We start from the raw sequence: 72,089 nt of genomic DNA, 5'->3' as shown, positions 1-72,089 counted from the left end.
ATGATTATCTCGTTACTTATCTTTGATTCATTTGAATAATATTATTAACATTGATTTAGTCTTGTTCTTGATTATATTGTTGTGAATGTGGGAGGATGATTTCACTAACTACTGGATCTTGTGGACTGTGGATCACACACTCGGGTATGCCAGATAGGGTACCGGCTGGGTGGATGTGACAACCCTCGGAAGGAATGATCCGTGATCAGCTAGCATAATCAAGCCTCGAAAGGCTGGCTACTTGAGCCTGACTTCGGAAAGTCGGGATCACCCTCGGAAGGAATGACCCTGGATCAGCGTTGAAAGGCATGATTAGAAGACTGGTTCGCCAAAAACATCTTTTGCACTAATGGAAGAAGAAACGACAATGATTAATAAAATGATTTCTTCAAGAATACCAGAAAATCCTGTTTCCTTTCTATTGATAGTACTTCTTGAGATGGATTACATTCCATGGTCGCTTCAAGCAGCTTCCATAAGCATCCTTAAGCCAATATGTCACATCCACTCAGCCGGTACCCTATCTGGCATACCCAGGGTGTGATCCACAGCCCCAAAGATCCTTAGTCCAGGGACCATACCACCCACATCGACGATAACATAATCATGAACAATCAATATCAAGCTAAGCAATTGATAATAATAGAATTCGGAAATGAGATACCAAAGATAATCAGATTGCTGAAATAAATATCTTATCAGATAAGATAAAAAGGTAGTGGGCGGAATCCACTCCTTCAATCGAGCGGAAAGTGTGATCAAATCTAGTTAATTACAATCCCAAGTTATAAAGACAAATCAAAAGTTATTACAAATTCTCCAAGTTTAACAAACACAAAAGAAAGGGGGTGGGCATCTACTCATAAGTCTCCTCTACAACATATAAGTTCTCTTCAAAAGTGAAGACCATAGAGATCCAACATGGCTGCTCCAAAACTATCCAAGGGCTAACCCTGATACGCCGAAGGATCTTCTTCGGTACCGTCACTGAAGTCTTCATTGTAGCTAGCCTCCGGATAGGAGTATGGGGTATCCGAGTCCGCCTCGAGGAACATACCATCTGAATAATCACCTGTAGAGTAGTCTAACAAAACATTGAAACAGAAAAGGAATGAGTTCAAAAGAACTCAGCAAGGTAGTTATTCCACAACACATAAGCCACATGATAACAATAATAATATAATGCAGATGATATGAGACATATGAATGCAATATGATTCTAACTCTAAGTATGTTGGTCATCTATGGTAGACATGCTTTAAGTCGTAGCACCATACTTCTTTAGGTAGTCTCAGTCACTCATCACCGGGGGGAATTGGGTCCTGCATCCCTCTCGGACAAATCCATGGTTGGGGGTTTCGGTCACCACTCTCTCACATCACCATTTGGTCTAAGTATTGGCGCATGTCAAGGTAAAGCCTAGCCCAATGCAAGTCATCTACTTAGTCATATCATGTCAGTTCCTGATACGTCCATTCCTCCTCTCTTGGGATCCTTTCCGGTATCCTTCACACTAGAGTCACGGATATTACCCACCGGACTCATCAACCCTATTGGTCATCCGCAAATAGTAGACGGGAAGCTCTCACGTCCCCTCACGGATCATTTCACCGGTCTTGAGTGCCCGTGAGCCCAAGTCTAGTCATTTGCAACCCTACCAATAAATGGCCCCTTTCGGGTATCTGCAATGCAATTTATGTCCTCTCACGGAATGGTTACCGGCTTGAGCGCCCACAAATCCACACTACTACGACGGGTCGTTCGGTCTCAATGCCCTTCCGATTCAGGTCTGATATGATAGGGACATCCTAGCCAAACACCACTAGACAAGTCCTATGTATGTCATCCAATAACCCGGGAAAGCGTCGATGGGCATCTTCGGAGAACATCCCATACTATTCCCTCCGATGTCCAAGGACAGAAGCACCAGTAGGGTACTCCTCAATCCCAAGTTATACTTAAGCAATCACATGGCCATGTCCATCATATCAATTCACAAGATACAACATCGTAGTAAAAATTCAATTCATAACATTGACATAATTCATCATATATTGAAATTGATAGACATAATAAGGCATTGTAATAAAACTAATGTAAACACAATGCTACTGTTATAAGACATATGTAGCAAGTCTAAAATGGTAAGAATATGAGATAGAGACTATGTTCACTAGGTTAGGAACATCAAGTCAAAAATCACACATCCTAAGTAATTATGGCGATAACTATCCTTACCTTGAGTTGGAGAAGAAGATGGTCCAAGATCAGAAGCAAGTGGCCCAAATTAGTCTTAAAACCCTAAACAAACATATATGAAGGGTTAGAGAAGAAATCAGAACAATCAGAGATCGAACGAATCAAAACTAGGCAAAAGTTGCTGACAACAACTCTGTTGGTCAATACTTTGGGTCGATGGTATCGACCAATAGTATCGACCCAAAGAGTCTCGAACAACAAGTTGGGGTTTTGGCTCAAAGTTGATCTTCCGGGTCTCGGATCGATACTTGGGGAGTAGCCTAAACACAATATAGAGACACTAATTATCAAAGAATTAACATCATCCAATGGTCAAATTAGAAATCCCCAAATTGGCATATCAAGTTCAAGAGTTGTTAATCATGGCTATTTCTTAATGCAAGTTGGGGAAAAACATAGTGAATTAGGTAGGGAATAGATTAGGAGCATTATTGTAATCATAGGCAAGGTAGAAATTAGGCTAATCATAGGCTACCTTTCAGTTTTGGTAAATAAAGTAAGTTGGTGAGCAACAAATCATGGAAATGCATAGTTAATGATCAAGAGGTAAGTAAATCATAGCAAGATTGGGGAAAACATTAATGTATTAGGTAAAGAAGACTCATGGCAAGGTGTTTGCAAGGTTGCAGCACCTTGGCCATGGTCCCAACAGTAAAAATGAGAGTAAAGATGTGTGAGAAAGAGACTAGGAGAGAGAGTCATACCTTGAGAGTAGAGTAAGAGAGTGGAAGTGAGTAGTTGGCAATGATTAATGGGGAAGATGCTTCACCATTACCAAGGAGGAGTTCTTGGGAGTCTCATCCACGTTCTCAGGTGCCTCAATGATTAGAATAGGGTTCAAAACACGAGGATGGAATAAATAGAGTAGGGAATATTCCACAGAATCATTAAATCCGGATTCAGCAATTGTTGGTCGATACATTGGGTCGATGGTACCGACCAATAGTATCGACCCAAACATGTTTCAGCAGAATTTCTCAGAATAGTTCAACAACTTTAGGTGTGGACTTGGAGGGCTATACAAGGTCAAATTGCATGGGGTTTTCTCCTATAGTTCACTCAAGAAGTCTAGTTTCGGGGAATACCTTCAGATTGTGCACAGGAGTCCGTTTGATATCTCAATTGTCTCACTCTTCATCAGTGCGCAGATTCTAACTTAACACTGATAATGTGTTCAAGGAAGGAGCAACATCATCAATGTCCATAGAATGGAGTTCCGACACCACGTCATCAACTAGTAGGGTCCACAAGTCCCTTCTACCACCACTTTGGGTCTTCAGACCTACAAACACAACAATTTCCGGGTCAGGTCAAGGTTAGGTAAAAGATGGATTTTACACAATATGTATTTCTGCTTACAGTTTTTGTCACCACATATGGTCCTTCCCAGTTTGCAGAAAGCTTTCCACAGTTCCTTGGATCTGGTGTTGATTTCTTTCTCAAGACCAAATCTCCCACTCTAAAAGATTTAGGTCTGACACGAGCGTTATAGTATGCCGCTGTTCTCCTCTGGTATTCTATATTGCGATATAAAGCTCTCTCTCTGACTTCATCTAAAAATTCAAGATTTGCCCTCTACCCTTCTTCATTAGTCATCGGATCAAACCTTTCTGATCTGTCTGATCCCACCATAACCTCCACTGGAGCCAATGCCTCGGACCCATATGCCAGCTTAAAAGGTGTTTCTCCTGTTGGTGTTTTGACTGTAGTCCTATACGCCCACAGTACATGAGGTAATTCATCAATCCATAGGTTGTTTGCCTCATCCAGTCTCCTTTTTATTCCTTGTAGAAGTGTTCAGTTGGTTACCTCGATTTGACCATTGCATTAAGGGTGTCAAATGCGTACCGAAACCGTTTAACCGTACCGAACCGCGCCGTCTAAAACCACACCATACCATACCATTCAAAATTCGGTATGGTACGTACCGAAACCGAATTTCTTCAGTACGGTTCCGGTTTTAGGTACTCATACCGTCGGTACGTACCGAAACCGTACCGTACCGTACCAAATTAAGGGATATAAATTGTAATTTTACAATTAAAACACTTTACCTTTACCCCATCTCTAATTCCCTATTTCAGTTTTTTGTTTCATCATTCACTCATCTTCTTAGATTTACTTGTTTTGTCTCTATTAATTAAATTTACTTGCTTTATCTATGTTAATTTCAAATCATATCGATTGGTTGATCACAATTTCATTAGGATCTTAATGAACTAATAACAAAAGTGGCATAAGTTCATTCGTACCAAAATTGTACCACACTAGATACCGTGTTTGAACCGTTTTCCCGTACCGATTTAATACCGAAACCGTATCGAACCGTTTTTGTAAATACCGAAACCGTACCATACCGTTTAAATTCGGTACGGTACGGTTCTGGTTTTTGGTATTCAAAGTTGGTACCATACCGAATTACCAAAACCGTACCGATTGACACCCTTACATTGCATTGAGGATATGCTACAGAGGAGTTCTTGCATTCGATGTGATAATCTGCACAGAATTCCTTGAATCTTTCATTGTCAAATTGAGTTCCATGATCTGTCAGTAAAATCTTCGGTAGACCATATCTGAATATAACATTGTTTCTAAAGAACTTCTCAATTTGATTTGTGGTGGTCCTGGCTAAGGCTTCTGCTTCCACCCATTTTGTGAAGTAATCAATTGTAGCTACCACGAATTTATTCCCTCCGGTTGTAACAGGAAATGGACCAAGTAGATCCATTCCCCACATTGCAAATGGAATGGGATTGAGTATTGATGTCAGTTGTTCCGCTGGTTGGTTCTGAATTGGTGCATGAATTTGGCATTGATGACACCTCCTTACATACTCAATTGCTTCAATCTGCATGCGTGGCCAATAGAATCCTTGCCTTAGAACTTTATAAGCCAAAGCCTTCCTGCCTAGATGACTTCCACAGATTCCTTCATGGACCTCTACCAGAGCATATTGTGCATCAGATGGTCCCAAACATTTCTAAAGTGGTCCCGAAACTGTTCTTTTATATAACAGTTCATTCTTTAGAATAAACTTGGCAGCTCTTCTTTTCACAGTTTCGGCCTTTTCTCTATCCTCAGGGAGAATACCCTCTTTTAGATATTGTATAATAGGATTCATCCAAGATATTTTTGCATCAATTTCCATTATCTCTGGCTCTAATATGCTGGGATATCCAGTTCCTCAATATATACAGCCTGCGATAAAGAAGTAGATTTTGCAGATGCCAATTTCGCCAGAGAATTTGCCATCGTATTTTGATTTCGAGAAATTCTCATGATTGAGAATTGTGAAAACCATCCTTTACACTCCAACACCTTCTTGAGATAATTGATCATCTGATCATCTTTCGCATCATACACTCCTGTAACTTGACTGACCACCAGCTCATAATTGCTTTTTACTTCAATGCTCTGCACACAGAGAGATTTGGCCAATCATAAGCCCGCAATAAGAGCTTCATACTCTGCTTCATTGTTTGAAGCGTGAAAATTAAATCGAAATGCATTCTGAATTACAAATCTTAACGGACTTTGTAAAATCACGCCTGCTCTTGATCCCTGAGAATGACTTGATCCATCTACATGTAGAGTCCACTCAGTAGATATTTCTTTGGAATCTTTTTCTTCTTCTGGTGATGAAATACTCTTAGCAATAAAATCAGCCAACACCTGTGCCTTTATTGCCGTTCTAGGTTTATAATCTATATCATGTTCTGTCAACTTTACAGCCCATGACACCATTCTCCCCGCAAGATCAGGCTTATGTAATATTTTCTTTAAAGGCCAGTTAGTAAGAACAATAATTGAATGAGCCTGAAAATAGGACCTAAGCTTTCTGGCCGCTATTATCAAAGCTAAAGCCTGCTTTTCAAATTCTGGATATCTAGACTCTGCATCTAACAATGTATGACTTACAAAGTAGATAGGATTTTGGACAGTACCTTCTTCTCGAATCAATACCGCACTCACTGCCGCTTTCGAAGAAGATAAATCTGCAAGACTTCTCATGGCTTTCTAACATCTCAGCAGGATGCGGTGAGCGATCTTCAGTCATCCTTTGTCTTTGCCGAGTCTGCATAGTCAAAATTTGCAACGCTGGAACCGTTTCTCTTGTTCTCCTTTTTGGATTTACTCTCCTTGGTTCCCTCTAGCTTGTTTCTGCCATTTCAGCTGGTAATACCTCCTCTAGCTCAAGTGATTGAGCCATAACCTCCGTTTTGAACTTGTTCAATCTACGATTCCCACAACGGCGCCAAAATGTTGGTGCTAAAATTGTTGATAGCCTTGAACCGCCACCTTCGCATCGAACTCCTCAAATCTAGATTGATTTGGTTGGTCCAATTTCTCTGTCAGTCTCTCGTTTACTGAAAAAATGAAACACACCGATTAGAAATGGAGCCGATCGTCTTGATCACCGTCGCGTCTCCGACGGTCTAGTCAGGTATGAGAAGATAGTTCCTTCCGAGCTCGAAGGAGCTCTTGAGGTGTTTTAATGGCGTAAAACCAGGAAAGAATCTAGTGTTTTGATTGATCTAAGAGACTTACCTTCTACGAATCCTTCTTCCCCTTTTATATAGATTTTCCTGCTTGTAATATTTTCAACCATGACCGTCGGATCATTGCTTCTGATTGGATGGTATTGATCATCCTTTCTTCATAATCTCGAGCGGACCCATAGGCTCTTTCATCTCATCAGCTGAATCCGGTTAAACCTAATTAGACCGGTATAAACCGAAAGTGGATATTTTAGTCACAACAATAAGAGATCCAAATAAGGAAATGAATAACAGTATAATCAAAGTGCGAAAAAATGATACATCAAAAAGGAGTAGAGTGAGGCGGAATCTCACTCCACAATTTTAGCGGAAATGTAGCACGTAAGTCTAAAAAGAAATACAATTGTTCTCAAAAGAAAGTAAAGGAATGGAAATCAAAAGAAACTAAAAGTCTTCTACTTTATAGATAATGTCTTCATAAGTATAGACTTCATCAATCCAACTTAGACATTCCCACTCCACATTAGGTCTAATCGTAATACGCAACGTGACCAATCGTGGGATCATCAATGTGATCTTCATTGTTGCCAACACCTTGCGTGTAGTACGCTTCTTCAACTGGTGCTTCTTCATATTGCCCTTCATAGTAATAGTACCTGTAGAGTAATCTAACAAAAGAGGTTGCACAAAAAGGAGTGAGTTCGAATGAACTCAGTAAGGCAAGTTAAATCACAACAACATAAATAACATGATGCAATATGAAACAGACAATGAATGTATGAATCTAACTCTATGTATGCTGGTCTCTATAGGCAGACATGCTTTAAGTCATAGCACCGTACTTCTTTAGGAGGGTCTCATCATACAACGCCGGTTGGTAGTGGGTCCTTCATCCCTCGGGACAATCCATGGCTGGGGGTATAGGTCACCGCTCTCTCACATCACCATTGGTCTAAGTACTGGTGCATGTCAAGGTTAAGCCTAGCCCAATGCATGTCATCTACTTAGTCATATCAACTCAGATCTAGATACGTCCATTCCTCGCCCCTGGCAATCCTTTCCAGTACCCTTCACACTAGAGTCAGCATAGTCCCTGACTACGGACTCATCAACCCTATTGGTCATCCACAAATAACAGACGGGAAGCTCTCATGTCCCCTCACGGGTTGGTTACCGGTCTTGAGCGCCCATGAGCCCAAGTCTACTATTTGCAAACCTACCAATAAATGGCCTCTCACGAGTATCCACAATGTGATTCATGTCCTCTCATGGATTGGTTACCGGTCTTCAGCACCCATGAATCCCCATTGCTACCACGGGTCGTTTGGTCTCAATATCCTTCCGAATCAGGTCTGATACAACAGGGACATCCTAGCCAAACACTGCTAGACAGCCCTATGTATGACAACCAATAATCCAGGAAAGTGTCAGAGGGCATCATTGGAAACATCCCATATTATTTACACTGATGTCCAAGGGCAGAAATGTCAAAAGGACACTTCCCAATCCCAAATCATACATATTCAAACAGATTCTCAGATCAGTCACATCATACATAACCGACATATCATCATATAAAAGAATATGTAAAAGCATGATCCATTCATTAAATAACATATATGAATAAGCATGCATAAATATACTTGAATAATTAAAGAGAAAACATAAGTAAAGTGCTACTCTACTTACAGCAATACATCATAAATAAAAAGTACAATATCAGTAGTGAATCTAAGAGTTTCCAAAATCAAAAACTAACATACACGCAATCTATGTCATTATGGAGATAACTGTCCTTACCTTAAATAGCGTTGATGATTATCCAAAGATCAAAGAGAGAGGTTCCAAAGCAAGCAAATAAACCCTAAACAATCATAGATACAAAATTAGGAAAGAGGCCTAAAAGATTGGAGAGCAAACGAATCAAATCGAGCGAAAAACAAAGCTACTGACTTGCTTGGTCGATTGGTTGGTCTACTGACCCAGTCGACCAACTGAGTCAGTACGAAGCAAAACAATGGATTTTGATCCGAATCAATCTACAAGATTCGAAACTCTACGAAACTTGGAGGAAACCTTTAGAACAGTATTCTAACACTAAAGGAGTATAGATTAGGCATTAACAATGATTAAAAACACTACGTTCCAATTCGAAATCATGATTCCCCAATTTGGTGAAAACCCTAGTTTTTGATGAAAAATATACTATGAATCCATGGGAAAGACTAGAGATGATCAGATCTCATCCTAGTAGGAGATAATCAGAAGTCATTCACAATTCCATCATGAAAATTAGATCCAATCATGTTAAGAAATTAGATCCAAAAGAAGAATTAGGGTTTTAAGAAGAATTTACAGGGTTAGGGTTAAGCTCACTATGGTGATCATAAACCCTTTAGAATGGAAGGAGATTATGGAGGAGATGGTTGCAAGGATGCAGCATCTTCTTCATAGTCTCAATCAAGAATAAGATCATGGAAGGATAAATCACAACAAAGAAGAGATCACTAACCTTGGATTGACAGATCGGAGATGAGAAGCTTCAGATCATGCAAAGATCCTTTGAAATCACCAAAGAGAGCTTTGAAAGAGGCTTCCCACATTCTCAGAGAGTTTTGGAGGCAGAGGATACTAAGAAACACGAAGTTTACTTAAATAGAAAGTGAAAACCCTAAACAGAGGATTTTCTTGGATTACTGGACGTGTTGGTCGATCTTGATCGATTGGCCCAAACGACCAAGCTGGTCAGCAAGGCCCAGACAGGGAAATGGACGCCCAACTCAAATCCAAACCTCATGGGCTTCTCCCAACACAACATATGACTTACCTAGTATAGAAAAATGCCTTTGAATCATGTCTCACTATACTTTAAGTCCATCAACTTAACTCATCTTCATCAAGCTACAACTTCCTTTCCAGATCAGCATAGACTTCCAAGTATGGAACTCCATCATCAACTTCCATGGGTTCTGGGTCAAACACCATGTCTTCCACTGAGATGGCCCATAGTTGGCTTCTTCCTTTACTCCGGGTCTTCGGTCCTACAAACAACCGGGTTTCCGGGTTGATGTGGAGAAAATATGATCGAACCTGGTTCATACTTGGTTTGGCCCTCGACTCTGGTCGAGACGAAGGGAATCAACTTGCTTCCAAGCGAGCCGGGTCCAGGAGATAGCTTGCTGAGGAAGAAAACTAAATCAGCCACAAGCACGCCCTAATCCGACTGATGGATTAGGTTAATTACCCTAATGATGCCAGACACAACTTGGCGGCTGTCACTTATCACAATCGAAGGGATAACCATCAAATAACCGTGAGGTTATCCTAGGAGTCCTCTACTAGTTCAAACTAGTAGAAGTCTATCGCTCAACAGATCTAGCTGTTAGAATCCAACGACTATCCGAAGAAGGCTCAAGTGCATCCAACGAAGCAGATTCGAAGGTACACTCTATATAAACATCTTCTACCAACAAGGTGGGGGAGGACGCCAGATCCATATACATACCTTTGGACGTAAACACTCATATGCTTGCGATCTATATCATTTTCCAGTCATTCATTCCTTAACTTTGTGTTTCTAGCAGAGCCGTTTGTGATTAAGTTCATCAACTGACTTAGCCTTCGGAGGTGGACTCCCAACCCCAGCGGTCGGGCCACATCTGACGCTTTTCGTTTTGCAGGTCATTCTAAGGAAATCTAAGGGCTGAGCAAATTTTGGACGCATCATTTGGCGCTGTCTGTGGGAAAGATATAGAAAGCTATGGTGACTAGATCGTCAGCAGCCGCGGCTGCAGCCGCCGCACAACGTGATACTGGTGTCCAAATCCCTGCAGTAAACAATCCAGATATTCCTCAGAGAAGTTTACCACCTCTTGAAGTAGATGGTGGTCAAGGGGGAAATAATCCTCCAAAGACACTCTAAGATCAATTGGATCAAGTGAAGATCCAACTTTTGGACGTAAGTCAGGCGCTCCGCGTGCTAACCAGACGGGTGGTGTTACCACAAGAACCTGATCATCGCGATGCAGGGAGGCTTGTTTTATCACGGGATCAAAGATTGATCGAAGATCCGAATATCGGTCAGAACTTTCGTGAAGGTGACCGAGTGCTCAGGAGAATCGATGATTTGCCTAGGTGGGACGATCGGTTTGATAGACCACCAGGCAGTTCAACCGATTCAACTACAAGGTTCGATACAAGCGCGAGAACTCACTCGCCAACTGTTAGACGAGCTGTTCGTGATGAACGAGTGGTTCGTGATGATCGTCTTGTTCGAGGTCGAGATCATGCTACAGAAGATCGTACAACACATATTGGTCAAGAATTGGCCAATATTAATTAGAAGCTGGGACAATTGGCTAAAGGAAGGATAACTAATGATATTTATTCAATTATTCGAAAGACTCGTTTTGCCGAGCCAATTGCGGGATACCAATTTCCTCACAATTTCCGTTTGCCAACTTTTTCCACATTCGACGGCTCCGGAGATCCTACGGCCCACATCGGTTATTATCAGCAGACTATGGCAGTTGCAGGTAATTCTGATGAAATTCTCTGCAGGGTTTTTGGTTCATCTTTAACCGGAGCGGCGCAGAAATGGTTTTCGAACTTTCCATCGGGAAGGATCGTAAATTTTGAGGAGTTAGCACGCAAATTCATAGGGCGATTCCAGAGTGGAATCCAGTCAAGAAGACAGAGGAAACCTTGTTTACCATCAGACAAGAAAAGAGCGAATCGATCAAAGAATATCTGAAAAGATTCAATAGAGTTACAATGGAGATAGAGAATCTGGATGAGCAAGTAGCAAACTGGTTTGTTCACTGGACTCACTAACCGAAGGTTCCTGGAGTTACTACTTCAGGATATGCCTACAACTTATACTGAATTGGTACAGAGATGCCAAAAGCAGGCGGAAGTCATGGAGATCCTAGATGCACGCCAGGGGGACAATAAAGCCTCCACCAAAGAACAAAAGGCTCTTGAGAACAAGCAGAAGCCAAAGCAAAATGTTCGTGATCGAGTTGGAAAGCCTCAGGCTTGGCGGCAGAGATCTCCCGATAAAAGTGAGTATACTCCATTAAATACTCCTCGGGCTGGTATTTTGAATATCATCAAAAGGCGAAATATTTTGAAGTGGCCCCCAAAGCTTCCTTCAAAACCTGGGGAGCAACAGGATCGAGAAAGATATTGCCGTTTTCATAAGGACTACGGTCATTATACAAATGATTGTCATCATTTGAAAGCAGATATTGAGATATTAATATCTCAGGGACATTTGTCCAGTTTTGTTAGTAAGAGAAGAGAGGAGCCACGTGAAGCTGGCCCCAAAAGGGATCGTTCGGTTAGTCTGGAACAACCGAAGGAGGCTCCGAAATCTAAAAAGGGTAAGGAGGTGATTGATCCTACTCGGTCACCGATCCTTACAATATTTGGAGGCCCCAAACCAGAATCACTCCGGAGGTTGAAGGCAAAATCTAAATTTGTTGGAACCGGAGAGACGCAGAAGTGTAAGAGGCCAAATGGTGAAGATTCTATCACCTTTGGCAAAGAAGATGAAAGAGGCGTGTGTCTACCTCATGATGATGCCATAGTCATCAAGGTAGAAATCGCACATCGTGAAGTACATAGAGTTTTGGTTGATACAGGGTCTGATGCTGACCTAATATCTTATGAAGTGTATCAAAAGCTTAATGTGGATAAGGACTTGATGGAGCCATCATCCACACATTTATATGGCTTTGCAGGATCGTCTGCCATAGCGGAGGGATCTATCCAATTGGACTTATCGATTGGGAGTTTTCCCAAGGAAGCTACCGTCCGAATAAATTTTTTGGTGGTTTGGGAACTTCCATCTTACAATGTTATCCTCGGGCGGCCATCTTTGTCCAAGTTAGGTGCTATTGTTTCTACGAAGCACCTAAAGATAAAATTCCTGACTGAGATAGGAATTGGTCAAGTTTCATTTGCCCAGAGGATCTCTCGGCAATGTTATGTTGCCTATTTGAAGGACAAGGAGGGCCCAAGGAAGGTGACTGCCCTACCAATAGAAGTACGGGATGATCGGGAAGAAGCAGAAATCCAGTTGTTTACTGATAATACAGAAAGGATTACTTACATCGGATCTGAGCAGCTGGAAGAGTTCAAAGGAGAGTTGAAGTCTTTTCTTCAACAAAATAGTGATGTATTCGCATGGTTTGCCGAAGACATGCCAGGAATCAATCGGACTGTTGCAAAGCATAAACTTTGGATAGATCCAAAGGTGAAACCAGTTATCCAGAAAAGGAGAAATTTCTCCATAGAAAAATACGAAGCCGTTTGGGGCGAAGTCGAAAAACTGAAGAGTTCTGGTTTCATAGAACCAATTGAATGCCCAACTTGGTTAGCCAACATGGTAATGGTCAAGAAGGTGAATGGGAAGTGGAGGATGTGTACAGACTACACCGACCTCAGCAAGGCTTGCCCTAAGGATTGCTATCTGTTGCCCAGGATTGACCTCTTGATAGATGCAACTACAGGATATGAAACTTTGAGTTTCATGGATGCCTACTCAGGGTATAATCAGATCCTCATGAATAAGGAGGATGAAAAGTTTACGGCTTTCATGACTGAACGTGAAAGCTTCTATTATAAAGTCATGCCGTTTGGCCTGAAGAATGCAGGGGCTACGTATCGGAGGGCCATCAACAAGATATTCAAAGACCTAATCGGGAAAAATGTCGAAGCTTATGTTGACGATATGCTGGTAAAAAGCATTGCAAGGGCAAATCATATCGTAGATTTAACAGAGGTATTCTCAGTACTGCGAAAGTATCAAATGAAGCTGAATCCGGAAAAGTGCGCCTTTGGAGTATCTTCAGGCAAATCTTTGGGCTTCATGGTATCATAGAGGGGTATTGAGGCTAATCCAGCCAAAATACAAGGTTTAATTGATATGGAAGCCCCAAAAATTGTTCGGGATGTGTAGTGCTTGACGGGAAGAATAGCCGCTCTAAACTGTTTCATTTCAAAATCTGGAGAAAAGTGTCCACCATTTTTCAAGGCCCTCAAAGATTTGAGGGGAAGCAAGGAAGCGAATTGGACTGAAGAGTGCCAGAGAGCTTTCGAGGAATTAAAGGAAACACTGGGAAGACCACCGCTTTTGTCCCGACCCGAAAGGGGAGAAGTCTTACAGCTATATTTGGCAACATCCCTTTCAGCAGTCAGTGCGGTACTCATTCGGGAGAAAATCCGAACAACTATCGTTTGGTTGGGGGGCATCATACACCACACTCAAGAACAAATCCAGCCACAAGGCATCGGATGAAAATCAGAGTGAATCCCTCCACGTACTTATTGTATTTTTTGGAATTTCTTAAGTCAAGGCATCGGATGAAAATCCGACTGAGTTCCTTCCACAAGGCGTCGGTTTAACACCCGAGTAAGTTCCTTATTAGACTTATTGAATCCGGAATATCCTTAAGTAAAGGCATCGGTTTAAAACCCGAGTGAGTTCCTTCTACAAGGCATCGGTTTAAAACCCGAGTGAGTTCCTTCTCAGACTTATTGAATTTCTCCGGAAATCCTTAAGTAAAGGCATCGGTTTAAAACCCGAGTGAGTTCCTTCTCAGACTTATTGAATTTCTCCAGAAATCCTTAAGTAAAGGCATCAGTTTAAAACCCGAGTGAGTTCCTTCTCAGACTTATTGAATTTCTCCAGAAATCCTTAAGTAAAGGCATCGGTTTAAAATTCGAGTGAGTTCCTTCTCAGACTTATTGAATTTCTCAGGAAATCCTTAAGTAAAGGCATTGTTCTGAACAACTAAGACCTAGTGCAACAGTGACTCAAGTGACTGACAAAGTTCAGGATGAAGTTAATTTCTTATTTCTTCAAACGACCAGAAGGGGCCAACCTTTACATCAAACATACACATGAGATTACAAGGGTTGGGGTACAATCTTCGTTCGGCCAAAAAAGAAAGTCATTATCGGTGATCATTAAAAAATCAAACAAGATCGGAGTAGCTTTTCCAGAACAAACACAAGAGTCAAGAAGCACCACGGATTCAAGAAGAAGAAGAAGAAAGAACGGGGATTACAAAAGCATTTCAGTATGTACAAAATCCTCCGCAATTCCATACTCTTTATCCAGCTTGACCAGAAGAAGTATGATCCTTGATCAAATCTGTACTCAGGCCAAGTTCTTCATAACTGAATCCTTGGAGAGGAGCATAAGGAGGGGAATCATCGAGATAATGCATGATATCCGGATCCGGGGGCGGAGGATCAATCTTATCCTTGGTCCAGTCAGGGGAAGGAAGACCCAACTTGGCAAACACTTCAGGATGACAATTAGTGCTGTAGGGAGTCGTGTCAAAATGAGGATCTTTCCTTAGTATCGATTCCCATACTTCGTTTTCACCATCCCGGTATGCCTGCAAGTTATAAGCATTCAGCATGTCAACAAAGGGCTTACTGTGCAAATACTTAAAGATGCAAGGCCTGCGAACGTCAGTTGGAAGGGATTCGGGCAAGGGAATGTTAGCTTGCCTTTGCGGTAACGCTTCAGATCCTTTGGCCCCTGACTTTCCTGTTTCTCGTTTCAGCTGCCGGATCTTCTCCCTAGCATCATCCAAATCTGAGCGGAGACGCTCAATCACAGAGTTCTTCTCTCCTGCAACCTCCCAGGCTAGTCTCCTGAGACGAGCAATTTCAGCATCCTTGGCTTTGGAGTCTTCCCGAAGCTTGGAAACTTACATTACTTAGTTTACTGAGTCTAGAGGCTGCTTCCACTTGGTTGTGGAAGTTGCCAGTGAGACTCCTGCAAACAACTTCCGAGTTAGACAGGAGTAAAAGAATAATCTTCAGCATCAAAAGATAACGAAGAAAAACTTACATCACCAGTGACCTCATAAAGTCATCGGGAAGTTTGGAAAGAACTTTGCTCTGGCTAGGCATTTGAGCAGCAGTGCACCACTCCAACGCTTTGTCAAACTCGTTTGACACTAATTCAAGAGAAGGATGAGCTACACCAAGAGAAGGATGAGCTACATCATCCGCCAACCAACAACGCTTCCTAGTGGCAAAATCCTCCGGCTCCAAGGAAGGAGAGGAAGAGGATGCCAAACAAGCTCTAGAGTTGGAAATAGAAGCAGCTCCTGTTGGGACCGCATCTACATCAAATGCCAACATAGTTGCCTCAAATGTCCGAAGGGTCTCCTTCGGAGAAGCCCGAATGGTTTCTCCAGCAGGGGCATCATCAGCACCATCAGCGACGGAGTGACCAAGATCTTCCTGGGAAGACCGAGCGATCTCTTCAGGAAGAGGGAGCGTTAGAGAAGCATCAATAGAAACTGTGGGAATCTGACTTGAAGATTCACCAACAGTAGTCTCCTCACGCTTAGAAGATTCACCAGATGCAATCACCTCACTGACCACAACCTCCGTCGATGCTGGGGCAGTCTTCTTATAGGACTTCGCCCTAATAAAGCTCAGATTGATTATGGGAGGCACTGCAAGTACAGAAAAAGCAGTATCAGTACGAAAATCCAACAACATACAGAAAAAGGGAAAACCCTAGTTCTCTGTCAGATATGAACTACTCAGAATACCCATTAAGTGAACCCCAAGTATTATTATTGTGGAGTCCACTCAGGCGGAAGGAGAAGGAGATTTGTGACAGAGACAAAAGCAAAACTTACTTGTTCAGAAGTTGATCGAAAATATTATTGGAGTACGAGGAATACGGATGCAGCGCAGGAAGACGGAATGTCGTTTTGCAAATCTAACTTGCAGATATCAGGATAAATGAAGAGTACCCTTGAGGGACCTAAATAGCCTCAGGTAATGAGGCGACAGTTGAGAGCCAAAGGCAACCAAAGGCCCAGATCGAAGAAACGCTTCGAATTCTTCAAAAAGCAAGATCAACAGTCATGGGGAAGCCACGTGGAAGTATGCACCTGGTACGAGAATACCTCCAACCGTCGCACCACCATTTAAATAATGGTTGTATTACCAACTCATTGAAAGAAGTGAGTGGTATACAAGGACAGGGAAACGTTTGGACTTCGCAATAAATGAAGGAGTAGTGGGGAATGGACAAAAGCATTTTTCCCGAACGTCTCTTCATGATATCTCAAAGGTTATCCCTCGACAAGGTACAAGAAGTAAGTGATAAGTTTTATCATTTATATTTTATTTCCAAGACAAGCTTTTGGATATAAGATGAGGAAATATTAAGGCAATTATTGGAAAGTTTCTCTTTTCATTAATGGCAGAGGATCAATCTTTACAAAAAAAAAATGAGAATAACTCCCTACGCCGCTTCCTCCTTATCGCCCGAAGAGTCCTTCACAGGAGAGCCTTTCTCGGGATCGTCACTCTCAAGGTCTTTTTCAGCAGCAGCCTGTGATTTTTCTTCTTGAAGGGGCGGTTCATCAGCAAGATATTCTTTGATATTCAGGTCTGCCGGAAAGGGATCCTCCTCTCCCAAAGCCCATTTGGGGAAGTCTAACTTAAGCTTCCCGAAGATCTCTTTGTGACACACCTCACAAAAGGAAGTTGTGTCGAAGGAAGGGTTAGATTCGAGGATCTTTTCCCAAACATCATTTTGCCTCATGCGGTAAGCTTGAAGGTTGAAGGCGCCCAGCAGGTTAGAGAAAGGAACGCTGTTCAGATATTTCCGAATGCAATCCCTTCGAAGCTCTGGTTTAATATGTTCGGGCTTGCTAGGAACTACCAACTTCAGTATACGTTCGTTCTCTATGGCTTTAAGCTCAAGACTATTACCGAACAATGTAGTAGCTTACTTCTGTTTCCTAGCCTCGCGTTCGCAGCAGCAGAGGCACGGGCAATTGAAGAGTCGAGATCCTTCTTCAAGGATTTTATCTGCTCATCATGCTTCACCTTCAACTCTTCGGCTGCTGTCTTCAGCCGGTCTATTTCAGAATTGGCCTTCGCCAAATTCTCTTCACAGGTCTGCAGCAAGGAGCCATTGCGACCAACTCGGCTCAATGCTTCCATGTGTTGATAAAAGCTCAACACAGCATTCCTGGGGACGAGGAGATTATCAGGAGAACTCATAAGAGATTATGAAAAATAATTGATGAAAGATCAGGAAGACCGGTACCTTGTGGACTGACTAACAAGAGTATCATCGTCCAAGGCTTCAAAGGCCTGACGATCGGCAAGCAGAAGACCAAGAGAGCCCCATTCTGCAGCTTTCTCAGGGTCTTGTGTTGCCCTATCAGTCAGTGTCAGTGTCCACTAAGGCATGAAGATCTCCTCGCCATCTTCATTCTTTTTGGATTTTTTCTGGGAAGAAGCATCAATTGAATCATGCTTCCTTTTAGTTCGAGCGGCGGAGGAGATACCAGACTCTTCCACCATTGGTTTTTTCCCTCTTCCTGAAGCCTCAACCATTGGCTTCAGGTTCCTAATACCCTTATAGGAAGGGTCGGGAGAGGGAATAGAGGCTACTTGATCAGCAGTCAAGGCTCGAGGCGACCATTGCTCAGCTGTCACAACGGCCCTGGCAGCCTTGGCCCGAAGGTTTTTAGGATTCATTCTTGGTGGCACTGCAAGAAAGATAAAAATCAGGATTGCAAAAAGGCGTATCATTTCTATGAAATTGAAAGAGGGTGGTTAAGAAGCTCACAATGAGCTAGCCCCCAGTACTAAAGGATGGAGTTGTACTCCACCTCGTATCCATGTATCTCTTGATACCATGGAATTGATTTGATCTTCCTGACGGCCGTCTCGTCTTCTTTGGATAAGGGAAGAACCCGGTTACCCTCAGAGTATAAAGTATATTGTTTCCAGATGGTTGGGAAGTTGAGATCTGATTGAGGCGCTCGACAAAAAAAATATCGCGCGCGCCATCCTTTGTGATTGGAAGGGCAAGTCCTTTTAGCAAGAATGCTGCCCCTCCAGTTAAGCTCAGTCTTATTGTGCTTGGAAAGCACAACCCAACCGGGAGGATGGGAGATAGAAAGAAGGTGAAAATGCACAAAAAGAGCAAGAGAAGGCGTAATGCCAAGTTCAAAACATAAACCCAAGATACTGACGATGAGACGCCAGCTATTGGGAAGGAGCATTCCAGGGCAAACATCCCAGTGATTCAGAATGGCTGCGAACAAAGGATTAAAGAAAGGGAAGCAAACCCGGCTTTCCAGTGCATCTATATATAAGGAAAATTCACTCCGAAGGGTCGAATCAACCCTCTCATTAGGGTTGGGAGCCCTAAGATGGTAAGAAGGAGGAAAATCAAAATCTTGGATGGCCAAAAGAAGAGTATCCTCCTTATACGAGGAGGGAACAAAATCAGGTCCACCACTAGACCTGGAAGTTTGTTTTGACTGCCCAGAAGACTCGGCGGTCACCCTAGGAGTCATGGAGGGTCCAGACTCAGGAAGGGCAAAAGAAGTCTCAGCTTTTCTTTTTGATCTTTTTTGGTTAACTTCTACGAAGTCATGCCAGAGAGCAGTTAGGGTTTTATTATCACTATCCGACTGCTCAGAAGGAAAGGAAACAAAGGCTTCATTACCACTATCACTCTTACTGGCGTTGGGCACAAGAGAAGCTTCAGAAGAAACCCTATTATCCTCCATTACTAAAGTCTCACTACGGTACAAAAAGGAAAACCTGGAGACAGAAAGTTAAACTTTGCAAAGGGATCAGTAAACTTATTGATTCAGTAAAAAGCTCGAGAAAGAGAAGGTGCGAAGGAGACGACGAAGTTTCAAAATTCCAGACAAGAAGAATGAAACTTACGAAGACAACGAACCGCTTTTAAGCACCCGCACGAGTACTCGAAGATGTGAACGATCGAGATTTATTCAGCATTAACGATCGAGATTTGAAGACATTTTGAAAGTCTGAACTCACGAATCCAAAACATGCGTTCAGAAACCGTCGCTTGGGTTACGTGAGTCATGATGGTTCGGCTGCAAAAGGACGCGTGGCATTGCCCTCACAACGCTCGAGGAAAAGAGACCACCGCATTAAATGTGACATGACATTTAGTGGGATATGCAAAGACTTTTGCTTGACGACAAACCCAGTTAAAAACCAAGCCCTCGGGATCGACCGAACGCTTGGTCTGGGGGGCTCGTGATGTGGAGAAAATATGATCGAACCTGGTTCATACTTGGTTTGGCCCTCGACTCAGGTCGAGACAAAGGGAATCGACTCGCTTCAGAGCGAGTCGGGTCCAGGAGATAGCTTGCTGAGGAAGAAAACTAAATCAGCCACAAGCACGCCCTAATCCGACTGATGGATTAGGTTAATTACCCTAATGATGCCAGACACAACTTGGCGGCTGTCACTTATCACAATCGAAGGGATAACCATCAAATAACCGTGAGGTTATCATAGGAGTCCTCTACTAGTTCAACTAGTAGAACTCTATCGCTCAACGGATCTAACTGTTAGAATCCAACGACTATCCGAAGAAGGCTCAAGTGCATCCAACTAAGCAGATTCGAAGGTACACTCTATATAAACATCTTCTACCAACAAGGTGGGGGAGGACGCCAGATCCATATACATACCTTTGGACGTAAACACTCATATGCTTGCGATCTATATCATTTTCCAGTCATTCATTCCTTAACTCTGTGTTTCTGGCAGAGCCGTTTGTGATTAAGTTCATCAACTAACTTAGCCTTCGGAGGTGGACTCCCGACCCCAGCGGTCGGGCCACATCTGACACTTTTCGTTTTGCAGGTCATTCTAAGGAAATCTAGGGGCTGAGCAGATTTTGGACGCATCACGGGTCAAGGTCAGGGTTAGGATAGGGCTGGATTTCACAGATCGATGCAACATAAAGCATAAAGTATGGCGATTACACAATTTATGCTTCTTCATTTGCTGGTTCATCTGGAAGGCAAGGAATGGAGGGATTTTTAAGAAGATTTTATGAACCCCAGTTCAGGTTGCGGAAAGAGCTTCTATGGCCCCTATGGAATATTGGGAGAAGGTGCTCATGGGCCCTAAACCAAATATATGGACATGCCCCCACCATTGGCCCACCATTGGCCCACCTAAAGCCCAAACATCTATGGGGCATTGGACCAAACCGCCCATGGGCTGGCACAAAACCAACTTTGATGCCTTTTTTAACCTAAAGAAAGACACAATCAGCCTTGGCATGGTGAGGGACTCTAAGGTTAAGCTGGTTCAAGTAGTCTCAGACCGTAGTACCTTTACATCCATTCTTATGGGGGAATGCCTGGCAATTGACTGGCCATCTTGTATGCTTTAAAGGAGAGAATTGAATGGTTGGAGGTGGAGTCCAATTCTGAAGAAGCACTGAAGTTCATAGATACATCAACCATACAATTTTGCAGGATATTGGACACTTGGCATCTCTATAATATCTTTTTAGCCTACAAGTTGAGCTATATCCTAGGCATATCAACCTTTTGGCGATCCCCTAGTTCGGTTGGCCTAGTTTGTAGAACTTGACTAATTGGCCTATTACTACTCCTTGGCTTGTAACTTTTGTATCTTAACAATCCTCGACTTTACCTTTGCAATAAAGTAACTCTTCCTACCAACCCAAAAAAAATATCTGAATTTTCGATCCTTATGGGTAGAGGTTTCCACCACAAATTAAGAGGTAGAGAATATGGAGTTGGTTAGGGGAGCTAAGCTTTAACAAGCGTTTCCCATCCTGTGGGGACCCCAATGGGGGTTTTGCTTGGGTGTCGTGCATTTCATCGTGCAGCCAACGGTCCATATTGAAAGTTGTGGTCGAGACAAAATCTCTCCCATTCATGCCTTTCCACCACAAATTAAGAGGTAGAGAATATGGAGTTGGTTAGGGGAGTTAAGCTTTAACAAGCGCTTCCCATCCTATGGGGACCCCAATGGGGGGTTTTGCTTGGGTGTCGTGCATTTCATCGTGCAGCCAACGGTCCATATTGAAAGTTGTGGTCGAGACAAAATCTCTCCCATTCATGCCTTTCCACCACAAATTAAGAGGTAGAGAATATGGAGTTGGTTAGGGGAGTTAAGCTTTAACAAGCGCTTCCCATCCTATGGGGACCCCAATGGGGGGTTTTTGCTTGGGTGTTGCGCATTCATCGTGCAACCAATGGTCTATATTGAAACTTGTGATCGAGACAAAATCTCTCCCACTCATTTCGTAGTTAAATTTTACTAAAAATACATTCATTTATGCGAAATGAGGCGAAACAAATGGTTAGGAATTTGTCTTGATCACAAGTTTCGATCTGGATCGTAGGTTGCAGACAACACTGAAGCATGAAGCATTTCTACCCGAATGCTCAGTTCCTTCTTTGGTAAAACCATGGACTTTAGCCAATGGAGAGTTAATAGGATGGTTAGGAACCAGACTTCTAGCGGAGAAGGGTTCAACCCTTGGCCGCGGCCTATGTAGTATCTCCATCCCCAATTTCCCTGTCTATTAAAGCGCTACGCCAAAAAAGAAAAAAACGGACTTCAAAATATAGTTAATTCAAACACAACATTAGTTTTACGCACGCATACGGAGAAGAAAATCTTAAAGAAGAGATGGAGAAAGCAAATTTAATTTTGTATTGAGCCGCGATCTTCAGAAATAGTTCTTGGCTTCGGATCTCCATATACGGTCGAAGGATCTACTCATCTACATATATCTTCTTCATCTCTACCAGGTTAGTATCTTATTCCTTTCTCGTCACCATTTATCGACAGCTTGCTTTTTCTTCTCCGTTCTTCTGGTGATGGGCTTACCGACTTTCTGTTTTCTGTAACTTTTAATCTTATGTGGTTAGCTTTTTGGATTTTGGATCTTGTGTGATTACATGTTGGATTTTTTTTTTTGGGGGGGGGGGTTCGATTTGGACTTTGTTAATGGAGAAGAGGTCCGGAGTCTAGTTGGACGGTGATCGTTGCCTATTCTGTGTGGTACGAGTTTTTTTTTCTTCTTCCGTTTTCCATATCTTGTCTAAAACACTATTTCGTTTAGTTGTGGTGACAATTTTAAGGTTTTAGAAGTCTTATCTTCTCTGCCGCAGCAAATAAAAACCCAAGGTTTGTATATATGGGACAGTCACTCTAAAGATTGAAAACTTGAAGAGATGTGATGGTCGGAGTAGTTGCAGTGATGGGGATGTTTGTCGTGCGGACTGGGTTTCCTTTGATCGAACAGCTGGGAGGGTTTGAATATGTGAATATAGAATATCAATAGTCTCAGTATGTAAAATAAAAATTTCCTATTTGCACTTAAACCCTGCATTCTAATTGAGGATCGTTGTATCAAGTTTTGTACATGTGGCACGTTCTTGGAGGCTGCATGGCAGTCTGTCGCTTAGCCACAAATGAAAATCCTAAACACAGAAAAACAATTTTCAATAACTACGGTGCAAATTTGGCCATGAATGTTAGGACCAGCCTTAAGCCCAGACAAGGTTCGGATTCAAAATTCTGACCCTTGGGGATGGGTAAGGCTGGGCTTGGGTGGCCCTAACTAGGGCTGGGATTGGTCAAAGTTGAGTTTGTGATTAGGGTGGGACACGCTTGATGCTACCTCCTTGTAAGTTATTTTGTAAAAGTATGGCAACACCATAGAATTATGCATTGCTTTATTTATTTTGTGTTTAGGTTCAGGGTCAGTAGCAGGGTTTCAAAATGTCCAGTCCAACTTGTCGCTATTGCAGCCCTAGCAAGAACGATAGGCAAAGGTTTTCTGGGAATGACGGCTCATCCTCCTCTCATAATGCTACCCTCAGCCCTCCACACCACACATTTAGGTGGGTAGCTCACTTTTTGAACTTGATAAGATGAATGCCTTTAATGTATGATGTGAGGATGGCTCCAAGAAACCTCGATAGGCTGGACGAATCCAGTATGAGGGGGTGTTTTGGGCATTTTAGCCCTTAATTTACCTCTGGAATTAATTTAGGAAATTTTCAGAATTTTGTTGAGTCAGCTTGAGTTAGGTTTGGATTTGTGGGAGTATTTTATTTTGAGTTGAAGTTGTTTTTGAAGGAGTCTTAATTAGTAGTTTAGTTAAGAATCTTTAGGAGTCTTGGATAAGAGTCCAGTTTAATATGTAATAGGATCAGTCTGTATTTTTTGTATAAATAGCCTCTCCTTGCATTGTGATTTTCAATTTTTGATGAATTAATGAATTGATTGTTTGAGGATCAGGGTCTTCTGTATGGGTACACCTTGGTTGAGTGAAAAGCTTTCAAGTTTGACCTAGGAAACCCTCCCCACCTCATCGCAGATAGCCCCTTGCCTGTTCCCCCTTCCCCTTTAGTTTCCTGCAAACTCCAGCCCCTCCTACAGCCACTTTCCCTTCTTCCCAATGGCAGCAGATCCTAATCCCATTAGGAACCCCCTTTCCCAGCCTCTAAACCCACCCTTCCATGTCAGTTGGGATCGAACTCCCCTAGGAGTGATCCCCACCACTAATTCCCCCATTACAATCCTGCTTTTCTCATCTTAAAATTTCCTGCAAGTCATATTCTTTGTGGGAAGAATTCTGCAGAATTTTAGGAGTTTGTGAAAACCTAGTTTTAGACTCCTCGGACCCCCTAAAACCTCTGAACCATTGAACCCTAGTTCTGAATCACAGAATCAGCTTGGTTAGAACTCTAATCCACCCTGGCCGAGCCTACCTAAACCCTAGATCCAGAATTCTGCAATTATCCCAAACTCTCTTCACACTATATTGAATTTGAACAATGTGGGAAACCCCTTTGAAACCCTAGAAAATTCATCCTTCTTTGCTGGAATTTCTTGGGCAAACCCAAAGTCTAGTTGAACTACTAAAATACCCCTAACCTTAAACCTGGTTTACATCAATCGGTATCAGAGCTTCAGTTCCAGCAGTTCTAGGAGACTAAGATCACTATGGATAAGTGAGATCTAAGTAGATGGCTGAACCAAATCCTGAAGGGCCAGCAAGATATAATTGTTCAAATGGCTAAGCTAAATACTAGTCCTGCAAGCCTGGAAGAAAATTGGGGGAGCAGCAGCCCTAGCCCCTACATCCAAGACTACCTAGTCAGTAAGTGTTCTCAAAGAAGGGGAGATACAGTCTCCCACTGCCACTAGCCAACCCCTCTAACGGAAATGCATTGTCCACCTTTGGAAGCGTTCCTAGAAGCATCTTTTGACAACATAAGGCACTTGGACAGCCCACAAGACAATGATGAGCTAGCAACAAGTATAGTAATGCTGCCCACGCTTTCCAAGGTAACTACAACGGAGTTCCAAGGAGATCAGAAGGCCCCAGTCATGGAGAACTAGGAGAAGATTAAAGCCAATGAAGATAAAACCCTAATTAACATAGAAAGTGCCTCTAAGAAGTACAGGGACATGATCAAGGCAAGTACACCAGCAGAGGACATGCCTCTGAAGATTCTCCAGTTGAAGACTATCGTGGCTCTGAATTTGAAGTGCCAAAGTCGTTGCCCACGAATAGTAGGCCCATACAATCACCAATCCCAAGCGAAATTGGACCTCCTTATAGTTTCCAATTTCTTGGTGAAGATACAATACACCTTCTCAAGGCCACAGCTACAGTAATGATAAAGGTGTTGACAGAGAAAGGCTCCCAAGGTATGGCTACAAATTCCATTTTTCCTTTAGGATTGAAGATTTCATTGCTACCAATCCCATTGTCCTAAGGTTCTGTTAGGGAAAGGTGCAAGCAGCGACACACCTACTACTTTCTTCCCATTGCAACATGCAAGGACGAGTCCACACCAAGGATTTCTGAAGCATTGGGCCAGGAGCACTAGAGCAGCACGTTCATCAGGAGATGAATGTTTTCAAGAAGGGGAGTATTGATGTGAACACAACAATCTCCCTTGGCCAGAAGCTCAAGTGGGGCCCTAGGATGGCTCCAAGAAACCTCCATATGCTAGCTGAATCCTTTATGAGGGGTATTTTGGGCATTTTAGCCCTTAATTTACCTCTGAAATTAATTTAGGAATTTTTCAGAATTTTGTTGAGTTAGTTGTAGTCAGGTTTGGATGTGTTTGGAGTATTTTATTTTGAGTTGAAGTTGTTTTTGAAGAAGTCTTAAGTAGTAGTTTATATAAGATAAGATTCCTTATCTTGTCTGTTAGGAGACTTGTCCAGTCCAATATGTAATAGGATCCTATCAGTAAGGAGATTTAATGTAACCAGCCCTAGATTGCCCCCAAAGAAGGCCCAAGCCCATGCAGGAGCAAGAGCCAACCCCCAGGGGTCCCGAACTAGATTGGGGTAAAATGGTCATTTTCCATCCTTGGATTGAGCCATAGTTAGTGGGTCAAGTCCTTTTTATTTTTTGAAATTAATTATATTTTTATTTCTAATTTTGGAGTCTTAGTTGTTGAGTTAAATTAGGCATTTGATTGTTGGTATTGAGTTGTTAGTTGGGTAGGATAGGATGCCCTATTTTTAGGAACCTTATCTTAAAGGGAGTTATTTAAGTCTAGTCCTATTTTGGTAAGTATTTGGATCCTGTGGAAAATCTTAGAATCATATCATAATATTTTATTAGTATCTTTAATCTAAGTAGATCAGATTGTAATATTCTATTACAGGTATTTTTCTTATTATTGCAATCTTCTATTCTAGGTAGATTACTCATTGATTGTAATCTTCTATTTTAGGTAGATTTCTCATTGATTGTAATCTTCTATTCTAGGTAGATTTCTTATTTATTCTAATCTTCTAGGTAGGATATTCTTTCCTATTTCATAGATAGCAGTTGTGTATATATTGATTGTAAAGTTCTGAATAAGATACTGAAGAATTAAACATTTCAATTCCTATTTCGTCATGGCATCAGAGCCAACCAATCTTGGGATTGCTGTCCAGCTTTCAGGCCTTCATTGCCTTTAATCTCTGGTGTTTCCGCCACACAGAGATTATTCTTCCTTTGGCCTTTATCGCCATTCTTTATTCAGCTCTATTCTGTTTTTTTCCTTACCTGAAAAACAGATTTTTTATTTCTCCGCCTTATCTGTCATTCTATTGCATCTTTGGTTACTGTTTCACATACTATTTTTAAGCACCTACAAAGAGTATGTCTGAACCAAGAGAGGTTACTTTTGGGATTGCATTTGATCAGAAAATAAAAAATCTGCAGAATGGAGAATTGCAAAACAGAGACAATCTATGGTGTACCTACTGCAAGAAAGCTCGTCACACACGGGAAAGATGCTGGAAACTTCATGGTAAACCTCCTAGCCGAGAGTGGCGGCACAAAGGAGAGCAATTTGGAAATAATGGTCGGCGCATGTTACATTTGCACAAAGAACCTTGAAGTCACTAATAAAGAGGTTGCTAGCCTTAATCAGGAGGACATAGAACGTGTAAAAACTCTTTTGAGCAACCTAAACAAAAAACTAGGTACATGTTCTTTGGCATATTCAGGTGAGTTTCCACTTTCTATTGGATTAAATGCCTCTAGTAATTCTCTTCCAAGCCCCTGGATCATAGATTCAGGTGCAACTGACCACATGAAGATAGCTACTGCTGATGGCTCGTTAACTACTGTGGCTGGAACTGGAAATATTGAGCTCAACTCATCCCTCACCTTGAAAAATGTTCTACATGTTCCTAGACTATCTATAAATCTCGTTTCTGTGAAGAAACTCACGCAAGATTTACATTGTAATGTAGTCTTTCAGCATAGTCATTGTATATTTCAGGACAAGGATTCGGGGAGGACGATTGGACATGGTAGAGAAAGGGATGGACTCTACTACCTTGAGGCACCAAGCCAAACACATGCTACTAATAGTAGTCCTTCTCAAACCAATAAAGAAAAAATCTGGCTTTACCATCACAGACTTGGACATCCTTCCTTTAGGGTAATCAGTCTTTTGTTTCCTTCTTTGTTTCAAGGCATACATGTCGATGAGTTTCATTGTGATGTGTGTGAGCTTGCTAAACACAAGCGTGTACCACTTCCTTTAAGCAAGAAAAGAAGTTCCATCCCTTTTTATCTCATTCATAGTGATATTTGGGGTCCTTCTAGAATTCCTAATGTGTCTGGGGCTAGGGGGTTCGTGTCATTCATTGATGATTGCACTCGTGTCTCATGGATTTTTCTACTCAAAAACAAATCCGATGTTAGTTGTGTTCTTCCCAACTTCCATTCCATGGTTAAAAACCAATTTGGAGTTAGTATAAAAAGATTTAGATCTGATAATGCCAGAGACTATTTCAATCAAATTCTAACTCCATTCTTTCAAAGGGAGGGAATTATACATGAGTCATCGTGCGTTGATACCCCACAACAAAACGGAGTAGCTGAACGGAAAAAGGGCCACCTTCTTGATGTAACTAGAGCCTCCCTATTCCAATACAATGTGCCTAAAGTCATTTTGGGAGGAAGCAGTCCTCACAGCAACTCATCTCATAAATTGGCTGCCTTCGAGAGTCTTAGGATTCAAGAGTCCAATGGATGTCCTTTCCCAGTTCTACCCAAACCTAAAAACGATAAATAACCTTGTTCCTCGAATTTTTGGGTGTGTCTCATTTGTTCATATTCATGGACCACATCGGGGTAAATTAGATCCTAGAGCACTCAAATGTTTATTTATAGGATATTCCTCCACTCAAAAGGGCTATAAATGCTATCACCCTCCTTCAAAAGGGTTCTATGTTTCCATTGATGTCACTTTTCATGAACATAAGTCTTATTTTTCCACACCTCATCTTCAGGGGGAGCATTCAATAATGGAAGATAAGAATGAGAATTCCTTACTTGACTCAGAGTTCACTCCCAAATACTTCACTATGTCACCTAAGTCAAACTATGAACAACCTAAACTTGTGTCAGACTCACCTGTGTCAAACTGTGAACAACATGAACATATGTCAAACTTTGAAATGAATGAGCCTATTTCTGATATTGAGCATGTGAGATTTGGCAAAGGAAAGGTGTACTTAAGGAAGAAGAATCTTGTTCCAGAATCAGTGCAAGTTCAAGACTCCAATCCAAATTCTGGAAATGAGGTACAAATGACTAATCCTTCACTACAAACCGAATTCGATGTACCCACTGATAGTAATGAACTAGACCTTCCTATTGCCATTAGGAAAGGCACTAGAGAATGCACAATGAAACCCATGTACCCTCTTGCCCAATTCTTGTCCTTTAAACATTTTCCCCCATCTCATAGAGCCTTTCTGGTAAGTTTAAACACCATTGCCATTCCTAACACCTTATCTGAGGCTTTATCCAATAAGGAGTGGAAGCAAGCTATGAATGTGGAGATGGAAGCATTAGAAAGCAATGGAACATGGGAACTTGTAAGATTACCAGAAGGGAAGAAACCTGCGGGTGCAAATGGGTATATACATTGAAGTATCGAGCAGATGGATCTTTAGAAAAGGTACAAAGCAAGGTTGGTAGCCAAGGGCTACACCCAGACTTACGGGATTGACTACCTTGAAACATTTGCTCCAGTTGCAAAAATGAATACTGTCAAAATCTTACTATCCTTGGCGGCAAATTATGGTTGGGACTTGCAACAGTTTGATGTTAAAAATGCATTCTTGCATGGTGAACTAAAGGAAGAAATTTATATGGAGGTTCCACTGGGTTATGAGAAGGATTTAGCTGCTAATATTGTATGCAAGTTAAAAAAGGCCTTATATGGACTCAAACAGTCACCGCGGGCATGGTTTGGCAGATTTACTAAAGTCATGATTAGTATGGGTTACAAGCAAAGTCAAGGAGACCATACATTGTTCATCAAGCACTCATCATCTGTGGGAGTCACGGCACTACTTGTGTATGTTGATGACATAATAGTGACAGGAAATGAAGAAAAAGAGAAACAAAATTTGACTCAATGCTTGGCTAAGGAATTTGAGATCAAGGCTTTAGGAAGATTAAAATACTTCCTTGGCATTGAAGTTACTCACTCTCAACAAGGCATTTTCATCTCTCAACAAAAGTATATCACTGATCTCTTTAAAGAAACAGGAATGGCCGCGTGTAAACCAGCAAGCACTCCAATAGATCCCAACAAGAAACTTGGGAATGCGAAGAAGATGTTGTTGTGGACCGAGAGATGTATCAAAGACTAGTAGGAAGACTAATCTACTTGTCTCACACAAGGCCAGACATAGCATAAGCAGTTAGTGTAATCAGCCAATTCACTTACAATCCAAAGGAAATTCACTTGCATGCAGCTCACCGTGTGCTACAATGTTTAAAAGGGACGCCAGGGAGAGGCCTTTTATTTAGAAGGAATAAAGGAATGATACTAGAAGCATACACTGATGCTGATTATGCAGGGTCAGCAGTAGATAGAAGGTCGACCACAGGATATTGCACATTTCTTGGTGGCAATCTTGTGACATGGAGGAGCAAGAAGCAGAATGTTGTGGCTCGGTCAAGTGCAGAAGCCGAATTTCGTGCAATGGCTCAAGGAATATGTGAATTACTTTGGTTGAAGATTATCTTAGAAGACCTAAAGGTTGAATGGGGTGGACCAATGTGACTCTACTGTGACAACAAATTAGCAATCAGTATAGCACATAACCCTGTTCAACATGACCGAACCAAGCACATTGAGATTGATAGACACTTCATCAAAGAGAAGCTGGATAGCGGACTGATTTGTACGCCATATGTGTCTACACATAGTCAACTTGCTGATTACTTACTAAAGGATTGAGCAGCTTAGCCTTTCAAAAATGCATATCCAAGCTGGGAATGGAGAATGCCTATTCACCAGCTTGAGGGGGAGTGTGGAAAATCTTAGAATCATATCATAATATTTTATTAGTATCTTTAATCTAAGTAGATCAGATTGTAATATTCTATTACAGGTATTTTTCTTATTATTGCAATCTTCTATTCTAGGTAGATTACTCATTGATTGTAATCTTCTATTCTAGGTAGATTTCTCATTGATTGCAATCTTCTATTCTAGGTAGATTTCTCATTGATTGTAATCTTCTATTCTAGGTAGATTTCTCATTGATTGTAATATTCTATTCTAGGTAGATTTCTTATTTATTTTAATCTTCTAGGTAGGATAGTCTTTCCTATTTCATAGATAGCAGTTGTGTATATATTGATTGTAAAGTTCTGAATAAGATACTGAAGAATTAAACATTTCAATTCCTATTTCGTCAGATCCCAATAGGTAGGGATTCCTTGTTAGAGTCTATTTTGGTTTTGGAGGCTGTAAATAGCCAATTAGTTTGATGTAAGAGTCAGTTTTGATTATTGAATGATTTGAAGATTTGGCTTTAGGAAAGTCGTGGGATCCTCGTGGGTACCCTGCAGCTGGGTTGTGTGCTCTTGTTCTTTACTTTTGAGAATTCCATCATCTTCTCCAAGAGTTCTACTACATACTCCAGCAAGCTTCCTCAATTGCAAGTAAGTTAAGAAACCCCCTAACCCCTCTCGTCGTTGTTTCAGCCCCACCCCACCCTTCTCCCACAACTGTGACCTTCCCCTCTCCCCCCTTTCTTTCTGGCATCACAGCAAGCTTCCCACCCATATTTTCCCTAATCCCCAGCCCCTTTTTACCCTATTCACCCTGCCCTACCATCGCCCTAAACCCTAGAGTCTGTCCCTGCAATTAATTGCCCCATCAGCCCTAGATACAAAATTCTGAAAATTTCTGCAACTCATTTTCTCCAATCGAGCTCTGCAGATTTTTTTCCAAACCCTAGTTTAACCCTATTTAGACCTAAACCTCAACTTCAGCCTTCGTTTAAACCTTGAAACCATCCCCAAACCCTTCGGTTCTGTCCTTCCCCTTGCTGGACTTTCTCGGGCTAACCCTAAGTCTAGGGAGTTTAGCTAAAACCCTAACCCTAGACCCTAGGTCATCAATATCCTAGTTGGAGTCGGAGTCTGTATTTTAGGCTATAAATAGCCTCATCTTGCATTCTGATTTTTTGTTTTTGATGAATTAATGATTAATGAATTGATTGTTTGAGTATCAGGGTCTTTTGTGTGGGTAGGCTGTAGGCCTTTGTTGAGTGAAAAGCTTTCAAGTTCTTCATTATCTTCTTCAATTCAGCAGCTCTCAAGAGATCATTAAAGCATCCAAACAACCATTCCAGCAAGCATCCCTATCTCCCAAGTGAGTACAACAACCTTCCCACCCTTTCCCCCTCTCTTGCGCAAACCTGGAGGCCCTCTCCTAGTCATCGTGGCATCCCCAGCCCCTTTCTTTCTTGTTTGACCTAGAAAACCCTTCCCACTCCATTGCAAATAACCCCAGCCCCCTGCCCCTTCCCCTTCCCCTTCCCCTTCCCCTTTAGTTTCCTGCAAACTCCAGCCCCTCCTACAGCCACTGTGACCCTCCCCCTTTCCCCTTCTTCCCCACGGCGGCAGATCCTAATCCCATTAGGACCCCCCTTTCCCAGCCCCTAAACCCATCCCTTCCACATCCATTGGGATCGCAACTCCTTTAAGAGTGATCTCCACCACTAAATCCCCCATTACTGCCCTGCTTTTCTGATCTTAAAACTTCCTGCAATTCATCTTGGAATCAGTCGGCGGAGAGGGTACATGGAGGAGTGTGTGAAGAATGCTGCAGAATTTCAAGAGTTTGTGAAACCCTAGTTTTAGACTCCTTGGACCCCTAAAACCTCTGAACCATTGAACCCTAGTTCTGAATCATAGAACCAGCTTAGTTAGAACTCTAATCCACCTTGGCCGAGCCTACCTAAATCCTAAATCCAGAATTTTGTAATTATCCCAAACCCTGTTCGCACTATACTGAATTTGAAAAGTGTGGGAAACCTCTCCGAAACCCTAGAAAATGCATCCTTCTGGAATTTCCTGGGCAAACCCTACATCTAGGGAAATTACTAAAATACTCACTGATGCTGCATATGTACTCTTGTTGCCATAATTTTTGAACATAATTCAATTGAGGGCCAATTCTCAGCTCAATGGGAGGAAGCCCCTCCCATTGTCATTTTGAGCCCTCAATTTGTGGTTTCGAGTCTCTTAAGTCCCCCTGTCATTAGTCTGTTTGAGTTGATAAGTTGTGGGTTTGAGTCTCTTAAGTGCTGCTATTGCTTATTCACCATATGGAGCTCGGCCTGGGGGCTATGATCACTACCAATAAACACATTTAGTTTCAAAGTACACCATAATATGATTGCCATAAATCACAAACACCCCAGAAAATTCAACAGTGGCAAATGTCTTCTTTTATGTTTGAACGGTTACATCTATCTAAATCGTAAAAGTCGGATTTAACCTTCACCCTTGTTTACATTTTCTATTGAAACCGATTAACAAATCAAGCCTTTAAACCTAAAAATCCACAAATAAAAACATTTCACTAAAATAAAAAATAATAATAATCATGTGATTTTTATCACTCTATCAGGTTGTAAACTACCTCTTCTTTACTTTTGGTGTAAACCCTAATGCAGAAATAGGATTCGTATTTCTTTGTTGCTACAGTTTCCACTGTTGGATATAGTGTCAGATGACATGATGTAACCCAAATTCTAAGGTTTTGAGATTTGAGATAAAGCCCTAAATTTGGGTCTCTCCAGGATGCTCTGCTTGTGAACTAGCAATCAATGACCAATAATTGTGGTTGAGGAATATGTGGATTGGTTGGGAATCCTAGGGTTTTAATCAAATGGGATTGGGTTTTGGATCTTAACCAAATAGGATTGGAGCAATTGGGAGGCTAGGTTTTCTAATCAACTAAGATGGGATAGTTTTGGAAGGATTGAGTTGGGGAAAATTAGGTAAAATTAGGGTTTTAACAAACCTAAAATGGGATGCTTTTGGTAAAGGAATTTGGAGAAAGTTAGCTTGACATGGATTTGTATGGGTTAGGGTTTAACAAACTAAACCCAAAGAGGGTGGGAAGGCTGTAGGATCTTACAGTAGGGGGGGAAGGGTTCTTGGACCTTGCTGCAAGGTCTTGGGAGGGGTTGGGGCTTTTGTGATTCAGTCTTGATGAATCTTTCTTGAATTTCTTGATCTTCCTTCTTTGTTCTCTCTTTTCTTTTCGTTCTTAATTCTTTCTTTTCTTTTCTTTTCTTTCCTTTCTTCTTCTTTGGTTGCCGCAAGGTCAAGAAAGGGGGAGGGGTTGCTGCAATTCCCAGAGGAGGGTTGGGGGATCTAAATAGCCTTTCACTCGGGGAAATAGACATGGACTTAATAAAGAAAACTAAACTGGACTCAACTAGGGAATCCTCTTTAGATTAGGTGATGTAAGCTGGGGTGGACCCCCTAAAATTGGGCCCAAAAATCTAGGCCCAGAGAAGCTTCCTCAAGCTGGCTGAAATACCCCAGGTGTATTTTGGTCATTTTCCAGCTCACTTATAGGGCTTAATATGGGTCTTGAAAGAATTCCCTCAATCCATGGGTCATGGATCTACTTTTGGTTTTCTGTTTGAGTCAGTAGTATGAGAGTGTCCTTTTAAAGTTAAGTTGAGTTAGTTGTAGATAAGATAAGATCCCTTATCCATTGGAGATCTTATTTTTAAGAGTTTGTTTCTATTTTAGTTATTCGAGAGTTGGTGATTTCTGAAATTTGAGTCCTTATTTAGTAAGAATTTGTTAACTTAAAAGTCCAAGTTAGAGGTTGTTGGATCCCTACTAGATAGGGAATCCTAGCTTGAGTCGAAGTGTCTTGTATGTGGGTTGGAGAGTGATTCTCAAACTTCAGAAATTCCGGCAAACATTTTCATCTTCTTCAAATATTCAAGCATCTAGTCGCAGCCTTCAAGTTTATAGCAGTCTTCAAGCATTTGACCAGCAGCCTTCACCCCTTTCAGCAGCCCCCAAGTAGGTACAGACCTTCCCCCACCCCTTACCTCTCCTGCGTAACCTTCCCAGCCCCTATCCCTGCTGCCGCATCAAACCAGCAGCTCTCCATGCCCCCGCAAGCCCTAGGAACCCCTCCCCTTTTCTGTTTCAGACCCTTAGGCACCCTCCGCATCTACCTATGACCCTACTGGTCCCTTTCCCCTGCCTGTTCAGCCTTGTGATTCACCCCCTAATTCCCCTCTCTCCATTTGGCTCCCTGTTTTGGGGCAGCATTCTAAGAAACAGAAAATTCCAGATTTTCTGCAACTTTACCTTTGAAGCCTGAAACCTAATTCAGACCTTTCCCACACTCCAGAAGCCTAGAGTAAGACCCAAACTTTCAAAGGCAGCAAGCTTAGCCCGTGTTCTATCCTAACCAAAACACCCAGAAACCCTAGTTTTGTGCTGTTTCCTATCTAAGAAGATCTTGTAGATCTAACCTAGACCCTGGGTTACATTATTAGGATCCCCTTCACAACTCTGCAAATAAATAACGACTAAAAATGAATCTTTTGTAAAATTAATAACTAATTATCCAGAAGGAATTTTACTTTAAAATTGATTTCAATTAGGACTCCATCTCTGAACAGGACTCTCAATACTAATCCAATTATTAATTAAAAATATAAAAGTAGATATGGACTCATAAAAGTATTAGAAAAGTTATTGGCCCTTCTAGTGTCCAAGGGAGGTGGGAAAAGACCAAACTACCCCCTTAGAGTGTTTGGCTATCCCATTAGGTGCACCAATGGGATTGATTATGGGGCTAACTTTCTGGGGCAAACTTTGTTTGTTAGAGAATGGGGGTAGGCTTATTTACACTAATTCTCCCCTTCTTGAATACATTCATCTCTGATGAATGGGGAGTCTTCTGTTAAACTTCATGCTTCCTGTGGGTATGATTTGCTGTCTTTTGGATTGGCTTCTTGGTAACTTCACTGGTGTGAGCCATCAAGATTGGGTGACCTTGGTTTGAGTCCTTTGGGTGACCTTGGTTTGAGTCCTTCTGGTTGGTTCTCAGGGCTTACCTCTTCTTAGTTTCCTTTGGTAAGTTTAATGGCAGTAGGACTATCTTTTGGCCTCTATGCTCAAAGACACACTTGTTCTCCCTGCAAGTGATTGTGACATTGTTGTCGAAGAGCCAGGGGCTCTCAAGCATGTTATTAGATAACTTTATAGGTACCAAATCACACAAGATTTTATCTGAGGAGGAATGAAGAGTAATTGGAACTAGGCACCTGGTTGTGACGCTGTTGAGTAGGGAGACCTTGTATGGTTGGGGATGCTTCTTTGGATTCAGTCTTGCCCTTTGCACAAAACTTTCTAAGATCATGTTGACACTGCTGCTGCTATCTATAATTGCATTGGCAGTCCTCTTGCCCTAAGTCTAGAAGATACTACTTCTTCTCTAGTCTTCACTTTCTGTATTATCAATTAAAAGTTTAGACATGACATTCAGATGGGCCTATGGATCAATACAATCCTCATTGTACTCTTCTTGTGGTTCAAGCTCAAGCGGAGGATACTCTACTACTTCATCCAAATCTTCCTGGTTGACATCTAAGACTACTACTTTTATTCTATGGCACTCTTTGGCAAAGTGTCCTCTTTCGTGGCAAAATAAAAACATTTCACTTGGTATGTTGTTGAAACCTGGGCCTCAGTTTTCTGCTCCGATTGGATTTGACACCTTAAGAGGGATTGCAGTAGATGGGGCGTGTATTGTTTGTTGCTGATGGGATCCTTCTTGTAATCTTGACTGGACTCCTTCTTTTGGGAAAGGAGAGTCTTTGCATGTAGGGCTTTATCAAATAAATACCGAAGATATCCTATAATCCCTAGAGCCACCTGTATATCGTGTTTCAGACCAAGTTTGAACTGACTCATGGTCTAATGCTTGCTCTCTCGAATGCCTGTCCTGGAAACTAGGGAGTCAAACTGCTGGATGTTGTTACACATCGACATAGTTCCCTGTTTGAGTGTATGGATCTGTTCATGGAGTCCAGTTTTGTAGTGTTCGGGTAGATAACTCTCAGTCAACTCTTTTCTCTTTTGGTTCTAGGTGGTAAGCTCTCTACCCTCATAGTACAGTTCCTTTTCTATGGTATTCCACCAATCCCTAGCATGCTCCTACAAGTTTGGTTTTAGCTAGCCTCATCTTCCTATCCTCTTATAGGTCATTACCAATCAAAGTAGTCATCTAGGGCAGCTTTCTGTTTATGGAAAATTTAGGGGAGGGTGTGGTCTAAGGAGCCATTGAATTCCTTCAATTCGAGTTTTACATTATGGTGGTCTGCACCCTCTTTGTGATCGTGACCTCCAGTGATATAGGACCTGATGTGCTTCTCCAAGGTGGTTGGGATTGGATTTTGTCGATGCTGTGGCCTCCCCTCAATACCATACCTGTCATAGATTGGGTTGTCATACCTGTATTCCCTGGAATGGCCATTTCTGTCCCTGTCATCTTTGGTTGCCTGTGGGTGATATGTTTCTCCTTCCATCTAATCTCTGTGCCTCTGGCCTCTACTGTCATAGACCTGAGAGTTTAGTCTTGGTACTGGTGGTGGAGTCTGAATAGGATCTCCAAGTCTTTGCTTGTTCTAGATGGGTTACCTTGGCGTTTAAATCTTGAGCTGGGGTTGCAACTCCTTGCAGTTTTGCCAACATATCATGCCGGCCTTTTAAATGTTCTCAAGTTGCCTATCAATTGCTGGTTCATCCACAGCTCTGATACCAAATTGATGTAACCCAAATTCTAGGGTCTTGAGATTTGAGATAAATCCCTAAATTTAGGTCACTTGAGGATTCTTTCCTTGTGAACCAGCAATCAGTGACCAACACTTGTAGTTGAGGATTATGTGGGTTGGTTCGGAATCCTAGGGTTATAATAAAATGGGCTTGGTTTAAGAAACTTTGGGTCTTAACCAAATAGGATTGGAATAATTGGGGAGGTTAGGCTTTCTAATCAACCAAGATGTGATACTTTTGGGAAGGATTGAATTGGGGGAAATTGGGAAAATTTGGGTTTTAACAAACCTAAAATGGGATGGTTTTGGTAAAGGAATTTGGAGAAATTTACCTTAAGGTCCTTAACAAAGATTTGGATGGGTTAGGGTTTAACAAACTAAAACCCAGGGGGGTGGGAAGGTTGTAGGATTTTGCGGCGAGGGTGATATAACCCAACTCTAGGGTTTTAAGGATTCTTTGAAATAATTCCCTAGAATTTAGGGTAAGCCTTGAATCTTCTTATTGAACCAGCAAATAATGGGTTTCGCTTAAGGTAACACATAATACTAGGCGACAAGGGCTATGAAAAGGTTTTGTGAGATATTAGGGTTTTAACAATATCCAATAAGAGGATTCTAGGAGACTAAAATTCATCCTAGGGTCGATTGGGGGGGGGGGGGGAAGAAGAATGATATAATTTGGATTACTATGGGTAGGGTTTGAATGAGATTTGATTTAACAAAACTAAATGGGTTGATAGGGAAAAGTTAGGGTTTATCATATCCCTATGGATGGTTTGAGGCAGTGTTGTCAAAGCGTTTGCCTAGGCAACAAAGTGGTTTTTCAATTGCTTTGTTTGAACTGCTTAATTGATGCGTTGTTTTTTTTTGCTGCTTTTTCGCTTAAGCACTACTGCTTTGTCGCCTTGTGCGCCTTATTGCCGCATAGACGCTAAAGCAACCGCTTTTTTGACATTTTGTACATAATATTTTTTTAAATCAAAATTTATTCTACAAAACCATATATAAATTTCATAGCTTAGTCATTTCGGAATCGAGTCCCAAATTGCAAAGGAACTTCGAGGCCCAAAGTGACATAGGACCTCTACAAGCTCCTGGGCGCTACACCGACACCCCTGCCGGGGCGGCCTCCCCGAACCCCGTGCCTGTCGGCAACAGAATGTGAAGCATGAGCCATACTCAACATCGAGAATCAATGAATCATTTAATGGACAATGGCTTGGAAATCGAAATAATGAGATATATTAATTTATCGTGTTTGCTCTGTTAGTACATAGTCATTGTTATGATGCTTGATGAGATGAACTTATGTTGGTGTTCTGTTTTTGGGATAATTTCTCATAATTATGATTCTTGAATGCTTTCTTTTTTGGATGAATGTGACTATTGAATGTTTTTTTTAACTTATTGTAGAAAGTAGTTGTATTGAAAAATTTTGACCCAACTGCTTTGGTCGCCTAATCGACTAGGCGAAGCCCCAATCACTTTGGTTGCCTTGCCGCCTTAACAACCTTTGTTCGAGGTATCCAAAATCAACTATGAGATGGAAAGGGTTTTACAAAAGTAGCTTGGGTTGGTTAGGGGAGATTGTGGGGATGATCAAACAGAATAAATAAGAGGTGGGAAACTTCTAGGGGTTTCTTGGATGGGATCTTTGGCGATCTTTCTTGATTTTTTTTCCTCCTCCCTTTTTTCTTTCTTCTCTCTTGTCTATTCTTTCTGTTTTTAGACTTGCCACAAGTCAGGGAGGGGGAACGAGAGGGGGATGAGAGAGAGAAGGGGGAGAGCGGGTGCAGCAGGGGTTGGGATGGTGGGGGAGGGGATTAGAGGTGTTGCAGGGGGTGGGTGGTTGCAATGGGTGGGTAGTGGTCTTAGGGGGCTGTGATGGGAGGGGAGGGGGTTTCCTAGGCTGCGATGGTAGGGGAAGTGGAGTGGGAGGGCTGCGATGACTAGAGGAGGTCGGGGTAGGAAATGGGGGCTACTGTGCTTACTTGGAATGCAGAGGAAATGGGGGCTACTGTGCTTACTTGGAATGCAGCTGTGGAGGAAGAACTGTTGCTGGAACTTGAAGAAGGTTGCTGAAATTGAATGCTAGAAGCTTAGAATCCAGCCGTGGCCCTCCCAAGAAAGCTACGATTTGTTTCTCATGAGTGTCTTAATTCTTTATTCAATTTTGTCTAACTTTTACAATGAGGGAGAGAGACTTAGACAACTAGTAACAAAAATAGACTCAACTAGGGTGTTTCCTCTATATGCTAGGCCCGTTACACTTAATTAAAATTAAATAACCACCACACAAAATAAAAGAACTTTACCTGAAATAAAAGACTTAATTATCCACAATCTTTATTTAAAATAGATTCCCAATGGCACTAGAACTCAATTGACTAACTCAAACAAGGAAATATACATAGACTTGGACTCTAAAATTTAAAATAAATTCTGAAATATAATATTCAACTAAATAAGTGGGAAAATGACCAAAATGCCCCTAGAAGGGTTGGGCCAGCCCACTAATTGTGCCACTTGGGTTGGGCCTTTGGGCCCATTTTACTGTTTCTGCCAATGGGAGATTTTGTGCTTACAAGACATCAAAAAGGGGGGGGGTGTTCTTGGAGCTTGTGGCAAGGTCTTGGGAGGGTTGGGGCTTTCTTGATTCAATCTTGATGAATCTTTCTTGAATTTCTTGATTTTCCTTCCTTCCTTTTCTCTTTTCTTTTCTCTCTTTCTTTTCTTTCTTCTTCCTTGGCTGCTGCAAAATCAAGAAAGGGGGAATCACTGAATACCCAAAGGAGGGGTGGGGGCTTTAAATAGCCTTACACTTTGGGGAAGTTGACTTGGACTCAACAAAGAAAACTAAATTGACTTAACTAGGGAATCCTCTTTAGATTAGGACCCCTTTACAACTCAACAAATACATAACCACTAAAAAAGAATCTTGTAGAAACAACTTGCAAAATTAATAATTATGTAGAAGGAATCTTACTCTACGGTTGATTTCAACTGACGCTCCATCTCTAAAGAGGTTTCTCAATACTAATCCAATAAAAAAACACTAAAGTAGATATGGACTAATAAAAACATTCGAAAAATTACTAGGCCCTTTAAGTGTCCAAAGGAGGAGGTAAAAGACCAAACTAGCCCTTGGAGTGTTCGGCCAGCCCATTTGTGGCCAATGGGTTGGTTCTTGGGCGAACTTTGTTGGTTCAAGAAAGGGGGGTAGGCCTGCTAACATGATGATATTCATGACGTCTTATAGACCTCGGAGAGGACTGGAAAGGTGGGAGATTAGTGAAACCCCTACTTCCCCCTTTCTTTTTCTCAGTTAATAGAACTCTTTTCGTAATTTCCGCACTTCATTTTTTTTAACGAAATTGTTTTGGTAGAATTTTCTACTTATAATTATAGTTTTACACTTCCGCTAAATATTCCTTGGGGTGACATGGCAGCATGTCATTTGCATGTGATGTGAACACAGGCACCCACCTGGCCGAAACCTCAAGTGGGGCCCCTGGGATTGCTCCAAGAGGGTACCCTAAACTGGCCGAACCCATCTGAGCGGTATTTTGTGCATTTTAGCCCTTAATTTACTTCTGAAATTAATTTAGGATTTTTTCAGAATTTTCGTTGAGTTAGAATTGGTTTTTGTTTTTGTTTTGAATAGTTATTTGAGTTAAAGTTGTTTTGAAGGAGTCCTATTTGGTAGTTAAGATAAGATTCCTTATCTGTTTAGGAGTTACTTTATTATTAAGAGTCTAGTCCAAGATTTAATTGGATCCTTATCTTAGACGGATTTCCAAAGTTGAGTCAAAGTCTTCTTTAGGCTATAAATGGCCTCTTCATGTAATGTTATTTTCAACTTGGATTGATTAATGAATTGAGTATTTGCTAAGAGGTGGCAGGGTTCCTAAGAGGGGGACCCTGCGGTTGTTTATTGAGCTTCTGGTTTTCAAGTGTTCAAAGTCTTGAATCAATTTCCAGCAAGCATTCATCTTCCAATAGCCAAGCATTCAATCTCCCAGCAATCAAGTAAGTATGCAGCCCCTCCTCACCCCTCTTCTTGGTCCACACAACCCTAGGAATCCCTCTTCTTGAGTTTTTTTTTTTTTAATGTTGCCCACTTAAGTTGGGCCCAAACCCTAGCTTGCCCAATTAAGTGGCCAATATCACATACCAATTTGGTGAACTTGGAATATTACAAGTTACCTACTGTTACTTTTCTGTTAACTTTGAGATTGAAATGATCATTTTGCCCATAGGTGAAAGGAAATATAAGTTTTTTATTTTTTAATTTACAAAACCTCATTTAATTTTTCAAATTTACAAAAAAAAAAAAAAAAAAAAAAAAAAACCTGTGGGCCTTGTGGAGCAAAACAGAACTAGATTTTGAAGATTGGCTCCTCACCTCCAAAACCGAACCTAAATACAAGATCTTCGCATGTCGAGGTCGATCGTAATGGATCTTCTTCTTCTTTAGTGCTTGAAAAGCAAGAGAATCTGATTCAAATTACAGTTATAGATTTGTCGAAGAAGCTGATTTATGGATCTCCAATTGCTTCACGGAGTCACATATAGGCACTCTTGGTTTGGGCGCTGGGGTTACTAATTGCACCGTTGAAGCTTCATAATTGCAGAACACTTATACGATAGAGCAATTGACATCCTTAGCTCTCTGAATCTTGATTAGATTCTTTACAACTTATGATTCTACCAAAGAGGAACACTTGAGAAGTATAATTTAAAATTTGAGAGTTGCAAGTGAAACCAATCACCCTAAGAGACCTAGCCCTAAAATTTCAGATCCTCCAACCCTTCCATCTCTCCTTCCATCTTCTTCTTCTTCTTCTCTTTTCTGCTTGTTTTGGTCTTCTTTGCTTTAGGTTTCGGTTGAGAAGCCCTAATTTTGTTCTTTTGACGGAGGAATGCAAGGAAGTGAGCAGTACCGTCGGTGTTGAATACAAATTATCATCTTACTTAAATTCGTCCATGGAATCTGCCCTTCTGTCAACACTATACAAGTTTAATTATTAAAATTATATGTAAACATATATTTACTGTAAGCATCTATTTGCTGTAAGTGCAACGTTGGTTAGATGGTAAAGTTAGCGTTTATCAACACAATGATCTTGGGTTTGATTCTCCTCTGTAGCAAAATGTTTCTTTTAATTCCTCAAAATGTAAAATCAGGGCCGGGTTAGTTAGGGCCAACCCAAACCTATCAAGGTTAATCAGGCCGGGCCAGGTTGGGCCGGGCCCTATCAGGGTTGGGTTAGGGTTAGGAATTTGGAAACCCTGACAAGGTTGGGCTGGGCTTGGGTTCCAATTTCAGTCTCTAGGGTTAGGCTGGCCTGGCCCAACCTGGCCTTTGACACCCCTACTTAGTACTAGGTTATATTCCTAATATTAGTTTCCCAAAAGCAGCCAAATTTTCTGGATTTTGAAAATTCCTGCACTTCATCTTCTTCAAGTGATCTGCAGAATTTTGAAAAAGTTTTAGAAAACCCTAATTGCCTATACCTCAGTACCTCATCCTCTAAAACAGCTTCTGAATTGCAGATCAGCAACATTCTCAAGTCTGAACTACAGGATAGCAAGCCTAGCCCCTTTCCCAACCCTAATTGAAACCATAGCCTAAACCCTAACTTGCTTTGATTTTTAGATTTCAAATTTAAATTTCAATCCTCAGTAGAATTCTGATCTGAAATTAAGTTTTCAGCAGGCTTTGAAACCCCTTGGAAACCCTCTTTCGTTGGAACTTCCTGGGCAAACCCTAAATCTAGGGAAGTTACTAAAATACCACTAACCCTGGACCTTGTTTCCATCAATATGTTTGGATCTTCTTGGGGCCAGGGGTTAATCCCTGCCGTACAATTAAATAGTTATAAAGCTACTCCCTGAGGATGTAGTCGAGGTGCACTTAAGCTGGCCTAGACAAATATTAACCGTCGTCGGGAACTAGAGAAAGCCTAGGCTTTACTTGGGGGTTAAGAAAGAAAAAGTGAGAGAGAGCCGCAGTAGCATGTCTCCCTGTTCCAAGCTTTGAATCACCGCCTCTGTTTCCCCCTTTTTTCCCTTTTTCTTTGAATGTTTAAAGTGACTTATTCCACAGGTCTCCACAATCCTAATACAAGGTCTTCATTGTAGGAGGAAGGGAGAAGAACTAGGATTCTCTTCAGCTATGGCCATGCAAGCTGGGCTAGGTTTCTCTAAGATCCTGCTTTTGGTTGGAGCAGGTAACGGTTGATTTGTTTCAATCTGTTGGGAAATCACATGATTTATGTTTCAATTTAACCTTTCTTTCCATTTTGTTTAGTTTGAAATTTGATATGGATTTGTGTTTGTACTTCCAGGGTATACTGGCTCGATTTTGTTGACCAAGGGTCGGTTGTCGGAGTTATTGGGTGAGCTACAGGTAGTCACTTTCTTATTCCCGCTTGTTGGTTTTATGCAGAGAAGTAATGCATGGATAAAATTGCCTTGACAGCTTCTTGTGTTGTTTAATTGGAGCAGGAACTGGTGAAAGGATTAGAGAAATCTAGAGACCCGTCAGATGCAGACTATGAGTATTCTGATGCCATTGCTTCTCAGGTATGCCTATGGATAAAACCCACCGAGGTGTTAGTCATAGGTTCAGTTGATAAATATGAAGGGAAGGATTGATTTATTTATTTATTTTTAAATAATTTCTTTTGGATACTCTTTTCATATATTACAAATGCTAGCAAATTATTATAGTTTCAGGAAATGTTTTATTCTTGTAAAATGAACTGACAAGTAATTTGACACAACTTATTGGGTCTGTCAAAGTGGAAACCAGTTTAGAATTCTAATGATTGGAGAGTGCCTTCTTCAAATCAGGCTCTGAGGGTTTGGGCTTGTATGTAGCGTATAGAAGCTAAGAGGATTATTGCAGGCAATGGATGTCTATAGTTACAGTGGTATATTCGGGTAGTAGGTGTGTAAGAAAAATGTAATTGTAGGGTAAAAAGTAATGGAACTTAGCTGGCTGCAGTTGAGCCATGGATATTATCCACCTTTCTTTTGTCTTTTTTTTTTTTTTGGGGGGGGGGGGGGGGGGTATCTTCCATTAAAGACTAAAATCTACTTACTCCTTCGACATTTTGGTCGGTCTCTCTATCTATGATCAGTAGTTTTGTGTAGTGTCTTTCATGGTTTTTCTGCCCTTGTACTTCTTCCATTGACAATGGCTGGCCCTCCACTAGTTAGGCTAAACCAGGGTTGGCACCCCCCTATAGTTGCGCCTAAAACCCAGACCCAAAAGGCCCATCCAAAGCTGGCCGAATTCCTCACGGGTATTTGGTCATTTTTCCCAACTCTTTTGGGGCTCAAAAGGGGTCTGGTTGGAAGCCCCTTGATCTAAGGGTCATGGATCTATCTTTATTTATTTATTTATTTTATTTGGATAATTTGGATTAGCATTTTGTGAGTTATCAGGGTGGTCCCAGTCTATGTAGGACTTCGAGCTAGAGTCCGATTGTCAAGTAGGACTCCTTAGAGTTAGTAATTTGATTCCTTCAAGATTTCTTATGTGAGAGCTCAATTTAGGTTTCTTTTAAGAGTGCTTGTGTTATTAATTAGTTGAGTCCTTTTGCAAGAGGGATCCTTTAGGATAAGGTTCCTGAGTTTGAGTCTTTGTCAAATTGCTTAGGTTGTAAGGCTATAAATAGCCCATTTAGTTAGTAATGAAAGCAGTCTTGAGTTATTGAATAAAATCTGAGAATTGAAGGAACAGTGAGTCGTGGATTCCTAGGAGGAAATTCACGGCTGAGTGTGATCTAATTCTGTAATTTGCTTCAAGTTTCTCCTTCTTCAAGATTCGGCAGCAGCCTAACTCAAGCAACTACAGCAGTTCGAGTCTTCTCCTTAAGTAAGTTCATTCCAGCCTCTCTCTTTCCCCTAAGGCCTTGCACAACTCTCCCCCACCCTCTTTTCCCCTACGGCAGCAACCTCCCATCTCTCCCTCTGGTTCCCTCCACCCGCAACACCTCCCCAGTCCCATTCTCCTTCTCTTCTCTTCCCTTCCCTTCCTTCCCCCACCTTTTCTGATTCTTGCAGCAGAATAGAAAGAAAAGAAAGAAGAAACAAAGGAAAAGACAAGAAAAAAAGAAATGAAGGAAGAAGAAGAAGAAAAGAGAAGGAAAGAAAGAAGATTTAAGATCCATCAAGATTGATTCAAAGATCCATGAAGATTGATTCAAGAAAGCTTTAAACACATTCCCAAGACCAACCGCAAGCTTCTGTACCCCCTTTTCCCCTAACCACCACCTTCATCCTTCCTTTTCATCCCACACCCTTACCCCATCCTATCCCAGAAGTCGAACTGCTGTCCCACAAGTTGAACTGTTTTCCCTCATAAGATCCCACCCATTAGGGTTTGTTAAATCCCTAATTTATCTCTATCAACCAACCCGTCTAAAAGTTTGTTAAAACCCTATCATCATCCTTCCAATTTATCTCCAATCTGTTTAGGTTTTGTTAAAGCTTTCCCTATTTCTTTCCCCCCAAAACCCTAAACCTATCTAAACCTGCCTACACCCAAGATGTAACTTCCCAAACAAATCCATCTCACCTGCGGGTCTCTCTTCTCAAATTAACCGTTACTTTCTCCAAAATCATCCCAAACCATACCCAAATCATCCCATAGTCAACACTACCTTATAGATAGCCTATTAGCTGGTTCTATGTAAGAAAGATCCTGAAGGCTAATCAATCAGTGTTTATCTAAACTAGTAAATGAAGGGTACCAAATAAAATGCTTGGAAACTTCAGTATCATAGTGATGTGAACCACATTTTAGGGCTTAGCTTGAAGGAATTTTGCCCTAGGATAGGCTCACTCCAGGATCTTCTCTCTTAGACACAAGCAATCTTCTAGGGCTGTAGATGCTTCTAATTGAAGGGTCCTTGGAGGAAGTAGGGTTTGCAAGGGTCAAGGCCTCGAAGAGTTTGGCCAGGCCTAGGGTTATGGAACTTCAGGTGTTTGGAGGTTCCTTGCTGTAATTTAGTTTTTGGATCTGGGATATAGGGCTGGGGTTAGGTTTAAGGGTTTTAAGGTTGAGTTAAAGAGGACTTTAGGGTTCAACTGCTGCTGTTAGGGAATTCCAGAACTGAAAATTGAAGTTATGGTTTAGGAAATAAGGCCTTAGGTTTTCGGTTGGGGGTAGGGAAGTGCTGAGGTTTGTTGTTTTATAATTTCAGATTAGTCCTAGTGGGATTGGGCTTGTTTTGAAGCTTCCTACTTGGATTAGGACTCTTAGTAAAGTCAACTAGGGTTAGGGGAAGGTAGGATGGGAGCGGGAGATGGTAATTCCTAAAATGGTTTGAAGTTGGGTTGAGGAATTTGGGAGTTACAACGTTTCTAGCAAAACTAGGGTTTAGGGTTTCTAGAGGTTGGAGATGGAAGTACAGAAAATTTTAATACCTAATGAATGAAGGTCTGTCATGAAACTAAAGTTGGGATGAGGCGAGGGGAAGGGAGGGGGTGAAAGGGTTAGGGAATCTAGGGTTGAAGGGAGGGGGTATGCTGTTGCTGGAGCAAGGAGTGGGGGAGCTTGTGAGTAGGTTAGGAGGAGGGGGAGATTTCACATCCACCCAGCCGGTACTCTACCTGGCATACTCGGGTGTGTGATCCACAGCCTCGAAGATCAAGTATCGAGAAAACCAACCTCCCACATATACAATAACATAATCATGAACAAATGTAATCAATGTAATATCATATAATAATGAGATCAAGATAAGAAGAAGAGAGACAATATAATCAGAGTGCGGAAATAAATGATACCAATTTATATATAATCAATATGAAGAGTGAGCGGAAATCACTCCCCAAATCGTAACAAAAAAGTAGCTCGAATAAAAGTAAAGGTTACAACCAGTTCTCAAAAGAAAGGAAAGAAAGGAATAAACAACTAAACTAATGTCTCTTCGGTCTTATAAAGTATATCCTCATAAACATAAACAAAAGAAACAAGACATGGCCGCCTCCGCTCCAGGGTGGGACTAATCCTGGTATGCATCATAATCACCCAAGGGATCTTCAGTGTAATCCTCATAATTGCTAGCACCTTGAGAGTAGTATACTTCATCAGCTGGCGTCTCGTAGTACTGGCCGTCATGTTCTTCAGTTCTTGCAGGATAGTCTAACAAAATATTTGCACAAAAGGAGTGAGTTCAAAACAGCTCAGCAAGGCAAGTTATTCCACAATAACATAAATAACATGATACAAAATATAGAATGATGCAATATGATATGAAATAGACAATGTATGAATGAAATCTAACTCTATGTATGCTGGTCTCTATGGCAGACATGCTTTAAGTCTTAGCACCATACTTCTTTGGGAAAAGTCTCAAATCACTCATCATCGGTTGGTAATGGGTCTTGCATCCCTCTCGGACAATCCATAACTGGGGTTTAGGTCGCCGCTCTCTCACATCACCGTTTGGTCTAAGTATTGGCGCATGTCAAGGTAAAGCCTAGCCAAATGCAAGTTATCTACTTAGTCATATCAACTCAGATCCAGATACGTCCATTCCTCCCCTCTCGGGATCCTTTTCGATATCCTTCACACTAGAGTCAGCGTATCCTATGGCTGCAACCAACTTGGACTATAGACTCATCAACTTTATTGGTCAACCACAAATAATAGACGTGAAGCTCTTATGTCTTCTCACGGATATGACTCACCGGTCTCGAGCGTCCACAAGTCCAAGTCTACTATTTGCAACCCTACCAATAAATGGCCTCTCACAAGTATCCACAATGTGATCTATGTCCTCTCATGGATATAACACACCGGTCTCGAGTGCCCACAAATCCACATTGCTACCACGGGTCGTTCGGTCTCAATACCCTTCCGAATCGGGTCTAATACAACAAGGACATCCTAGCCAAACACCGTTAGACAAGCCCTAGGTATGACATCTGATAATCCAGGAAAGCGTCAAAGGGCACCATCGAAAATATCCCATACTATTCCCACTGATGTCCAAGGACAGAAATGTCAAAAGGACATTCCCCGATCCCAAATCATACCTAATCAATCACAATCCCAATTCAGACATAGCATACACAATCGATAATAACATGATAAATCACATATGTAATGACAAGAATAAATATTCATAATAACAAAGAATATATAAACATGGTACTACTGTACTTGAAGTACTTACAACAGTAATACAATATTAAGAAATACTATAATGAAAGTGAATCTAAGGAGTTCCCAAAATAGAAACTAGATTCACGCAAACTATATAATTATGGTAACAACCGTCCTTACCTTAATTCGAATCGAAGATAGTCTGGAGATCAAATAGAATGGTCCCAAAGTTTGTACTTGAACCCTAGACAATCATAGTTGCAAATATCAAAAGAAAAATCAAGAAAATCAGAGGTCAAACAGATCGAATCGGACGGAAACACCATTGCTGTATTCAGCTGGCTGACTGACCCAGTTGACCAGATGAACAGTAACGGGGCTGAAATTGAGAAATTGATCCGAAACCTAGCTTTCGGGACTCGGATCACTCCGAAATTTGAATGGAATGTTAGGAACAGTAGACTAAGACTATCTAATGAAGATTTATCATTAAACAAGGATCAAATCAAGACTTCCCAATTTGAAACCCTAACTTTCTAATTGCTAAAAATCAAGCTCTTCAATGAAATCAACTATAAATGCAAAGAGAAATTAGGGATTCAATCAATACGCTAATGAGCAATAGAATAGGGATAATTACTAACATATAATCAAACCTAATATGCTAGAGGAATCAATTTAGGAAAGAAATCATGTTGTCATGAAAGAAAATCATAAGAATACAAGGTTAAGAATGATGTATAAGGAACATAACACTAATAGAATGAAAGAGGGTTTATACAAATGCAAAGAGGCAATAGAAGAGGTGGTTGCAAGGTTGGAGCACCTACCTCCTAGTCTCAGTAGCAATAATAAGATTATACAAGAGTAGATTAGAGAGAAAATAGGAGATTACATACCTTGGAGATGAACTTAGAGAAGAGAAACTAAGAATCTTGCAAGAGCACCTCACCAATACCAAGGAGAGGCCTAAGAGGAGTCTTCCCACGTTCTCAGAGAGTTCTAGCAATAGAATAGGGTTATAACTACGAAGTCCACTTAAGTAGAGCCTAAAATGACCTAAAAACCAAAGATTCTCGGATTTAATAAGCAGCTGGCTGATTGGCTGGCTGGTCGAATGGCCAGTCGATCAAGCAAGGACAACAACTTCAGACAGGGAATTGGAGGCCAAGATCACTCAAAATCAAATGGGCTTCTTCCTACATCTCAATTGACTAGTCTAGGTCAGAGAATTACCTTCAAATCAAGTTCGGGAGTGCATTAGGTCCATCAACTAAACTCCCCTTCTTCAAGGTGCAGTTTCTTATCAAACACTGACAAAGCTTCCAAGTATGGAACACCATCATCAATCACCATGGGTTCGGAGTCAAATACCATGTCTTCTACTGAGAGGGCTCACAAATGTCTTCTTCCTTCACTTCGGGTCTTCGGACCTACAAACATCAAGGTTTCGGGTCAAGGTTAGGGTTAGGCTAGGGCTGGATTTCACAGGAGAGGGTTAAGGAGGGGCTGGGGTTTATGTTTACTTGGAGATGGTTAATGGCTGCTGGAGTTGTTGAATGTCTGCTGTAATTTACTGGAGCTTGAAGACAATGGCTGAAACCACCACTCTTAAGGCTGCCGCAGGCTTCCCCAGAGGAAACCCATGACTTCTGTTCCTCTGAACTCTCAATCAATATTTTATTTATCAATTCAACCCTCAAAACAAGAACCCTTATATCTCCCAATTTAGCCATCCACAACCAAACTTGGGGAATCATATCTGTATATTAATACCTACATTCCCTCCAAGTTTCAACCCATTTTGACACCGATAGTGTCACACCCCACCCGCCGGTATCGGTCTTGCCCGACAACCCATGAGTGCGATCTACAGTCTGTTTGCCCATCAATGACAATAAATACACATAATAATAAATCAAGAGCAAAAATAATCCAAATAATTAAATAAAAGGGAGTTAAATAAGTCCAATTTCTTAAAAAGGAATAATCAAAGAAAATAATAAGTAATTGTGTTCAAAAGTAGAGTTTCAGTGGAAGCAAATAAATATTAAGTTTGATTATTTCTCTGTTCTCTTTTATAGGCGGCGGTCTTTTCTTTTAGCTTCTCAATGAAAGAGGTCATCCAACTTTCCTTCATCGACTTCTCGAAATGATGAGCTACTTGAGTCCTCCTGCCACTAATGGGTGTTGTAAGCACCAAGCACACTCCAGACACCCCGACATCGTGGTATACATCGCCACTTCCCACTAACACCTCCAAAGTTTCTTCATAGGAGTTATCCCAATCTTGCGGAAGTTCTCCCGATCCAAAATCACCATTTGCTTGGTTTAACAATAAGCCACAAAAGGAATGAGTTCTGGTGAACTCAATAATGAAAAATATCTCATATACATGTCAACATGATATCATGGTAAATAATATATGTAAAATATGCACAAGTATGGAGTGCATCTAGTAACCAACTATGCAAGTCTCTAATAAGGTAGACATGCTTTAAGATATAACACAAGCCCTCCTTTGGGTAGGTCTAGTCACTCTGATCCCTCATGGATTGATTACCTTTATTGGGACCTTGGACAAGGGGTGCAATCCTTTTCAATAACCATGGTTGGGGATTAGATCCACACTCTCTCACCATGACCATTTGCATGAATACTGATGCTGTTGGGGATGCTAATTCAATGCAAGGTCATACATTGATATACTACATGTAGTCCATATACTTCCCCTATGGCACCAACCAACTCGGTTTAGTGTCCTTCTCTACCTAGGAATGGGAATCCTCACGGACTGGCTATCTCTGTTGGATTCCATTCCTTAACCCTATGGTCATCCACATATTATTGGGGCGGATGCTCTTATGTCCACTCACGACTCCCAGTCGCTCTTTGGACGCCCATGAGCCCAACCTTAATATATGCAACTCTATCAATGCATGTTCAACAGTGGACCATTGAGTCTTCGCACGGACTGGCTATCGCTGTAGGATGAAACATAGTCATATCACTGTTATCACAGGTCATCCGACTTCAATACCCACGCCGAAAGGGTAGTAGCAGGTATGAGTACCAAAGCAATCTAGACCTTCTAGGTATGTCATCTAGCAACCATGATAGTGCTGGGGGCATCAGAGAATAGTGTCCCATACCACAATCCTTGATGGATAAGCTATGGATACCCCAAAAGGTTACCCTCAATCATAGTTACAATACATCATCATTTACTATCACATAATCAGTCATTAAAAATCACATAGTAATGGAAGTACATGTAATCACCATTCACATCATATAACTAACAATGAATCATTTAAACTACTGTTACAAAAAGTATAAGAACAGGAATGCATATGAAGTTATAAACAACTCATCATAGATCATGTCAATACATATATGCAAGAATGTAACCTTACCTGTAGAAGTGTAAAAGCTACTGTAATTGCAATCAAACCTCACAAATAGAAAGTCCAAAGAACCTTGGTGATTACCTGGAATATGGTTACAAGGATACATTTAGAATGCAAGTCAAAATAGAGCAAAAACCTTGACTGACTGAGCTTCTATGAACCAGCCAGTCGCTTATGGCAGTTGGTTGGGCCAATCAACTGCCCTGAGCGACTGCCCCTCATACAAACAGATTCTCAAGTCCGAAATTCTGACTTTTGATCACCCATCTTCAATCCAATTTTGGGATGATCTAAATCCAAATTTCGTTTTTAACATGATTAAAAATCAATCACAAAACAAAACCCACAAAGACTAATGGTTTAGTAATCACATCATCTCCTTCAATGAAATCAACCCTTGATTCGGATATGAGAATTCGTTTTTGATGATCTAATTGAGATCATTGATGGAACGATATTAACCATCACGATACACCATTTACATAATCATGGAAGAAGGATTCACACTACTTAAAGAGAAGATATAGGTAAAAAGAGTGTGAGATCATCTTACCTCCAATCGACTCATTAAATGGATCAAGGATTGAAGCTTCTTTGCGAATCAAACATCCTTCACCTTTGGACACGTGCTCTCTGCCTCCTAACTGTCCACAACAACCTCCATGAATATAATAATACAAAAATAAGTTGTGGTTGGTTATTTATTGAGGGCTGAACCAAAATAGCGTTTAATTCCCTTAAGCAGACTTGGCCGGTCGCTAGGGTTGGTTGGTTAGGTCAATCAACCGCCTTAAGCAACCACCCGCTAATACTTCTCAGTACTTGGGTGCTTTGCTCATCTAGTTGATCCCCAACACTAACCTAACCCTAACCAACATGTGGGGGTGTTCTTACCTTGATCCCAAACATCTTTAATCTCAACTTGACTCCGACTAGAGATCCACCTTCTCAGTCCATCAAGGTTTTTACTGGATCTCCTTTGGGTTCCCAGTATGGTAGGTTCTTCATCAGTGGAATCCAGATCCATGGGCTTTGGGTATGGATTATGGGTTTCAATCCGGATAATCCACAGCTTATTCCGGCTAGATCTTCGGGTACTTGAACCTGCAACACGGATCCTGGGTTAGAATTACGGGGGTTGTTACAGATAGACCTCAGTTTGCCATCTCAAGGAATTCATCCCAAATCTCCGATGGGATGAGTTGTCTATCCTTGATATCCTAAGTATCATTAAGAACGTATGATCATTAACCACCAAGTGTTAACTGAACCTTTTTCCCAAAAAAATAAAAATTATCCCGTCACAGCCCATATCACAAATAAATCTCATAACCGCAGCAGCAGCAGCAGCAGCAACAACAATCATCATACCTACTAAATTGGGTTGGATACATGGATCCTTGCCTTCCAATCAAGCTCTATTTGAGGCCATCCTAGAAACCCCTTCTTGGTCCCATGCGGAGTTGGTTCTCGTTAAATTGGGGCTGCATCATGAAATTTCGGTTAATTTTGGTCAAAATTTGAACCGTGATTAGGATTTAGGTCGTAACTTCTTTTTGATGGTTGAACTCATTTCCTAGTTTTAGAATTTTACTTATAGAGTCACTATTAATGTGTTTTTGGGATAGTCAGTCTATGTACGGTGTAAAACCACTTTATTTGGGTTTTCATGTAGTGGAGGCTTAGTATTTAGGGTGTTGGTATTGATATTGGTATCATCCCAAAAAAAGGTATTGATATTGGTATTGAGATATTGGTATTGATACAGAGGATGCATCATGGTGATTTCTGTTCCCTTACTGCTGTATTCCTATATTAGCAGCCTAGTGACAATTGCTGGTTTAGTTTTTAAGTTGTATCTTTATTCTCTTGCTTTGTCTCTTTTTCCTTGTTAATTCCATCTGTCATAAGTTCTCTTGGGATTTTTTTGGAATCTATTCTAAAACTCTCCAAAATTATTGAGTATAAGCTGCAAACCTTTAACACATGATTTTGGTCTCCTTATACTTCATTAGCCACAAGCCACTTGTTTTGTACTGTTTAAAAATACTTAGTTTGAATTATATGGGGCCATTCTTGAGTTTGCTTTTGAGAATGGGGGAAACTTGTCTTGGTGATAACAGACGTGATTGTGTTTTGATTGAGGTATATTATTTTATCTCCTGCAACCAAGTATGTTGTATTTTTCCTGACAGGGCTAGTAGGCGTGGGTTTGTTGAAACTCTAGAGTTTTAGAATCTTAATAAAAGGCGTACAGAGTCATAATGATCTCAGCCTAACCCCAAACTTTTAGGGAGTCCGTTTTTTGACTACCCGTGACCACTAGTCTGTTGGATCAAACATGTCAGTTTTGATCATCCTACAGAAACCAAGTACTTTAAGGAAGTCAAAACATGCTAAGGTTCCTTTGGGAGAGGGAGGGCGGGAATGAAGGTAGCAGCCAAGAGGTGCACCACAGGCAGCTGGTGAACGTGGGCTCAGTGCACCATAAAATCGTCAACTGCACTAGGCAGCTGTTGTTAAAAACTTTTTAATGCACACATGGCTATTATTCAATTTTTTCCTGCTTCTCTGTTTATCTTGTAGGTGCGCCGACTTGCTATGGAGGTCCGCCAACTTGCTTCATCGCGCCAGATTACTGTTCTGAATGGAAATAGTAGCCAGACAGGTGCCTGCTGCAAAAAAAAAAAAAAAAAATTTAATGTTTAAATTCTAGTTTGCAAGACTCCACGGTTTACATATTTTTTAATTTTCATTATGCACCAAAGTGCAGTAAAATATTCTTTTGCTTATTTATCTTCTCCTACTACTAGTGTAAAATAAAAATTTTATTAGATGTTCTCAACCCCATTTCCAGGTGAATATATTATTTATAGTTTAAATGAATTCTTTTTCTTACCAGGGAACATAACATCCTTGGCAATGCCTGCTGTGGCCTTAGGGGCGTTGGGCTATGGATATATGTGGTGGAAGGTATTGGATCAGTCTTGCCAAGTTCTTAAACCTTTTCCTTAAGATGAATTGTGTAACTTTGGTTATGGATGTTCAGTATCACATGTTCTTTTCCATTTCCTCTTGGTAATGTAAGTTAATGTTAACCTCGTAGAATTGAGATTGTGAGCGAACAGTTCAGGGATTTTGATTTCTCCCCACTCCCTTTTTGAATTAACAATGCTGATTTCTTAGCGTTGAATTATCTTTTATAATTTGACTTTTGTTTGCTTTGTCTTATCTCTCTTCAATGTCTTAATTTTTAGGGTTTGTCCTTCTCTGATTTTATGTATGTGACCAAGAGTCACATGGCAAATGCTGTTTCAAGCATGACAAATCATCTGGAGCAGTTAACCAATGCTCTTGCAGTAAGTCAACTTCATCTTACCATTTTCATATCTAGTTTCTATCCTGCATACATCTGTAATTCTTTGGTATTCTTATTTGCGTATAAATTCCGGTTGCTTGTTTTTTGAACAAGTACTGAGGATTTTGCCTCTTTGGTAAAGCTTCTCATGCTATCAATATCTTAAATTACCCAAAACTGTCTTATCCATGTTAGACTTTACTGCCTCTGATGGTGATATGTCCCCTTCATGCTAGTACATTTTTATATGATAACTCACCTATTTCTGTTTATAACCAGAAGAAAAAAGTGTTTTTCCCCCCCCCGGTAAATACCTGAAAACAAATACTGTTAATATTGTTTATTAATTTTCCTGAAATTTGTATGGTGTATACAGTCTCTTACCTATGAACCCTTTTTGTTGGGCAGGCTGCCAAGAGACATTTGACACAGCGGATTGAAAACTTGGATGGGAAATTGGATGATCAAAAGGAGATGTCAAAATTAATTAAGGATGAGGTATTCACTTAGATTTTTTCTGCGTTTCAACAGATCAGGTGGAAAAGAAAGAGAGTAAATAAAAAAGCTAGAAGAGATCATGGGGATAGTCTGATTCCTCTTGAAGCCCTTGCCCTCTGGTAGCATTCTGATAAGAACCCTTCTATTCATTCTAAAAATCAATACGAAAATACAAGATATAACAAGGATAAGCTGGTTTTAATGGTGCTAGTCACCCCCAACACCTCATGGTGCCCCTCAGCCTACGGCCGCCCAAACATAACTCATCTCATATTCGATGCCCTCTCCACTCAATTTCCCCTCTATTTATTACCCCTCAACTAACCCTAATATACTCTCTCTCCTCCACATCTCATCATCCCAGGGCCCTAACACTACCGGCCCCTCGAAATTCACCTTGTGCTCAATTGAGGCTTAGTTTTCACATGCTTGCCACATAACCATGCCAAATCAGTGTCCTCAAGAACAAACCTTCCTTCCTGAAAACCAGCTGAGTCAATACCACATAACTCCAAGCAGCCCACGAAAACCTTCGAAACTTCTGCTGCACTGAGTTGTGCATCAATATATGTATGAAGAGCTTTCAGCGGATAGGAACCATGGAGTCCCATATGGGCATTGGGCAATGTCAACCGAGTCCCTTAAGATACTGAAAATCCTGTCGCTTTCTTCTGCAAATGTGCAGAGGAAGCAATCAATTGCAGGCCAGTCTACACATTTCCCTGCATATTGTAGCAAAGAAGTGGAGAGCACTCCCAGATTCCAACGCTGCAAAAGGGATCCAGTACGCTTGGAAAAAGGCATGTATCAGTTGCCTTCAGGTGCATGAACGGTGTTGGCATATACAATAAAACATTGCCCAACACTGTAAGTCCAGAACTGAATCCACCAAAAAAGTGCCTAATTTTTCGCATAAATCGCCCCGGATGGGTGAGTAAGACGGGCACCACAAGCAGAGATCCCAATCTCGGTTCCAACCACCCTAGCGAGAAGTCTGTCCTAACCTCATTTGAAGGCCAGCACGCACAAGAGGCCGTCCTCGTTGTCATCGGAACCTACAGGTGATTGGTAGAAGAGCGTTGGTGGTCAATTTGCTCAGGTGGAATATCCCTTCCAGCTGTTGCCCCATCTCGAGCCTCAGAGTGCGTTGAGTTGAAGACAGAAGAAAGAGGAACAATAGTGTTCCATAAATTCCCAATGGATTTTTGCTTTGTCAATGGGTTATTTCCTAACTGGGCCACTATTGACAACTCCCAAAACAAAACTGCTGGGCTGGGCCGGGCTTGAAATTAAAACCAGTAAAGAGGCCCATAACTTAATTCCTGAATAGTTAACCCATCAGTCAAACAAGTGGGCTGTGGGTATTTTGAAATGAGTGGGCTTCCCATAGCCCACTTCATTGCTTTTATAAACTGACCCACATGAAATGACCAGACCAGGGTTAGTGGTCCAACCACTGCCCGGTTCAGTCCTTCCTTCTTCCTCTCTTTTCTTGCGATGGAAAACCTAAACACCGCCCAAACCTTCGCCACAGGTTCTAAAGTAACTGATTCCAACACCGCCGCAACTCTCGCCTGTGATTGTGATTCATTCCTTTCTTCTAGATCGAGAGTAATCTGTTGCTGGGAACTATGCTGTTGCTTCCTCCATGATGTTGACGAGTCACCCTCCATCGTTTTCACCCCCATCCATGGAGGCTTAGCTGGAGCTCGCGCCATCCAATAAGTTTCTCCGCTGTACTAGCATTGCTCCATCATCGCTCCTATTCCATCAACTTCGACCTCTTCTTCCTTCGCTGCAGAAGACTCCCTCAAAGCTTCCCCTCAACAAATCCATGGTTTTTCAATGCTACGAGGAATACAAATATTTCCAATCGAGCCAACTTGAGTACCGGAGGATTCGTCGATGTTAGTCTTCTCATTTGACTCCAAATTTCAGCGGCAAGCATTCTTAGATCTCCTTGTGTATGATTCTCTACTGGTTTCACGAGTTCTATAACCGTTATGATCTTGCCTTCACTGAAGTCGAATTTTAGAGCCTCCTTGAACATTGACTGGTTGAATTCTGGTCATTGCTTTTGATAAATCCAATCAAACGCATCTCCTTCCAAATGCTCGAGAGCTATTCTGAGCCAATATTCATGCTCAATTTGGTGTTGCCGACAAATTGCTTGACTTCTGTTAACCATTGCTGCACTCGTTCTTCGCCGGAAAATAGTGACTGCCATCTCACCTCCCTGGGATTGACACAGCTCTGATACCAGTTGATAAGAACCCTTCTATTCACTTTAAAAATCAATATGAAAATACAAGATATAACAAGGATAAGCTGGTTTTAATGGTGTCAGTCACTCCCAACACCTCACGGTGCCCCTCAGCCTACGGGGGCCCAAACATAACTCATCTCACATTCGATGCCTCTCCACTCAATTTCCCCTCTATTTATTACCCTTCAACTAACCCTAATACTCTATACTCTCTCCTCCACATGGCGTCATCCCAGGGCCCTAACACTTTCCTTGCACGATCTAAAGGAATTGTTGTGACATGACGAGGATTTATCATTTTTGGAATTGGTCTTATGTCATAATAGCATTTCATTTTAGTATTGAACTATTGATTACACAGGACGGTTGAAACTTGTGAAACAGGTAACTGGAGTTCGTACTGATCTCGGTCAGATCAACTATGACTTGGGTCTACTACAGGATACGCTTCGTGGTCTTGTAAGTTCTGTCACGTTATTGGATGAAATGATTTTTCTGGTGTTCTCTTTTCTAACATCTCTTTTAATTGTTTGCTTGCTTTTCTTTTTAGTTATTATCTATGGTAAGCTTGTGCTAGTCTGTTTATCTAGTCTAAAAACTATAAGAAATGCATTGAACGTTTTCCTATTTCTCATACATTTTTGTCATTGTGTTTCAGGATGGGAAGATTTTAACATTGGAAGACAAGCAGGTGAATGGTAGTCCATGTGAATATTGTTAATTTTACTCTTGGAATATGCGGTTTTCTTCAATTTCATGGTTGATGCTCAATTACTGAATTATGTCTTCTGTATAGGTTCCACCAGATTTGATTCAAAGTTGGGAAACCATTCTTCTCTATATAACTGACCTTAGTTCAGTTTTTGGACCACATCTGAAACTTTTGTTTGCTGTTATTAAATTGTTTTTTTAAAATTGTTCTAAACATGTTGCTATGATTTCTAGTCTTCAACTGAATTTCTGAGGATAATCTCTTATTAGGCTTCAAAAACCTTGTGTCTACTCCTTTTTCCTTCGGTGAATAAACCCAGAACCTTAGATGGACCAAAAATAGAAGGTTTTTGTAATCTTTGAAATCTTAAGACTTAGTGGCATATTCTTCTTGAGTGACCGGTTTATACAATGCCATTGGATGTTTCAGCAAAATTGAATTTGATGCACTTGGACTAACTTATCATTCAACTTGTGGTGTATTCATCTGAATGTAATACATGTACAAAAGGTGTTTGGATTTTGTACATTGCTTGATGCCAACTTTATGATTCTTGGCTTTCTGGTTACTGGGAACATAAATCACACATTCTTGAACAGCTAGTTCTTATTTTTCTGTTTTATTTCTGCTGAGTCCCCATCCCTTCTCCTCTTATTTCTTCTCTTCTTTTTGGTTTTTAGTTTCAGGGAGGGTAAGGATTGCTTTTCTCTTGTATGCTAATTGCTAAAGAAGTTATTCATTTCAAATACTGACCAAAGATGTGCTTGCTAATGGTCTCGAAAAAGAATTCTGGTGGTTTTATTTTTGTTTGTTTGAAGAATAGTAGTGTGTTGTTTGAAGAATGAACTGGTGAGAAAAGTAGTCTGAAGAATGCCAATGGTGAAACTTGATAAAATGGTCCCTATGGTGAAGGTCTCTCGAGATCACTCTCACCCCTACCCTTGCTTGCAGCTGCTTGTCACCTTGCCTCTGTGCGATGCTCTAGCTTGAAAACTAGAATTTTCAGATTGCAGGTACAATTGGTGAACATTTCCAAAATGTATTTATCAAATGCTCATTTCCAAACAAGAACAATCTCCCAGCCCAGAACCATGTAAAAATGGTTTTACACAAAACTGGTCTTCTAGAGGGAAATGTTACCAACCTCATAATATACTCTTATACTAGTTATTCTGTGGTGGTAACAGATGTGATGTAGCTATTTTTTGTAATTGCTATTTTTCTCTCTTTTAGCTATTCTTTGCTTTTACAATTGCTGACAGATTTGTGGGCACAGGACTGGGGATATTATGGTGTGTGGTCTCTATGCCAATATGTTGGCTCAAAAGATCCAGTGATGACTGATTTTTTCAAGGTTTGTGCTAGTAGCTTTGACTTTTGAGTTTATTGTTTATATCTTTGTTTTGATTGGTAAAGATGACATTTTATGTATTACTGTTTTATGGAATTATGTATTAGAAAAATATGTTGAGATTCAATGGTCTTTTGAGGGTTCAAAATTGGACTTGTGAAGATCTAAGAACAGATATCGTAATCTATCTTTGGTTCGTAAATACTATTGTCAACACAAGGTGGCTGCTCTACTGCTGCCATTGGTAAAATTCCCATTTATATTATCTTCTAACTTATTGATCTAATCATTTTTTCGGCGTGTTCTTGCAGGCACTTCCTGAACCTCCTAGTAGGGCACGTGGTTTTATCACAGAATCAGGGATTCAGGTTTCTTTGCAACTTATATTTGTTCAGTCTTTTATGTGATGACGTGGTGTTATCATAAATAGAACCTTGTAACAAGTGTGTTCCACTGTGGTGGGGATCAATTCCTAACTAGCCAACATAGCAAAGGATTAAAATTTGAGCAAATCACATATACACTGCATAGATTTGCAATCAATTGCAGCTACTACCCCTGAAAAATCTATTACAAAGACACCCTTACTATTTAGGATTGGGGTTAAGTAATGATTTCACTTCTAAACAATAGTACCCTTGTTTTTCACAAGTCGTCCTTGATGTAAACCCAGATAATTAGGGTTAAGGGTGGTTGTGGAATTTTCCTAAATCTAAGGGCTACCTAGGAATTCCAGCAAATATGACTGATCTAAAGAGGTGTATTTGATTGTTAGCATAGAAAAAAATTCGAGGGAAACTCAAGTTTCGACCAAGTGAAAATGGGAAACCTAGGGGGGAAACTGAGAAATTTCGAACAAACTTAGGACTTTTTTCGTGCAAGTTTCGACAGGTTTTAGGGAATATTTTAGGATGAGACTCTGTATTTAAGCTAATTAGAGTATAAAAAACACATTAGCACATGCATTTTGCTAAAAAAGTTAATGTAGATGTTATTCAATGCATAGTAGAAGATCTCGCTCTCGAGAGAGATCTCGTCACCTTGAAAAAGAGAGATCTCGACCATCTCGGTGAGATCTCGGTCGAGATATACAATTTTTTGGCGTCAACTCGGTGGCCCATCTCGATGGGTTTTAGGGTCCCAATTGGGTTGAAACTTGGTATTTTAGCTTATTTAAGGCCTTTTGAACACGTTGGTGGCCTTGGATTTGTCAGAAACAACCCTATGTATGATTTCTAAGTCTACCCATAGTGTGAAACCGAAATGTAGTAGGATTAGGGAATGCAATGTTATACAACATGTAATATAGAACCTTTAAAGCATATAAATGAAAAGCAAGTATATCAAATGCATCAACTAACTTAAATGTTATCAAAATTCCATCCATATGAGTATCACAATCTCAATTTTCAAGAATAAAATAATTATACAACCATTAGAAGTTCTATATAAGTCATTAAATCATAAATTCATAAGACAAGTAGAGAATGATTGATCTTCCTTGTTGTAGATGTGCTAAGAGTAGTTGCAAGTGAAAATTCAGCCAAAATCTACAAAAAAAAGAGGCAAAAATTGAGAGTTCCAGCGAGATCCAGGGCGAGATATGGCGAGATATGGCGAGATCTCGAGCGAGATATCCCAACTCGCAGATCTCGACCTCCATCTCTTCTCGCCAAGGTGAAAAAACGAGATATCTCACGAGATCTCCCACCATGATTCAATGTACATCACATCTATGTAGAGTTGTCCAAGTATACTACAAACTTAACTACTTAAGTACATCACATTCAATATATAACTTCTAAGTTCGAAACATCAAATACAAAGTAACTGACAATAAAAGGAAAGTACAATTCAGTGCCAAGAGGAATGTCTTGGTGGATCAATTATATGAGCTGGTGTAATACTGTTCCAGCCACCAAACATAGACATCCCATGACATTTTATGCCTATGGTTGTCAAGGTAATCGACAACTGCAACTTTATAAGAATACACAATTTGGATAGGGAAGTTCTAATGGAGGGGGTAATTGTCGTGGTATTTGGGGAAATATGAAAGAAACAAAAAAAAACGAAAATCTGGGAAAACTACAAAACTTGCAGGAAAGAGTCCCAAATTTTCCAAGATTCTACGAAATTTCCCATGTTTCCACAACATTTTCCAAGTTTCCACAAAATTTTTCATGTTTCCCACAAAATTTGAGAATTTTTTTTCTCTCTTGTGAACTAGCTGGTCAGTTGGGTTAAATCAGGTTTCGACGAAATTTCAACAGTTTCAATCAAAACTTGGGAATTTTGTGGTCACCCAAAGTTTCATTTCGAGGTTCCGAAAGTGTGAAATTTCAAAATTTCGCATGTTTTGATAAAATTTTGTACAACGGTTGTTAGTTGGCTAGGATAGGGCTCCCTAATTTTAGGAACCTTATCTTAATAGTAGTTCTATTTAAGTCAAGTCCTATTTTAGTAAGTATTTGGATCCCAATTAGGTGGGGATTCCTTGTTTGAGTCTAGTATGGTTTGAAAGGCTATAAATAGCCTAGTAGTTTAATGTAAGAGTCAGTTTTTGGATTATTGAATGAATTGATTTGAAGATTGGCTTTGGAAAGTCGTGGGATATCCTGTGGCTGGTTTGTGTGCTATTGTTCTTCACTTTTAAGGTTCCCATCGTCTTCTTCAAGCATCTAACTGCAAATTCTGGCAAGCTCCTTCACTCACAAGTAAGCTAAGAAGTCTCCCAACCCTTCCCCTGCAGTTTCGGTCCATCCCTGCCTCCTCTCCTACCATCATGACTTCCCTTCGTCTCCCCCTGCCCTGCGGCACAGCTTACCACCCTCCCTTAGTTCCCATTAATCCCTATCCCCTCTAGCCCCTCTATTTACCCTTCCCTAGAATCGCCCTCAACCCTAGAGCCTTTTCCTCACAGCCATTGCCTCATCAGCCCTAGCTATACAATTCTGGAAAAATTTCTGCTACTCTTCCTTTCCAATCGAATTTGCAGAATTTTTCCAAACCCCTAATTAACCTAATTCAGTCCTAAACCCCCAATTTCAGCCTTCGTTTGGACCTTAGAACCCTCCCTAAACCCTTTGGTTTTGTCCATTCCCCTTGCTGGACCTTCCTGGGCTAACCCTAAAGTCTAGTGAATTTACCTAAAACCCTAGCCTTTGACCCAGGTTACAACAGTGGTATTGGAGCTACTAGTTCCAGCACCTCTACGAGTCCTTACGCAGCATAGATGAAGCAGTAAATATGGAGGAACCAACGAGAGACCACTACCAATCTCGTCGTCGTATCATCATATCTACAGAGGGATACGACGACCAAAGTAACCTCCAGAGATGTACGAGTTAGAAACATATGATGGCGTTAAAGACCTCCAGGTGTTTTATGAGTGGTTGCATGATCTAAACAAGAACTTTGGTCGACATTATTATTCAGAGAGTGGTAAGATGAGATTTCACATAAATACTTGGTGGGATGCGCTCTTGAAGGGTGGGGCTACAAAAGGGAGCTACTATGGTATATGGACACTGAACCAGACACCTAGGAAGAGATGTCAGAGGTGTTGAGCCAATAATGCTTCTCACAAGAACACCCACTCAGGTGACACCAACAACGATACTCTTGGAAGTTCACTAAACTTGACAGAAGAGATCATGAGGTCTAGTACAGAAGAGCACATGACAGAGATTACTTAGCCAGTGAGTGTCCTTAGAGAATGGAGATATTGTCTCCCAATCCCCTAAACGAGCTCTTGAAGTAGTCATCTTCTGCCCACCCCTAGAAGTAGCCATCAGTGATGAAGCATCAACATGAACAAGCCACCAGTTCTTAAAGAAGAGAGTGAGAAATCCAAGACAGAGGAGGACCTAGCCCATAATGCCAAGGCCCTAGAAACCAAAGAAGAAGTCAAAGGCACCCACTCCACCAAAGGAGATGGACATCAGACCATACCACCATCACTCCCATACAGAATTGGACCCCCTTTCAGTCTCAATTTATTTCTTGGTGAAGATACTACCCTCCTTCTCAGGGCTATAGCTACAGTAGTGATAAAGGTGTGGATAGAGAAAAGCTCCCAAGGCGTGGCTATCAACTCCATCTTTCCTCTTAGGGCTCCTGATACATAGGCCCCTAGGGTTGAAGACTTCATTGCCACCAATCCAATCTTCCCAAAGTTCTATCAAGGAAAGGTGCAAGTAACAACTCACCTACTACTACTTCCTCACTACAAGATGAGAGGATGAGTTCACATGCAAGGCCTCCAAAGGGTTGATTTTGAGTTCCATGACAAGCACATCCATCAAGAGATGAATGTTTTCAAGAAGGGGAGAGCTGATGTAACCAGCCTTGGCCATGCCCAGAAGGGTCAAGGAAGGGACCCAAGCCCATTCGAAAGCAAGAGCCAACACAAGGGGGAAAATGGTCATTTTCCCACCCCTGGATCGAGCCATAGTTGGTCACATCCAGTTTTAATTTTTGGTAATTAGTTCTGTTTTTTGTTTCTAATTGAGAGTCCCTAGTTGGTGAGTTAGATTAGGTATTTGATTGTCAGTATGAGATGCTAGTTGGTTAGGATAGGGTTCCCTAATTTTAGGAACCTTATTGTAATAGTAGTTCTATTTAAGTCAAGTCCTATTTTAGTAAATATTTGGATCCCAATTAGGTAGGGAAATCGTAAGAGTCTCGTATGGTTTGAAGGCTATTAATAGCCTAGTAGTTTAATGTAAGAGTTGGTTTTTGGATTATTGAATGAATTGATTTGAAGATTGGCTTTGGAAAAGTTGTGAGATCCCCTTACCCTGCAGCTGGTTTGTGTGCCATTGTTCTTCGCTTTTGAGATTCCCATCTTCTTCTTCAAGCATCTAACTGCAAATTCCAGCAAGCTCCTTCACTCACAAGTAAGTTTAGAAGTCTCCCAACCCCTTACCTTGCAGTTACTGTTCATCTCTCTATTTACCCTTCCCTAGAATAGCCCCCAACCCTAGAACCTTTTCCTAGCAGCCACTGCCTCATCAGCCCTAGCTATACAATTTTGGAAATTTTTTTGCAGCACTTTTCTCCAATTGAATTTGCACAATTTTTTCAAAACCCGAATTAACCTAATTCATTCCTAAACCCCTAAATGCCAGCCTTCTTTTGGACCTTAGAACCTTAGAACCCTCCCTAATCCCTTTGGTTTTGTCGATTCCCCTAGCTGGACCTTCCTAGGCTAACTCTAAAGTCTAGGGAATTTACCTAAAACCCTTACCCTAGACCCAGGTTTCAACAAAAATACTATAGGACCGTTGTACGACCAACTATGATGTATGTTACAAAATATTAGGCTATTAAGAAGCATCATGTAGATAAATTCAGTTTAGTGGAAATGAGGATGCTAAGATGGATAACTGGCAAAACTAAGAAGGATAAGATAAGGTGTGATCATATTAGAGCTGGTCTCGGAGTAGCTCTGATAGGTGATAAGCTATAAGAAAGTCATTTGAGGTGGCACAATCATGTTCAACGGAGAACTGTAAATGCCCCATATGGAGAAGTGATTTAATTCAGGTTGAAGAAAGTAGATGGGCTTGGGGGGGGGGGGGGACCTAAGATGACCTTAAGAGAAGTGGGGAAAAAGGATATGTATAGCTTACGCCTTATATCTAATATGACTTCAAATAGAGCTAATTGGAAAGCAAGGTCGATCCCATTTAGTTGGGACAAGGCTTCTTCTTCTTCTTCTTGTAGCTATAATTGATTTTAAGTCCAGGGGGATATATGTTATTTGTTCTTAAAATTAAGACATCTTAATTGAACTGAAGTTGGACCAACGTGGACCATGGCTTAGTTGAATCTAAATCATTTCCAAAAATGTGGAATAAAAATTGATCAGTTGAACTTATATTGTATCCAAAAACATAAAACAAAAAACGAAGTATGATAAAATGTCAAACTGAAACAAGTTTGGCTGTAAATTTGCCCCCGTTCTTCCCACTGATGTAGATATGCATCACTTACTCTCTCTACTTTTCTATTTTTCCCAACGACTTGAAAGATTGCTACAGATTTTGACCCATTGACTAGCATCCCATCACCTGTTGGCAATTGCAAATGGAAAAGCATCTTGTAGCATACAATAGAAGTATCCACAAGTGAATTTTATGTACCATATGGTGCATGCGTGGATGATGTGCCAGACTTGTGTCATGCAGCTTGCCTGCTTGGATGCCACTGAAAAACTCTAAGGCACTGGCACTACAACCTGTGACAGTATTAATGTTATCCTCATGTTATCTCCTGCAGGGTCTGAAGCAAATTATGGATAGCATTCCAACAGACAAAACCAATAAAACCGATGCTGGCATGCAACCTGGAGTTGATAGATTTGACAGCACCCCAAGAAGTGTGACCAGGTATCAATTCAGACTTCTTTTACTATTGGTGCATTTGCCACATGTTTTAGTTGCACCACTAGATTGGCCATAAGCTATAAATATTCCTGTAAAATGGGAGGTGGGTAAGCTGTTGTGGAGGTGATGCTTGACTCATGGGTAAGTGCTCACTTGCTGAATGCTTGACCAGGAGTTCCAAGTGCTGGAAACTGGAGAAGGGTGGATATGTTTGATTATCCCCAGACCCTGCTAAACTTGGGAGCTTGTGCACTGGGTACACTTTTTTAGTTTTTTTGGTATTAAAGACAAGTTTTTCTGTCTCATAATTTAAAGATATTCTGCACTGATGTGGTTGTCTTTTTGCATTAAAGCTTCATTTATCAGGTTAGGCCAGAGATCGGGGAGTTGGTATACATGGTGATGGTTTCTTGGTCTTTTAAGTGGACTGAATTGGAAGTACCAACACCATAAATCCCACCCCGCCCTGCTCTCAACCACCCTCAAAAAGTAAATAAAGGCTGTATCTAGTGCACAAAGCTCCTATATTTAGTAGGGTCTTTGAGATCAAACTCACAGTATTATCCTATTCCCAAATAGTAAGTATCTATCGGTTGGATATTCAGCAAGCGAGCACTTGACCAATGTGCTGAGGAAAAGCAATTAAATAGGAAAACCTTGGAAAATCAGAAACTGGGGCCTTCTTCTGTTTGCCCAGCCATCCATATATAAACACTGTTATTGTGCTTGTTTTGCTATAATGCAAGTTAGTCCTTTCTCACCAGCGATTGATCGGTTATTCAAACAGTGCTTGTTCTCTACTAACAACCAAGGCATCCTCTCACTTGTATTGTGGTTTTCATGCGCAGGACCGCCTCGATCAAAGGATTCTGAAATTCGTTGTCCAAGTTTGGCGGTGCAATAATTCACATATTGAGTAAAGATGATTCATAAAAAGACGTTCATTTTCATTAGTGGATGCCCATATTTTCAAAGAAACCATAAGTTCTTGTTCTATAATTAATAAATAAGTTATTTTTCATATTTATATATACTAGTAATGGTACCTGTGCATATGCATGTGTGGTGTGTCCTAGAATATGTTTTTCTTTTGTAGAATTTAAAATTTTAATGTTTTATTCTTTGAGTTGAATTCAAGTCTAAAACTAATATGTTTTCATAGCAATGACGCAAATAGTTTCTACCCAAAAAAAAAAAAACAGTTTATTCGATCTTGTAACACAGGGGGCGTGAAGTCGGTTTGTTTTCATCTTTCTATATATAAGGATATTAATTAATATATATATATATATATATATATATATATATATATATATATATATATATATATATATATATATATATATAAGAATTTTAATTAAATGAAAGTCAATGATTTTAATTAAGTTTTTTATTTTATTTTATTTTAATGGGAGAACTAATAGGCTTTAAACCTTTGAACATACATTAGCAAATGTCAATCAATAAAAATTATTATATTTTTTGTATATAATGATTTTAATTAAATGAATATTATTGGTTTTGATGGATTTTTTTTCTCTTTTAATGGGCCAAGTAAGAGGTTTCAGTAGTTTGGGATTCCTAAAAAAAACCTTTGAAGATTCAATTAATAATAAATAGTATATTAATTATATTTATGATTGTTAAATTACAATCTTAGATATAATTAATTATATCATTTTAGTAAAAGTTTAGGGGTGTTTTAGGAAAAAAAAATGTAGCCATCTTCCATGAGTTCTTACATATATATATATATATATATATTTATGTATGTATGTATATTATAAATTCACGTGTGACATAGGAATAGGTCTTTGATATCGTTTTTGGGTATATTATTTTAAAATTTGAATAGACAAATTTATTTATTTATTTTCTTTTTGGGTGACATAATAGACAGATCTTTCTAATTATCTAATGTGATGTACTTCAAAATAAAGAAAAAGTGATGGAGAAACAATTTGAATTTCAATTATTATACATTTTACATAGTTACTTCTATTCTTTATTTAAAAATCTCTATTTTATTGGAAAATAATTGGTAACTTGAGCAAATAATTAGTTATTTTCTTTTCATTTTAGAAAAAAAAGTGAATACTAAGTTAACGAATGGGGTAGTTGGATTCTTCCCTTTTACTGACATTGAGGTAAGATATATTGCATACTCTTTTATTGAGCCAAGAGAAATACAAATAAGAAAAAAGAAAAGTTGGATAGAATGTTAAAATATAATTTTATTAAGTTTCTTTTCCACATTTAAACAGTAATGTGAACACATGCTAAAGAGATTTTTAAAATTATTTATTTATTTATTAAACATGAGAGAAATTTGAATTCGATGGAATACAAAATTAAACATGAAAAACATAAATGAGAAGCCATTTCTATAACATTATAAAATTCATTTTTTTTCATGTCTTTTCTTTTGTGTATGAGGGCCTACAAGGTGTCAACAGATGTAAAGATTCATGGAATTGGGGTCGAGAAATTTGAATTCGATGGAATACAAAATTAAACATGAAAAACATAAATGAGAAGCCATTTCTATAACATTATAAAATTCATTTTCTTTCATGTCTTTTCTTTTGTGTATGAGGGCCTACAAGGTGTCAATAGATGTAAAGATTCATGGAATTGGGGTCGACATTCTTCTGTTATCTAGCAAGAAAATGATGTATTTGAGAATTTTTTTCGATCAACATTGGAAACATCTTTAATGCAGAATTGTTTCAACTGAGCATTTTATTTAAAAACCCCGACTTCTTGGAGAATGTTCTTAGCATTCTTTGCAAATGTTAAAACCATGAGTTTAATATTTGCTAACATATACCTTGAAGTTGTTATTATAGTCATTGTCTTATTCTTTATGCAAAAAGGAAAAAATTATGCTCAACAATTACAAATTAGTGTCTTACATTTGTTGTTAAACACATAATAAAAATCAAATTAGAGGTGAAAATTTACAAGTTAAACTATCATTTTCAAGATCTTTAAAGTTCTTAGTCAGTTAATTAGAGAAAACCCCAACAACAAAAGCTATTTTAGGCTTTAAGAAAATATAGAAAGTACAAAATTATACTCAAAATTATTGGATTTAATTTCTCTAGGCATTCACCTAGCATCTAGATAAGTTATTAATCTACATTTTATTATAAATGTTTTAGCAACTTTTAAAACTTATATATGATGATTTTCTAATAGAGACAAAGGCTTGTGAGTAATTTTCATAAGGTAATTACTTTTCATCAAATCAACTAATCAACCTTGTGATTTGAGTTTGACGTTTTAGTGTTTTTTAATTTTTTCAAAAAGAAAAAAATAAAGGTTTAGATTTGAAGTATGACATGATTCTTTCTCAAGCATTTAATATATGCAGACTAAGTTAAATCTCTAAATTTATCCATACCTATATTTAGTCATCAAGATATGTCAAAAATGAAACCTTAAGAACCTCAATTTGATTAAGATGTTTAACCCAAACTATAATTAAATTAAAACTCACCCCTATATCCAAAGCCTGATGTTAATATATTGCACACACGTCATTCACTAAAGGTTTATCAATATATTGTTTTTAAACTTTTACTTCTTCTCTATAAATGAAGCAACAAAATAAAGTTAAACAAAAAACATACAATTATCCATGTCTTCCTCAGTTACCGCTTGAGGCTTCTAAATTTGTGAGCATGCATGGCAATCGACTATAGAAGAATGCAATTTGACAGTTAAGAAGTTTGACAGTATTATATGATGATGCCACCAAACAAGCAAGCTATAACACAAGAATGCTTTGGTCATCTAATCATCAACAAATCCAAATATAGTATCAAAATTCATTAGGAGGTTAAGCCATTAAAAAGATATTTAAAAATTAAGTACTATAATATCAGCATTAACCAAAAGAAGGTAATGTCACCTACCGATGTCAAAACCTAAATTGAACAATAAAATAAGAAGATATTCATCTAGTTAAATAATATGAAAAGAAAAAAATTAAAATTTGGTTTTATAATGATTAAATTGAATAATTTCTTAGTAGTTTAGAGAACAAAGGAGCTAATTAAAGGTTTAGTAAAAGAATTAGAACTCAAAGCTACAGTTTCCAATATAGTCAACCAAACAAATGTTTAAAGAACCATAAAATGAGCCTCATATAGCACATATAACCGTCACCATGATAATCAATTGGATAGCATAGACCCTACTATTTATGTGGTTTGCTTCTAAATACTACACATAGTAAAAGGAGAATATAAAATTGGTGCCCAAGAGTAATAGAGAAATTGAGAGAGAACCTTTGAGTTAGAAAAGATTGATTGAATTTTGGTATTTTACTCATTTTTTATGTGACTTGAAGAAGAGCAAGTCACGTTGTTGATTTCCAGATAAAAAATATAGATTTCATAGAATTAAAAATAGGGCATATTGGAAACAAAACGTGAAGAAATAAAATTGCAAATATTAGAAAATTTTGAAAATAAAATATGGAAAAAAAATTTAAGAAGAAAAAATTAATCAAAAGAAATTCAAAATCCCATAATATCATATATTTCACAATTATTAACACAATTATAAAACTTTTTGTTGTAAGAGGAAAAAATAAAAATCCGAACCATTTATTACTTTTATCTAATACCGTGAACAAAAAGAATTTGTAACACCTCCGTCCTTGAGCCTTTAATTGCATGAGTAACTAACTAAAATTAAAGCAAATACTATTTGCATCACATATATATGATCAAATACCAGAAGAAATTAACTCTTGTAATTGGTTTACTTCAACTAAACATAAATAGTGATCACAAAACCATAAACATTAAAAGTATCCCATGAGAGAAATGTGCTAAAGTACATAGACAAAAAAGACATCTCAAGAAAGTATTGGATATAGAATTATCCAATAGTCTAGGAATCAACAAGAAGGCATATAATTGTCACTGAACTGGGTTTGAGAGGATGTGAGATGCAATACCTCTTGAGGAATATTTTTTGACAGGTACCAAAAATTCGAGTTCCTCCTTGTTCATGGCCACTTTTGGCAGGTGTCCATGTGGGTCGTCCTGTTGTTGTCATTTTTTTTGGCTATCCTTGAAATCACAAAAGGTAAAAAAAATCTATTAGAAAGAAGCAAGCATTAAGACATAAGCAACATAAACTTCATCCACAAAAGATGACTAGTAAAAAATTCAGTCAAGTTGACATTAGAATGCGAGCCATTGATGAAGGAAAACAGTTCTAAGGATTTCAACTGAAAACACAAGCTAGTCAGGCCAAAACCTTAATTCTTGAAACAAAAGAAGGGGGGATTTGTGAAAAAAGAATACCTTTGGTGTCACACCCCACACGCTGGTATTGGTCCCACCCGACAACCCGTGAGTGTGCTCCGTCACAGGATCTACGGTTTTATCATCAATAATAAATGAAAGCAATAATAATTTCAAATAATTAAATGAAAACTATTACAGGAGTCCAAATACTCCAAGGATGAATCAAAGAAAAGAATTTTAAATAATCATGTTCCATAATTTGTTGAATTCAGCGGAAGCAAAAATAAAACTAGTTCAATTTAATTCTTTTAGATCTCTCGAGGGCTAAAGTCTTTTCTTCAGTTTTAGCAAAGATGGGAGCTATCCAGCTTTGCTCCAAAGACTTCTCAAAATGTTGAGTTATCTGTCTCCTTCTGCCGTCAATGGGTGCTATAAGCGCATTCCA

At 40.1% G+C, this 72,089-nt stretch overlaps 1 protein-coding gene across 4 annotated transcripts; it reads left to right on the top strand.

Moving 5' to 3' along the window:
* The first annotated feature begins 22,218 nt into the window (after positions 1-22,218).
* LOC149005117 (uncharacterized) lies at positions 22,219-67,573 on the top strand. 4 transcript variants are annotated; one of them, XM_089169045.1, is made up of 15 exons: positions 22,219-22,396; positions 43,407-43,495; positions 43,613-43,674; positions 43,773-43,850; positions 54,387-54,468; positions 54,703-54,773; positions 55,058-55,159; positions 55,567-55,656; positions 58,307-58,381; positions 58,581-58,613; positions 59,911-59,988; positions 60,297-60,353; positions 66,271-66,380; positions 66,550-66,633; positions 67,226-67,573. In XM_089169045.1, exons 2-14 carry the CDS (start codon positions 43,441-43,443, stop codon positions 66,590-66,592), a joined length of 936 nt encoding a protein of 311 aa, XP_089025171.1. In that variant the 5' UTR covers positions 22,219-22,396; positions 43,407-43,440; the 3' UTR covers positions 66,593-66,633; positions 67,226-67,573. The 4 variants fall into 4 exon arrangements, with proteins under 4 accessions (XP_089025171.1, XP_089025172.1, XP_089025174.1 ...); XM_089169046.1 differs by having other exon boundaries at positions 43,372-43,495; XM_089169047.1 differs by lacking the exon at positions 22,219-22,396 and adding an exon at positions 22,568-22,649.
* Positions 67,574-72,089: the final 4,516 nt, after the last annotated feature.

Source organism: Hakea prostrata, chromosome 9 (genome assembly GCF_041222555.1).
Source record: "Hakea prostrata isolate BN-2017 chromosome 9, UWA_Hpros_2, whole genome shotgun sequence".
Taxonomy (NCBI): Eukaryota; Viridiplantae; Streptophyta; class Magnoliopsida; order Proteales; family Proteaceae; genus Hakea; species Hakea prostrata.
The sequence above is the reverse complement of the archived record's forward strand: the minus strand, read 5'-3'. Positions and strand labels throughout refer to the sequence as shown.

What these genes read in the sequence shown, in the direction of transcription:
- LOC149005117 (XM_089169045.1), top strand. Translation starts at nt 43,441, where the DNA reads ATGGCCATGCAAGCTGGGCTAGGTTTCTCTAAGATCCTGCTTTTGGTT. An exon ending in CCTGCTTTTGGTTGGAGCAG is followed by an intron (nt 43,496 to 43,612) that starts GTAACGGTTGAT and finishes TTGTACTTCCAG; the next exon opens with GGTATACTGGCTCGATTTTG. An exon ending in TAACATTGGAAGACAAGCAG is followed by an intron (nt 58,614 to 59,910) that starts GTGAATGGTAGT and finishes TTGTGGGCACAG; the next exon opens with GACTGGGGATATTATGGTGT.